This window comes from Triticum urartu, chromosome 2A (assembly GCF_056163025.1).
Source record: "Triticum urartu cultivar PI428250 chromosome 2A, HENAU_Tu73, whole genome shotgun sequence".
Lineage (NCBI taxonomy): Eukaryota > Viridiplantae > Streptophyta > Magnoliopsida > Poales > Poaceae > Triticum > Triticum urartu.
The window spans coordinates 733871398-733943486 of record NC_141874.1 but is presented as its reverse complement, the minus strand read 5'-3'; the positions used below and the strand labels follow the sequence as shown (position 1 = coordinate 733943486).

The 72089-nt window shown below is 44.5% G+C and overlaps 3 protein-coding genes across 3 annotated transcripts; 2 read left to right on the top strand and 1 right to left on the bottom strand.

The window, feature by feature from the left end:
* The first annotated feature begins 24333 nt into the window (after nucleotides 1-24333).
* Nucleotides 24334-24935, top strand: LOC125534424 (uncharacterized). The gene has a single exon (XM_048697658.2). The coding sequence runs from the start codon at nucleotides 24458-24460 to the stop codon at nucleotides 24701-24703; it is 246 nt and encodes an 81-aa protein (XP_048553615.1). The 5' UTR covers nucleotides 24334-24457; the 3' UTR covers nucleotides 24704-24935.
* A 13470-nt stretch (nucleotides 24936-38405) lies between these two features.
* LOC147987362 (uncharacterized) lies at nucleotides 38406-41837 on the bottom strand. Its single transcript, XM_087545245.1, has one exon. It carries the CDS (start codon nucleotides 41798-41800, stop codon nucleotides 39311-39313), a length of 2490 nt encoding a protein of 829 aa, XP_087401371.1. The 5' UTR covers nucleotides 41801-41837; the 3' UTR covers nucleotides 38406-39310.
* Nucleotides 41838-41970: 133 nt separating this feature from the next.
* On the top strand, nucleotides 41971-47426 carry LOC125534422 (uncharacterized). The gene is made up of 2 exons (XM_048697656.2): nucleotides 41971-42799; nucleotides 44870-47426. The coding sequence occupies exon 2, from the start codon at nucleotides 44913-44915 to the stop codon at nucleotides 47334-47336; it is 2424 nt and encodes an 807-aa protein (XP_048553613.2). The 5' UTR covers nucleotides 41971-42799; nucleotides 44870-44912; the 3' UTR covers nucleotides 47337-47426.
* The last annotated feature ends 24663 nt before the right edge of the window (nucleotides 47427-72089 follow it).

Below are 72089 nucleotides of genomic sequence, written 5' to 3'. Positions count from 1 at the left end.
AATCAGATCATTCATCTAATGATGTGATCCCGTTAATCAAATAACAACTCTTTGTCCATGGTTAGGAAACATAACCATCTTTGATTAACGAGCTAGTCAAGTAGAGGCATACTAGTGACACTCTGTTTGTCTATGTATTCAGACATGTATTATGTTTCCGGTTAATACAATTCTAGCATGAATAATAAACATTTATCATGAAATAAGGAAATAAATAATAACTTTATTATTGCCTCTAGGGCATATTTCCTTCAGTCTCCCACTTGCACTAGAGTCAATAATCTAGATCACATCACCATGTGATTAACATCGATAGTTCACATCATCATGTGATTAACACCCATAGTTCACATCGCCATGTGACCAACACCCAAAGGGTTTACTAGGTTTGGTAATCTAGTTCACATCGCTATGTGATTAACACCCAAAGAGTACTAAGGTGTGATCATGTTTTGCTTGTGAGAGAATCTTAGTCAATGGGTCTTTCACATTCAGATCCGTTATATATTTTGCAATTTTCTATGTCTACAATGCTCTGCACGGAGCTACTCTAGCTAATTGCTCCCACTTTCAATATGTATCTAGATCGAGACTTAGAGTCATCCAGATCAGTGTCAAAACTTGCATCGACATAACCCTTTACGGCGAACCTTTTTGTCACCTCCATAATCGAGAAACATATCCTTATTCCACTAAGGATAATTTTGACCGCTGTCCAGTGATCTACTCCTAGATCACTATTGTACTCCCATGCCAAAATCAATGTAGGGTATACAATAGATCTGGTACACAGCATGGCATACTTTATAGAACCTATAGCTGAGGCATAGGAAATGACTTTCATTCTCTTTCTATCTTATGCCGTGGTCGGGCTTTTAGTCTTACTCAATTTCACACCTTATGACATAGGCAAGAACTCTTTCTTTGACTGTTCCATTTTGAACTACTTCAAAATCTTGTCAAGGTATGTACTCATTGAAAAAACTTATCAAGCGTCTTGATCTATCTCTATAGATCTTGATGCTCAATATGTAAGCAGCTTCACTAAAGTCCTTTTTTGAAAAACTCCTTTCAAACACTCCTTTATGCTTTACAGAATAATTCTACATTATTTCTGATCAACAATATGTCATTCACATATACTTATCAGAAATGTTGTAGTGCTCCCACTCACTTTCTTGTAAATACAGGCTTCACCGCAAGTCTGTATAAAACTATATGCTTTGATCAACTTATCAAAGCGTGTATTCCAACTCCGAGATGTTTGCACCAGTCCATAGATGGATCGCTAGAGCTTACATATTTTGTTAACACCTTTAGGATTGACAAAACCTTCTGGTTGCATCATATACAACTCTTCTTTAAGAAATCCATTAAGGATTGCAGTTTTGTTATCCATTTGCCATATTTCATAAAATGCGGCAATTGCTAACATGATTCGGACAGACTTAAGCATAGATACGAGTGAGAAACTCTCATCGTAGTCAACACCTTGAACTTTTTCAAAAACCTTTTTCGACAAGTCTAGCTTTGTAGATAGTAACACTACTATCAGCGTCCGTCTTCCTCTTGAAGATCCATTTATTTTCTATGGCTTGCCAATCATCGGGCAAATCCATCAAAGTCCGTACTTTGTTCTCATACATGGATCATATCTCAGATTTCATGGCCTCAAACCATTTCGCGGAATCTAGGCTCATCATCGCTTCCTCATAGTTCGCAAGTTCGTCATGGTCTAGTAACATGACTTCCAGAACAGGATTACCGTACCACTCTGGTGCGGATCTCACTCTAGTTTACCTACGAGATTTGGTAGTAACTTGATCTGAAGTTACATGATCATCATCATTAGCTTCCTCACTAATTGGTGTAGTAGTCACAAGAACAGATTTCTGTGATGAACTACTTTCCAATAAGGGAGAAGGTACAATTACCTTATCAAGTTTTCTACTTTCCTCCCACTCACTTCTTTCGAGAGAAACTTCTTCTCTAGAAAGTATCCATTCTCAGCAACGAATGTCTTGCCTTTGGATCTGTGATAGAAGGTGTACCCAACTGTCTCCTTTGGGTATCCTATGAACACACATTTCTCCGATTTGGGTTTGAGCTTATCATGATGAAACTTTTTCTTATAAGCATCGCAACCCCAAACTTTAAGAAACGACAACTTTGGTTTCTTGCCAAACCATAGTTCAGATTGTGTCGTCTCAACGCACTTAGATGGTGCCCTTTTTAACGTGAATGCAGCTGTCTTTAATGCATAATACCAAAACGATATTGGTAAATTGGTAAGAAACATCATAGATTGTACTATATCCAATAAAGTACGGTTATGACGTTTGGACACACCATTATGCTGTGGTGTTCCAGGTGGCATGAGTTTGTGAAACTATTCCACATTGTTTTAATTGAAGACCAAACTCGCAACTCAAATATTTGTCTCCGCGATCAGATCGTAGAAACTTTATTTTCTTGTCATGATGATTTTCCACTTCACTCTGAAATTCTTTGAACTTTTCAAATGTTTCAGACTTATGTTTGATCAAGTAGATATACCCATATCTGCTCAAATCATCTGTGAAGGTCAGAAAATAATGATACCCGCTGCAAGCCTTAATATTCATCGGACCACATACATCAGTATGTATGATTTCCAACAAATCTGTTGCTTGCTTCATTGTTCCGGAGAACGGCGTTTTAGTCATCTTGCCCAAGAGGCATGGTTCGCAAGCATCAAATGATTCATAATCAAGTGATTCCAAAATCCCATCAGCATGGACTTTTTCATGCGCTTTACACCAATATGACTTAAATAGCAGTGCCACAAATAAGTTGCACTATCATTATTAACTTTGCATCTTTTGGATTCAATATTATGAATATGTGTATTATTACGATCGAGGTCCAACGAACCATTTTCATTGGGTGCGTAACCATATAAGGTTTTATTCATGTAAATAGAACAACAATTTATTCTCTTACTTAAATGAATAACCGTATTGCAATAAACATGATCAAATCATATTCATGCTCAACACCAAATAATACTTATTTAGGTTCCACACTAATCCCGAAAGTATAGGGAGTGTGCGATGATGATCATATCAATCTTGGAACTATTTCCAACACTCATCGTCACTTCACCCTTAACTAGTTTCTGTTCATTCTGCAACTCCCGTTTCGAGTTACTATTCTTAGCAACTGAACTAGCATCAAATACTGAGGGGTTGCTATAAACACTAGTAAAGTACACATCAATAATCATGTATATCAAATATACTTATGTTCACTTTGCCATCCTACTTATCCGCCAATCACTTGGGGTAGTTCCGCTTCCAGTGACCAGTCCCTTTGCAGTAGAAGCACTCAGTCTCAGGCTTAGGTCCAGACTTGGGCTTCTTCACTTGAGCAGCAACTTGCTTGCTGTTCTTCTTGAAGTTCCCCTTTTGCCCTTTGCCCTTTTCTTGAAACTAGTGATCTTGTCAACCATCAACACTTGATGCTCTTTCCTGATTTCTACCTTCATCGATTTCATCATCATGAAAAGCTCGGGAGTCGTTTTCGTCATCCCTTGCATACTATAGTTCATCATGAAGTTCTACTAACTTGGTGATGGTGACTAGAGAATTCTGTCAATCACTATCTTATCTGGAAGATTAACTCCCACTTGATTCAAGTGATTGTAGTACCCAGACAATCTGAGCACATGATCACTAGTTGAGCGATTCTCCTCCATCTTTTAGCTATAGAACTTGTTGGAGACTTCATATCTCTCAACTCAGGTATTTGCTTGAAATATTAACTTCAACTCCTGGAACATCTCATATGGTCCATGACGTTCAAAACGTCTTTGAAGTCACGATTCTAAGCCGTTAAGCATGGTGCACTAAACTATCAAGTAGTCATCATATTGAGCTAGCCAAACGTTCATAACGTCTGCATCTGCTCCTGCAATAGGTCTGTCACCTAGCGGTGCATCACGGACACAATTCTTCTGTGCAGCAATGAGGATAAACCTCAGATCACGGATCCAATCTGCATCATTGCTACTAACATCTTTCAACACAATTTTCTCTAGGAACATATCAAAATAAACATATGAAAGCAACAACGCGAGCTATTGATCTACAACATAGATATGCTAATACTATCAGGACTAAGTTCATGATAAATTTAAGTTCAATTAATCATATTACTTAAGAACTCCCACTTAGATAGATATCCCTCTAATCCTCTAAGTGATTACGTGATCCAAATTAACTAAACCATGTCCGATCATCACGTGAGATGGAGTAGTTTCATTGGTGAACATCACTATGTTGATCATATCTACTATATGATTCATGCTCGACCTTTCGGTCTCCATGTTCCGAGGCCATATCTGTATATGCTTGGATCGTCAAGTATAACCTGAGTATTCCGCGTGTGCAACTGTTTTGCACCCGTTGTATTTGAACGTAGAGCCTATCACACCCAATCATCACGTGGTGTCTCAGCACGAAGAACTTTTACAACGGTGCATACTCAGGGAGAACACTTCTTGATAATTTAGTGAGAGATCATCTTATAATGCTACCCTCAATCAAAGCAAGATAAGATGCATACAAGATAAACATCACATGCAATCAATATAAGTGATATGATATGGCCATCATCATCTTGTGCTTGTGATCTCCATCTCCGAAGCACCGTCATGATCACCATCGTCACCGGCGCGACACATTTATCTCCATGCCCGAGACACGTGCGGACCCTACAGTTCAAGAACAATGTAGACATGACCGAGACACGTCTCTGGTCAATAACCAATAGCGGGACCTGGATGCCCATATTGGCTCCTACATATTCTACGAAGATCTTTATCGGTCAGACCGCATAACAACATACGTTGTTCCCTTTGTCATCGGTATGTTACTTGCCCGAGATTCGATCGTCGGTATCCAATACCTAGTTCAATCTCGTTACCGGCAAGTCTCTTTACTCGTTCCGTAATACATCATCCCGCAACTAACTCATTAGTTGCAATGCTTGCAAGGCTTAAGTGATGTGCATTACCGAGAGGGCCCAGAGATACCTCTCCGACGATCGGAGTGACAAATCCCAATCTTGAAATACGCCAACCCAACATGTACCTTTGGAGACACCTGTAGAGCACCTTTATAATCACCCAGTTACGTTGTGACGTTTGGTAGCACACAAAGTGTTCCTCCGGCACACGGGAGTTGCATAATCTCATAGTCATAGGAACATGTATAAGTTATGAAGAAAGCAATAGCAACATACTAAACGATCGGGTGCTAAGCTAATGGAATGGATCATGTCAATCAGATCATTCATCTAATGATGTGATCCCGTTAATCAAATAACAACTCTTTGTCCATGGTTAGGAAACATAACCATCTTTGATTAACGAGCTAGTAAAGTAGAGGCATACTAGTGACACTCTGTTTTCTATGTATTCACACATGTATTATGTTTCCGGTTAATACAATTCTAGCATGAATAATAAACATTTATCATGAAATAAGGAAATAAACAATAACTTTATTATTGCCTCTAGGGCATATTTCCTTCAAAAAGAGCTTGCCAAGTTGTCTTCTCCTCTTGTTGTTAATGATGATGCTTGTACTACTAACTCTATCTCTTGTGAAGCATCCATTTGGAGGAGAATGTTGAGCTAAGGGCTCAACTTGATTTGCTATCTAGAAATTATGGGATGTTGGAAGAAAATCTTGTAAAGCTCACAAGCTCTCATGATGATCTTCTAGTATCCCATAATGTGCTAAAGTTAGCTCATGAGGCCATGATTGCTAAGGTAACATCTAGCGAGCCTCATGTGGATACTAGCACTACTTCTAGTCAAAATGCTATGTTGCCATGTGCTAGTCCTAGTAATTCATCTACTCATAATGTTGGTACATCTTGTGATGAATTGCTTTCCTTGCCTTGTTTCTCTAACGATGAAGCTTATACTTCCTCTAGTACTTGTGTTGAGACTAACCATGTAGAGGAAATCAAAGAGCTCAAGGCCCAAGTCACTTCTTTGAAGAAAGACTTGGAAAAGAGTCATGAAGGGAAATTCACACTCAACAATATCTTGAGTGTGCAAAAATCCCCCAATGACAAAGGTGGACTTGGATTCAACTCCAACAAGAAGAAGAAGTCCAAGGTGAACAAAAAGAAGGGCCAAGAACAAGTCAAGAATTCGGCCAAGATTGTTTGCTTCAAGTGCAAAGTAGAAGGGCATCATGTTAGATCTTGCCCATTGAAGAAGAAGCCCATTAATGACAAGCAACAAGGGAAGCGGCCACAAGTTCACTCTCATTCTCAACCTCAAGTTGAAGAAAAGCCTCTTCCCAGGAAGACTCAAGCTTATGCTTCTCAAGTTGAGAAATCAAGTGAGAAGAAAGTGAAGAGTAGAAGTTGCTACCTATGTCACGAGAAAGGTCACCTTGCTTCTTCATGCACTAGTGGTAACTTATCCAACCCAATTATTATTGATGATGTCTATTCTCTTGGGAAGGATAAGGTTGGCAATGTGGTTGCCAAGTTTGTTGGTACTCAAAGTGGTTTGAAGCAAAGAACCATTTGGGTAGCCAAGCCTATTGTGACTAACCTCTTAGGACCCAACTTGGTTGGGGACCAACTAGCTCATACTTGATCAATAGGTGTTGTTGGAGGTCTTTGGAGACTTGGCTACATTATGAAGAATTAAGGGGACTTCATCATTCTTATTGTCTCAAGCCAAGTCATTCGGGTTATCAAGTTTCTATCTTATATCCAGTGTTCCTCCTTGCGGTAACTCGTGCTTAAATTGTTTACTTGAAAGTTACTTGCCCCTTAGCATGTTGTGGTTTTGTACCTTGCATGTGCTTGTATATGTTGTGCTTCCAATTTGCTTATCTTGAGAAATCAAGTATGTGTATGTTGGTTTGCACATCATGTACGTGTGTGTTGTGTGTTGAACCTTTTTGCATCTTGTTTATTTCTTAGTTGGCTCTTGTGAGATATTAATGGAATATCCCATTATGGGAGTGATGTGCTTTGTGCACCTCACAATCCTATAAATGTGTGTACATGAGTAATACCATCTAGTATTGATATTTCAAGATTATCTAGTCACTATGCGGCATGTCTTCTCATGAGAAATTCAAATTCTAAATAGTCCATTAATTATCTCTTGTTCGATCCTTTTATTTGCCTCTTGTTTATCCTTAATTGGTATCACATTATGGGGGAGTAATATGCTATGTGTATATTACTAGCCTAGAAAATGTGTACATTTGAGATATTGTCACCTAGTGTTAATATTGTAAATTATCTTGTTCCTAGGTGGCATGTTAGCTCTACAAGTTGCAATTTGCTTTTTGTTTGGTGTGAAGATGATGTCGGATATCCTTATTATCTACCACCGGGAATTATTTCCAAATACTTCTTGTGTTTTGACAATTAGTACTCACTTATGTGTGGTAGAAATTATTGATCATCTTTACATTGGCATGTGCTTTTATTTGCCTTATCTCTTGCCTAGGATGGTGTCAACTCCCATTGTATTCCATACCACTTGTGGATCTTGTTAATTTCTTGACCTTGTCTAGTGTTTTCTAGATATAGTGAAAGTGGTGATCCCACCTCGTGCATTTTGTATTCAAATGCAAATTCTCTATAATGCACTAGTCTTGGGGCAGCTATCCTATTCTCTATAAAACACTCATCTTGTGATCCTTATCAAGTGTGTGTTTGTGGAAGGCAAGCCGTTTCTTTTTTGTGCTTTGTGCCATCATGAAACTTTGTAGAGGGCTTGGTTTGTTTGGAACCATTCTCTCTTTTGGGAGTTTGACATCTTTCTTTTTGAGTGTATCAATGGATATCTCATTCCTCGATGTATCTTTTATGGATATCCTCCAAGTGATGATTTATTCATTCGGTATCTTTTCTTTGCTTGGTATTTCTTTGTCTTTTGGTCTCGGTTCTTGAAAGTCTTGAGCATGCATATTTACTTCTTGTAGTTTCTTTGGCATGTTTTCTTTATTTGACCCAATATATAGGGGGAACTCCACCAAGTCTCAAATTGGATGAGATGTGCATGAAATTCATTTTCATATCTATATGCACATATTTATGTGGAGTTTGTCCTATGTGTTGTTGGTTCTCTAACTCTTTGGTCCCAATGATTTTGGGTACCATTTTGTTTGTGTTATTATTCTAGGAACAAGTGGAGATGCATTGGATTCTCGGCTCACTCACAAGGAAGGTGTTGTCACCATGTGCTTATTGGAGTCAAGCTAGGATGATCAATGAACTACTTTGTACCTTCAATTGGTATCTACTACATCCTTCCAATGTTATCTCGGTAACAAGTATCTTCATATACTTCATGCACACATTTCTTGCATCAACCTTGTGTAGGTTGTATCATGGCATGTTATCCATTCTTTCTTGTGATACTTGTTTCCTTTCTCAAAGCATCCCAACAATGATGTCTTGTTCCTAGTTGTGATGTCTTTGATGGGTGTGTGGTAGGAATTCATTTATATACTATAAGACCATATCTAGCCATGTGCTATTCTTCCAAGCAAATATCTTATTGGTATATGTATGACTTCCTTTTGGATATCTTGTTCCTTCGTGTTGTAACTATTTCGGGTGTATATCCTTCTTTGTAGATATATATCATCATGATCTCGTCTACCTAGAACCATATACACTAGAGAGAAATTGCATCTCTAGATGATATCCTTTCTTTCACGTCCACCTTGTCTTTCTTATGTTATTTCTTTGGTGGCTCCGTGAAAGCTTTTGCCTTGAGTGCGTATCGTATCTCGTTGCATCTTGATGCACTCTTGTGTGGTGAAGATTATTTTCCTCATGCTTTTCTCTACGAGGATTTTTTCCATCTTAATTGGTATCCCTCGCCTTGATGAGGCTTTCATCTTCTATCTTCACCATGGGTTGTCACAAGCATAGGTTCTCTATATTCTTATTAGTAAGCTTGTGAACCCATTTGCTTGTTGTTTGTGGGAATGATAGGCCTTGCACTGTGTTTCCTCATTCTTTCAAGACTTTATTGATGCTTAATGCTCATCCGTACATTAGTCTTCTCAAGTGCATTGCCTTGACTCACACACATCATTTTGGTTGAGCCCTTTCTTAAGTTGCCTCTTTCACTTATTGCTCAACCATGTGTTTGTTACATGTACTAGGCTTAGTTTCCTATATGCTCACTTGCACTTGTTGTAAGTTTCTATTGATTTTTGGGGAGCTATGATCCTATTTTGTGCACTTTGTTTCCAAATTCAAATATTCTTATGTGTGCACAAATCATGGGGAGCCTCTCTAGTTTCTTTAGAACACTCCTTTGCTCATATCATAATATCTTTTATTCATGTGGCTCGTAGGATCATTGGCCTAGTTGGTTCAATTGGTATCTTTTGATAGCTTGCTTCAATAGATATCTTTTGATTTCTTGATTGCTTGTTTCTCTCTTTGTTATGTCTTTATGGCATATCTTCCTTTTGCAATCTTTGGGCCTCAATATAGTTTGTCTTCCTCCAAGTATTTACCGTTGGATGTGTGTATTGCATTCCACTCTCTTGTTGAGAAATACACAATTTATGGAGGACCACAATCCATATTGGCCCTCTAAGCTTTTCGCCCATTTTGGCAATCGATGCCAATGGGGGAGAAGTTTCAGAGAGTTTTGTGGAGAAGCTTTGGTTTATGTTTCCTTAGCTTTTGCATCTCATTCGCATGCATTATTGGTTGTTCCAGTGCACGGTGATGCATAATTCCATGTATAAACTCTCTTGAAAGTGATTGTCATCAATTACCAAAATGGGGGAGATTGAAAGAACATGCGGTGCCCCCATGTTTGGTTTTGGTAATTGATGACAATCTGTATGGACTAATGGTTGCCTTGAGTTATATTTGAAGGTTTTGTCCATAGGCTTTTCTTGGAGTACATGTGTTGGTTTCAAGGAGAGTTTGTGTTGACCAAGGTGCTATTAAGGAATTATCCAAAGCTTGGTCATGTGAGAGTTGAGCTTATTGCAAGCATGTCTTGAAGAAGAAGATTGTGCAATCATTCATGTTTACCTTCAAGACATCATCCAAATGATGAGAGTTGGAAAGATTCAAGGTTGATCAAGACTAAGTCAAGAGTGAATCAAGTTGATCAACTCACAAAGCGTAGAAGATGTATCAAGAGGGATCAAGTGATCCCATGGTTTGGTAAGCATTGTCAATTGTGCTTTGTGTACTAACCCATGGTCTATGTGAGAGTTCTACGTGGGGTTAGGTATGTGTTCATGGGCTTGTGTCAAGAGGAAGATATCACTCAACCCATGGAGAGGATGACATCAAGTGGTGATCGTCATCAAGATTGCCGTGTGTAAGTTCAAGTGTATCATCGCGAAGAGAACAAGTGCTTGAAGCTTGCCGTCCATTGTGGTGACAATGGACTTGTGAAGATGTGTCGAAGAGTGGCTCACCCATAGTGGACTATGGGGGAGCAATCATCTAGTCTTCATCGAGCCAACGCAATCAAGAAAGGTGGTCCAACTTGAGGGAGTCAAGATCGTCATCATCTAGCTCAAGTGGACCATGTGCAAGGCAAAGGTTTGCCCTTGATAGGTTTTCTATTTTACCGGTCTCATGGTGGTAGTTTGGAGACCGGGTTATAGGATCGTTTGCCGTACTATCAAGGGGGGCTCTAAAGTTGGTAGCTTGATCGTATCGTTAATAGAGAGCTCAAACCATTGCATCCTTGCATCATCTTTTTTGGTTTTTGTTTGGTTCTCTTTGTGAGTCTTAGAGCTTATGGTCATCTTGATGACAAGCTTGAGTTCATCGAAAACGAAGTTCGCATGCATCTTCTATGATGTTTTCGGTGTTGGAGGTTTTACCGGTCTTTTCCGAGGAAGGGTTCTCTCCATTTTCTTATGGGCCTTTTCTCATTTGCTTCTTATTGATATTTCTTTGAATATTGTGTTAGCCCTTGTCGCTAGCTTTCCAACAAACTTGGTTTCATCGAATTCGGAGTCCGTTTGCAAAAGTTGTGGCAGTTTTGGTGTTCTGAAAAGGCTGCAGTGGTACTACCGCGAATTGGAGCGGATGTAATTTTTTACTACCGCTCCAGAGCAGTACTACCGCGGCTCCTACAGTGGTAGTACCGCTCCGGACCAAAAACTCGTCCCAAGTCTGTAACGCCCTCGATGCGGCTATATCTCCCACGTGTCGAAGCACGACTTAGAGGCATAACCGCATTGAAAGCAATGTCGCAAGTGAGGTAATCTTCACACAACCCATGTAATACATAAGGGAAAAAGATACATAGTTGGCTTACAATCGCCACTTCACACAATACATGAATAAAGCATTACATCATCCAAATACAATCAAGGTCCGACTACGGAACCAAAATAAAAGAAGAACCCCAAATGCGACAAAGGTCCCCGATCGACCCCAACTGGGCTCCACTACTGACCAACTAGAACGAAACAACACAAAGGACAAGATCTTCATCGAGCTCCTCCTGAGCTTGGTTGCATCTTCTGCACGGATTCATCGGCACCTGCAAGCTGGTTTTGGAAGTATCTGTGAGCCACGGGGACTCAGCAATCTCGCACCCTCGCGATCAAGACTATTTAAGCTTATGGGAAAGGTAAAGGTATGAGGTGGAGCTGCAGCAAGCGACTAGCATGTATGGTGGCTAACATACGCAAAAGAGAGAGAGAAGAGAAGGCAAAGCACGATCGATAAACTATGATCAAGAAGTGATCCTAGAACAACCTACGTCAAACATAACTCCAACACCGTGTTCACTTCCCGGACTCCGCCGGAAAGAGACCATCATGGTTACACACGCGGTTGATGCATTTTAATTAAAGTCAACTTCAGGTTTTCTACAACCGGACATTAACAAATTCCCATCTGCCCATAACCGTGGGCACGGCTTTCGAAAGTTCAATCCCTGCAGGGGTGTCCCAACTTAGCCCATGACAAGCTCTCACGATCAACGAAGGAATAGACCTCCTCCCGAGACATTCCAGTCAGACTCGGTATCCCGGTTCTTCAAGACACTTTGACAAGTTAAAACAAATCCAGCAACACCACCCAAATGTGCCGATAAATCCCGATAGGAGCTGCACATATCTCGTTCTCAGCGCACACCGGATGAGCAAGACGTCGGGTAGGCCAGCCCAGAGTTGCCCCTGGTAGCCCCGGACATCGCTCGGTTGGACCAACACTCAGAGGAGCACTGGCCCGGGGGGGTTAAAATAATGATGACCCTTGGGCGCGTGACCCCCAAGGGAAAAGAAAAGGCTAGGTGGCGAATGGTAAAACCAATGTTGGGCATTGCTGGAAGAGTTTTATTCAAGGCGAACTGTCAAGGGGTTCCCATTATTACCCCACCGCGTAAGGGACGCAAAATCCGGGAACATAACACCGATATGACGGAAACTAGGGCGGCAAGAGTGGAACAAAATACCAGGCATAAGGCCGAGCCTTCCACCCTTTACCAAGTATATAGATGCATTAATTAAATAATATATATAGTGATATCCCAACAAGTAAACATGTTCCAACAAGGAACAACAACTCCATGTTCCAACAAGGAACATACTTCAATCTTCACCTGCAACTAGCAACGCTATAAGAAGGGGCTGAGCAAAGCGGTAACATAGCCAAACAACGGTTTGCTAGGACAAGGTGGGTTAGAGGCTTGGTTCAACAATATAGGAGGCATGATAATCAAGTGGTAGGTATCGCAGCATAGGCATAGCAAAAGAGCGAGCAACTAGCAAGCAAAGATAGAAGTGATTTTAAGGGTATGGTCATCTTGCCTAAGATCCCGCAAGGAAGAAGAACGAGTCCAAGAAGAAGACAAACGGACGTAGTCGAACAGATCCTCACAACGCGACGTTATTGGAACCAACCCGAAGAAGCAATACCGGAAAGAAACACACAACATAGTAAACAACCAACACATGAACATGATATGAAATGCGGGATGCGGTATGCGATGCATATGCATGATTTGACAAGGAATGCATGAACCTGGCCTCAACTTGGAAATCCAAGTGTGCCACTGGAAAGGTGAGATGAAATCTCTTGAAAACAATATAAAGAATGCCAGAATCGGAGTTACGGTTTGGAAATGGCAAGCAATTCAAATATGGCATCAGTCTGTGATATACAGCAAGTAGCCATCTAAATGCAACAAGATAAACATGCTACAGCACCCAAATATGGCAACACAATACATGGCAGGGATCCATTCATGATGCTTAACAAAAGACTAGCACTGAGCTACGGCCAATTCATCCATTAACAGGTTCAAACAAGCATGGCAAAAATGTATTTGGTAAACAGATTTAGACTTAGTGAAATTAACACTTGTCTAGAATCTCAGATCAGATAGCATACTTTGGAGCATGAAAACTATATGCTACAGGGCCTGAACATGGCAAAGTAAAGCATGGCATGGAGCTACTCAAAGAGCTTAACAAAAGTCCCTTAGTGACCTTGAGCCAAAAGGGATTAGAAAATACAATTGCAAGCATGTGAACATGGCAAAAACATAATCAGACTCTCAGACTTAGTGAAAACTGGAGCATGCTGAAACAGATATCAAGTAGGCATGTTTACGAGCTCGATGCACTCACTATAGAGAAAGGCATGACAATCTAAGCATACACCCATCAAGAATACACATTATACAAGCTAGACATGACAAGAACAATAGCATAGCATGCACGGATTAATTACAACATCCCCGGCAAAATCGCTAACAAGTAGACAATCTGCCCAGATTCACGAAATGACAAAAGTAGAGCTCGATTGACTCAAGCTAGGGTGCTCCATAATTGCAAACAAAGACATGGATGGATAGAGCACTACAAGATTAACAAAACATCCTTACTAATCATCCTCAAAAGAGGCACGGATCACTAGGAAACAACATGAACATATGGCATATTGATATAAACAGATCAAGGACTTAGTGGAATTGCTAAGTCCCTGAAAACAGCATTAACGAATGCACCACTTTGCAAGCTTGTGCTAGTCACCACACACATCACAAAAATACATGGGTTGCACCTCTGAAAAGATGGCAAAGCATATAACAAAACTCATGTAGAACTCCAGGGCATATCATGCACACATTAATCATGGCAAAATGACAAATATCTAATTGGAGCAGCAGATCTGACAATTATCTCAAATAGCATTCTTCCAACAGCATTTCGGGCATCAATATGAACTCAAATGAAAATGATGCAATGAGATGAAATGATATACTCTCTGAGACGAACATTTTGATATGCTACACGCGCAAAACAGAGCTACGGATGCAAAGTTACGACATGATGAACATGGGCATATGAAACATGGAAATCTCGGGGACTTAAAGAAATTTTACCTCCGCGAAAAGTCAACGGGACGAAGCGGTGCGGGATGACAAGATACAGGCGCGGGGCCGGAGCGTTTGGTTCAGGGAGCTGGTGGATCTCATCCACCCAGCTTGCCGGACCGGATCTGGAGCGGACTCCGGCGATGGTCGGTTCCGGCGACGGCTCCGGTGAGCAGCACGGGCTCCGGTGGAGAGGCACGGCGAGCGGCGCGCCGGTGGCGTCGGGCGGCGCTATGCCGGCGACGAGGCGGCGGGGCCGGCGACCGGCGAGGCGGGAGGGAGAGCGGGGCCGGCTCGGGCGGCGCGAACGGCGAGGGAGCTCGCCGGCGGCGGGGATGGGCGGCGAAGGCGGCGAAAGAGGCGGGCGGCGGCGCCTGTCGGGTGCGGCGGCGCGGGGCGGCGGCGGTTCGGGCCCCGCGGGCCAGATCTGGGCCGCGCGGGCCCGCGGCGGCGGAGGAGAGAGGAGGTCCGGCGGGAGGCGACGTGGCGCGTTTTGGTTGGCTGCGGAGGCGGGAGAGGGTGACGTGGCGGCGTGCTATTGGCCGGAGTGAGGTGGCTGCGGGGCGGCGGACATGTCCGGCGCGGTGAGGACGCGTCCGGCGGCGCGAGGGGAGGAATTTTTAGGGTTCATCCGCGAATTTCGGGAGGGGAGCACATATTTATAGGTAGAGGGAGTTAGGAGAGTCCAAATGAGGTGCGGTTTTCGGCCACGCGATCGTGATCGAACGACCGAGATGATGGAGGAGGTTTAGGTGGGTTTGGGGCCACTTTGTAGGGGTGTTGGGCTGCAACACACACGAGGCCTTCTCGGTCCCTCGGTTAACCGTTGGAGCATCAAACGAAGTCCAAATGGTACGAAACTTGACAGGTGGTCTACCGGTAGTAAACCAAGGCCGCTTGGCAAGTCTCGGTCCAATCCGGAAATGTTTAACCCCCACACATGAAAAGAAGGTAGAAATGACCACCGGAGGAGATAGGAGCGCCGGATTGCAAAACGGACAACGGGAAAATGCTCGGATGCATGAGACGAACATGTATGCAAATGAAATGCACATGATGACATAATATGCAATGCATGACACGCAAGCAATGACAAGGCAACAACAGCGAATAACTGGACGACACCTGGCACATCGGTCTCGGGGCGTTACAAAGTCTTGCGGTGGTAGGCCCGGATGTATTTTTTTAGTACCGCTCCGGCGGTTCTTCTGGCCTTTTGCCTCCTCGCTGTTGTTTTTCAAAGGGGGCGGTAGTACCACTCCTTGGAGCGGTAGTACCGCTCTGTGCGGGCTGTGAGCATAACATTTGGATTTTTCCCCACCTATTAAAGGGGGTCTTCTTCCCAATGAACAAAAATCTCTTTAGCTCATGTTCTTCCCCCATTGTTGACCTTCTTCGAGCTTGCTAACTCTCAATCCCTCCAATAATTCTTGCTAGTTCTTGAGGGAAAAGAGAGAGGAGATCTAGATCCACGTTTCCACCAATCACTTTCTCCTCTATGTGAGGGGAACCCCTTGGATCTAGATCTTGGAGTTCTTCGTGTTCTCTTCTTCGTTCTTCCTCTCATTTTCCTCCCTAGCATTTGTTGCTTCGGTGGGATTTGGGAGAGAAGGACTTGGGCACTCCGTGTGCCCTTGCCATTGCATTTGGTGCATCGGTTTGAGTTCTCCACGATGATACGTGGAAGTTACAAGTTGAGAAGTTTATTACTCTTGGGTGCTTGGTACCCTTGAGCTTGTTCCTCTTGGGTGCTTGTGCGCCCTAGACGGTTGAGGTCACCTCGGAGCCATATTCCATTGTGATGAAGTTTCGTGGTGTCGTTGGGGAGTTAACCCCAACCTTTGTGGTGTTCGGAGCTCAATCATTGTGGTGTAAAGCTCCGGGCAAGCGTCGGGGTCTCCAATTAGGTTGTGGAGATCGCCCCGAGCAATTTGACGGGTTCCGGTGACCGCCCCCAAGGGTTGCCAAAGTGTACGGGTTCGGTAACCGCCCCCAAGGGTTGCCATTTGTACGGGTTCGGTGACCGCCCTCAAGGGTCCCTTAGTGGAATCACGGCATCTTGCATTGTGCGAGGGCGTGAGGAGATTATGGTGGCCCTAGTGGCTTATTGGGGAGCATTGTGCCTCCACACCGCTCCAAACGGAGATTAGCATCCGCAAGGGTGTGAACTTCGGGATACATCGTCATCTCCGCGTGCCTCGGTTATCTCTTACCCGAGCTCTTTACTTATGCACTTTACTTTGTGATAGCCATATTGTTTCTTATCATATATCTTGCTATCACCTAGTAGTCTATCTTGCTTAGCATAAGTTGTTGGTGCACATAGGTGAGCCTAGTTGTTGTAGGTTTTGTGCTTGACAAATTAACCGCTAGGTTTATTCCGCATTTGTTCAAGCCTAAATCGTAATTATTTTAAAACACCTATTCACCCCCCCCCTCTAGGCGACATCCACGATCCTTCAGCTTCGCACCAGTTTGTTGAGAGGCCTGAATCACCTCTCTTATATCGTTTAATTTTTGATAAACGACGTGTTTTCCGTATTACTCTCCCTGCTCCTGCCTTCTTTGATTCACAGACAAAAGGAAGATATGTTATTACCAGAGAGGAGGCAGAAGAGTACGAGAGGAGAGCGGAGGCAGCTCGACTCCACGCTGCAGCTCAGCAGGCGATAACCGCTGCACATCAGTATGATCCCAACTATTCTTCCTCATCACAGTACGACCCCAACAACTATTATTATGGATATCCGCCAGGCCAGGCGTGGCCATAGACCAACTTAGGCCAAAAGCCTAAGCTTGGGGGAGTACGTATTTCTCACCGACATTACATTTATGTTCACACACACTCATTGCTAGATGTCGGTGCTCATACTTTTTCACTGTAATATCCATGCTAGTTTATTTTCTTTTTCCTGCTTTCTTCTTGTGTGTTTGTTAAACCTTAAAAAAACAAATAAATTAGTAGTAGTTTATTTTGCTGCTATAGTAGTAATAATTAAAAAGAAAACCCAAAAATATTTCCCGTTCTTCTTTTGCTTGTTGGGAGCTTTCCCATGTAAATAGTTTTATTTCTTTTCTTTTCTTTGGGGGTCAGTAGGAGAAGACCATAATTAAATTGTTGAAGTGGCTCTTATATGCATTATTGTTGATTTAACCAAGAGCCCATATTGCCTTGTCTTCTCCTGTTTATTGAATTCTCGCAGATTCCAGCTTAGTCCAAGGCACGTATACTCTTATTATTATTCACACCGTTCGGTCGTGCAAGTGAAAGGCAATTATGGTGATATATGATGGACTGACTGAGATGAGAAAAGCTGGTATGAACTCGACCTCTTTTGTTTTTGTAAATATGATGAGTCCCTCGTTCTTGATTCAGCTTATTATGAATAAACATATTTGCAATGACAATTAGAGATCATAGTTGCTTGTGCCATGCTTGATTAGCTATGAGTTATAATGATTTACCTTGTGTGCCAACATGATATTGAGATGATTATGATGTGGTGTGATGGGGTGGTATCCTCTTTTGAATGATTTAAGTGACTTGACTTGGCACATGTTCACGCATGTAGTTGAAACAAAATCAACATAGCCTTCACGATATTTATGTTCATGGTGGATTATATCCTACTCATGCTTGCATCCAATGTTTATTAATTTTAATGCATGTACATGGCTGTTGTCACTCTCTAGTTGGTCGCTTCCCAGTCTTTTGCTAGCCTTCACCTGTACTAAGCGGGAATACTGCTTGTGCATCCAATCCCTTAAACCCCAAAGTTATTCCAGATGAGTCCACTATACCTTCCTATATGCGGTATCTACCTGCCATTCCAAGTAAATTTGTATGTGCCAAACTCTAAACCTTCAAATAAACATTTTGTTTTGTATGCTCGAATAGCTCATGTATCAACAAAGGTTGTCCTTATCTTCCGTGTTAGGCGGGTTATTCTCAAGAGGAGTGGACTCCGCTCCTCACTCACGAGAAAATGGCTGGTCACCGGGATGCCCAGTCCCATGCTTTATGCAAACTAAATCAAAATTAATTGCAAACAAAACTCCCCCTGGGACCTGATGTATGTTGGAGGCACTTGTTGTTTCGAGCAAGCCATGGATTGATGCTTGTTGGTGGAGGGGGAGTATAAACTTTACCATTCTGTTTGGGAATCACCTATAATGTGTTTAGCATGGAAGATATCGCCATCTCTTAGTTGTTACGTTGACAATGAAAGTATACCACTCAAAATACAATTTATCTCTATTTCAAAACCGAGCTCTGGCACCTCTACAAATCCCTGCTTCCCTCTGCGAAGGGCATATCCATTTACTTTTATGTTGAGTCATCACCGTCTTATTAAAAAGCACTAGCTGGAGAGCACAACCGTCATTTGCATTCATCACTGTTAATTTATATTGGGTATGACTATGATTGGATCTCTTTTACCATGAATTACAATGTCTAGTCGGTCCTTGATCTTTAAAGGTGCTCTGCATTTATGTTTTGCGGTCTCAGAAAGGGCTAGCGAGATACCATCTTATTATATCATATTATGATTGTTTTGAGAAAGTGTTGTCATCCGAGATTTATTATTATGACTTGCTAGTTGATTATGCTATTGATATGAGTCATTGTGAGACCTGAGAATTATTGCAAATGTGGTTAGTTATGATCTATGCTGAAAACTTGAATGCTGGCTTGACATAGTTACAACAACAAGAGCAAACAGAGTTTGTAAAAGTTTTTCTTTCTTTCTTTCAGTTTGTCAACTGAATTGCTTGAGGACAAGCAAGGGTTTAAGCTTGGGGGAGTTGATACGTCTCCGTCGTATCTACTTTTCCAAACACTTTTGCCCTTGTTTTGGACTCTAACTTGTATGATTTGAATGGAACTAACCCGGACTGACGCTGTTTTCAGCAGAATTGCCATGGTGTTGTTTTATGTGCAGAAAACAAATATTCTCGGAATGACCTGAAACTCCACGGAACATCTTAGAAAAAATAAAATAAAAATCCTCGCCAAAGATGAAGACCAGGGGGCCACACCCTTCTCACGAGGGTGGGGGCGCCCCCCCCCCCACCCCCCTAGGGCGCCCCCTACCTCGTGGCCCCCCTGGAAACCCTCCGATGCCAACTCCAACTCTATATATTTGCTTTCGGAGAGAAAAAATATCAGAGAGAAGAAATCATCGCGTTTTACGATACGGAGCCACCGCCAAGCCCTAAAACCTCTCGGGAGGGCTGGTCTGGAGTCCGTTCGGGGCTCCGGAGAGGGGGATTCGTCACCGTCGTCATCATGAACCATCCTCCATCACCAATTTCATGATGCTCACCGCCGTGCGTGAGTAATTGCATCGTAGGCTTGCTGGACGGTGATGGGTTGGATGAGATTTATCATGTAATCGAGTTAGTTTTGTTAGGGTTTGATCCCTAGTATCCATTATGTTCTGAGATTGATGTTGCTATGACTTTGCTATGCTTAATGCTTGTCACTAGGGCCCGAGTGTCATGATTTCAGATCTGAACCTATTATGTTTTCATGAATATATGTGAGTTCTTGATCCTATCTTGCAAGTCTATAGTAACCTATTATGTGTTATGATCCGGCAACCCCGAAGTGACAATAATCGGGACCACTCCCGGTGATGACCATAGTTTGAGGAGTTCATGTATTCACTATGTGCTAATGCTTTGTTCCGGTTCTCTATTAAAAGGAGGCCTTAATATCCCTTAGTTTCCAATAGGACCCCGCTGCCATGGGAGGGTAGGACAAAAGATGTCATGCAAGTTCTTTTCCATAAGCACGTATGACTATATACGGAATACATGCCTACATTACATTGATGAATTGGAGCTAGTTCTGTGCCACCCTATGTTATGACTATTACATGATGAACTGCATCCGGCATAATTATCCATCACTGATCCGGTGCCTACGAGTTTTCCATATACTGGTTTACGCTTATTTACTTTCCCGCTGCTACTGTTACAATCACTACAAAATACCAAAAACATCACTTTTGCTGTCTTTACTTTTGTTGCCGCTAGCACCACTATCATATTACTTTGCTACTAAACACTTTATTGCAGATACTAAGTTTCCAGGTGTGGTTCAATTGACAACTTAGCTGCTAATACTTGAGAATATTCTTTGGCTCCCCTTGTGTCGAATCAATAAATTTGGGTTCAATACTCTACCCTCGAAAGCTGTTGCGATCCCCTATACTTGTGGGTTATCAACAGGTGAGATTCGTAGGACGACTGATACGTCTCCAACGTATCTATAATTTTTTATTGTTCCATGCTATTATATTATCAGTTTTGGATGTTAATGGGCTTTATTTTACACTTTTATATTATTTTTGGGACTAACCTATTAACCCAAGGCCCAGTGCAAATTGTTTTTTTGCCTATTTCAGTGTTTCGCAGAAAAGAAATATGAAACGGAGTCCAAACGTAATTGAAACCTTCAGGAGCATGATTTTTGGAACAAACGTGATCTAGAGGACTTGCAGTGGACATCAAGAAAGGAACGAGGTGTCCACGAGGCAGGGGGCGCGCCTGCTACCTCTTGAGCATGCGTTGGTTTTCCCTTGAAGAGGAAAGGGTGATGCAGCAAAGCAGCGTAAGTATTTTCCTCAGTTTTTTGAGAACCAATGTATCAATCCAGTAGGAGACCACGCGCGAGTCACCTCGTACCTACACAAACAAATAAGAACCTCGCAACCAACGCGATAAAGGGGTTGTCAATCCCTTCACGGCCACTTGCAAGAGTGAGATCTGATAGAGGTAATAATAATAAGATAAATATTTTTGGTATTTTTATGATGTAGATTGAAAGTAAAGATTGCAAAATAAACGATGCCAGAAATAGCTAGTTGACGGAAGATTAATATGATGGAAGATAGACCCAGGGGCCATAGGTTTCACTAGTGGCTTCTCTCAAGATAGCATAAGTATTACAGTGGGTGAACAAATTACTGTCGAGCAATTGATAGAATTGAGCATAGTTATGAGAATATCTAGGTATGATCATGTATATAGGTATCACGTCCGTGACAAGTAGACCGAATCCTGCCTGCATCTACTACTATTACTCCACACATCGACCGCTATCCAGCATGCATCTAGAGTATTAAGTTCATAAGAATGGATTAACGCTTTAAGCAAGATGACATGATGTACAGGGATAAACTCATGCAATATGATACAAGCCCTATCTTCTTATCCTCGATGGAAACAATACAATGCGTGTCATTTTCCCTACTGTCACTGGGATCGAGGACCGCAAGATTGAACCCAAAGCTAAGCACTTCTCCCATTGCAAGAAAGATCAATCTAGTGGGCCAAACCAAACTGAAAATTCGAAGAGACTTGCAAAGATAATCAATCATACATAAAAGAATTCAGAGAAGATTCAAATATTGTTCATAGATAATCTTGATCATAAACCCACAATTCATCGGATCTCGACAAACACACCGCAAAAGAAGATTACATCGAATAGATCTCCAAGAGAATCAAGGAGAACTTTGTATTGAGATCCAAAGAGAGAGAAGAAGCCATCTAACTAATAACTATGGACCCGAATGTCTGAGGTAAACTACTCACACATCATTGGAGAGGCTATGGTATTGATGTAGAAGCCCTCCGTGATCAATGCCCCCTCCGGCGGAGCGCCGGAAAAGGCCTCAAGATGGGATCTCACGGGTAAAGAAGGTTGCGGTGGTGAAATTAGGTTTTCGTGGTGCTCCTTGATGTTTTCAGAGTACGTAGGTATATATAGGAGGAAGAAGTAGGTCGGTGGAGCCACGAGGGGCCCACGAGGGTGGAGGGCGCGCCCAGGGGGGTAGGCGCGCCCCCTGCCTCGTGTCCTCCTCGTTGGTTGCTTGACGTCCACTCCAAGTCCTCTGGATCACGTTTGTTTCAAAAATCACGCTCCCGAAGGTTTCGTTCCGTTTGGACTCCGTTTGTTATTCTTTTTCTGCCAAACACTGAAATTGGCAAAAAAAACAGTAATTTGGGTTGGGCCTCCGGTTAATAGGTTAGTCCCAAAAATAATATAAAAGTGTATAAATAAGTCCATTAAACATCCAAAACAGAATATATAATAGCATGGAGCAATCAAAAATTATAGATACGTTGAAGACGTATCAAGCATCTCCAAGTTTAATTCGCGCTCGTCCTCGAGTAGGTAAATGATAAAAACAGAATTTTTGATGTGGAATGTTTCCTAACATATTTCTCAATATAATCTTCTTTATTGTCCTCCACTAGTGCTGCCCGTAGCCTCCACTAGTGCTGCTCGCACGAGGGCACATCGCTCCATGGCAGCAGACGCGCCATGAGTCTTGTCGACGTTTATCTTCGGCTCAGAGCCAATGGTGTTGACGAGTCACCGAAGGGATTGCGCCGCCGCCACAGCATTGTGATGCCAAATGGACCGCACCGCCTCTGACGAGGCAGCGAGAGTCCCGCCATTTGCACGGACGCAATGGAATCTCGCCGAGTTCGACCGCTATCGGGCAGACTCCTCCCGAGAGCTGCGGAGAGCAATGCTAATAACCATCGCCTGCCACATCGGACCGCATGGGGAAGAGGTATGAGTCCATAGATCGGGAGTGGTCGGATCTCAGATACGCTACCCGCCATGCCGAATAAGGCCAGAGATCAGATGCTTGTAAAAGTAATTCTTTTTTAGGGGAAGAAGAAATGCCGCGGGATCTTTGCGGTTGCAGACGACGCAGCTTCAGTTGAGTGTGCAGTTGGCCGCGTTGCACGCACCGTCGCCTGACCGACGGACGTACGTACGTACGCGGTGGGTTTGATGGGCTGCACGTAGGGAAGCTCAGCGGAGCCGCGTTTTCCACCTGCTCCATCGGTCGGACTCGGTCACTGGGAAGGAGCATGGAAGGAACGCGTCCAACGACCCTCGATCGGCACACACTGACTCAAGTCGCGGTCGTGAGTCCATGCCCATACCAACGACCAGCGCTTCCACTGGCCGGCTGTTTCTACACTTTTTCCCTGTTGCACCGGCAGTGCTGCAGTAGTGTCCACCGCTTCCTACTAGCCACAATTATTCTCGAGTCTAAACTACCCAACGTCCTCCTGGAGAGTGGGGCGTTTTTGGTGACCAGGCTCCATGGAGCCCCAATTTTTTTTGAAAAATTAAAATCCAAACTTTTTGGTGTAAAAAAACAGAAAAAATGCACACAAAAAAAGCTGAGTAGAAAAATGCAAATATACAAGGATGAAATCTATATGTGTGTAAAAGTTCAGGATGAAATACCTTGAAATGCGAACTATACAAAATCATTTATATTTTCATAAACTTTGAGGATGAATAGTATCATGTGCTGAAAAGCCTCGAATTTGTTTATTTTTTTAACACCCCTCATTTCAACGTATTTCTTCCAAAGAATTACACGCATGTACATTATACCTTCATGTATATCTGTTTTTTTTTCAGAATTTGTTGAAACGTAAAAGAAAAAATTGAACTTCACGAATAAAGGCCTTCGGCCCCCAAAAGCAAATTTTCGCCTCCTGGACGCCTATCTAGCTATGCAGGAGACAAACAAGTTACGTACGTACGCCGAATGCTTAACCAAAGCTCAACTAATTAGTGGGCCTGATGAGTTGCTTTCATCAAAAAATAACACCAGCTACTTGCAGTACAAGTTTATAAATGGATCCCACTGTGGAACAACCATCATTTCCACGTTGGTGTCGGCTCGAATGAACGCAGCCCCTGACTAGACTAGTAGAGCGGAAGAAGCAGAGTCATCCTCTGTTCTTGAAACAAGTCAACACACGAGGACTGATGAGAAGATTCGCAACCCCTTCCCTTCCACCTCACCGTTTGACCCCTTCCACCCAACACTCGACACCGCCCATCGCTATATATGAGCAGCTCCACACCCAACACAGATAAACACAAAAGGCAGACCATCTCCCTTTCTTCTTCAAGAAAGATCTCTCTCATTGCTCACTGCCAAGTTCCCTCCATCGATCATCTCCCCGTCGCCGCTCACGAAACAACTCATGGCTTCTTCCTCCAGCGCCCGAAGCAGCCGCGTGGCCACATGCCTCGTGCTGCTTCTCCTGGTCGTCAGCCTCCGAGAAGCCTCGGCCGCGAGGCCGCTCCCGCCAGCCGTCGACATGCCTAGCGAGGTGCTCAAGGACCAGGTGATCGTCAACAAGTACGCGCCGCTTCTGCTCGCCATGCTGCCGAGGGGCCCCGTGACGCCGTCCGGCCCCAGCGGCGGCACGAACGAGGCCGGGAACTGATTGAGCAAGCGCAGTGTTTCCCCTAGGATAAATAGATCCATCGATCTAAAGAAATCGTTAGGCATGCTGTGGTAGACGGTATGCTCTGTTTTGCAGTACAAAATACTTGTACATACATGATTGTTAGACTGGGAGACTTGGGCATATAGTGTAGGATATATCCCAAAATTATACCTTCGTTCTTTAATTTGTCCCTTGAAGTAATTGATTGAAAGAGTTTTGTCTTGATCCATCTTTTGAAAAATTGATTGTTCATAGTCACCGATTCAAGATGATACTGGCAAAAAGATTTTCCCAGCTCCTGGCCTTTGCAACAACTATAAAACATAAGTTTACAATCTACGCAGAGAATTAGGAAGGAAAAGAAAGCAGTAGCCCATAAGAATTTACCCCAGAAAAATCTACACGAATGCTGACTTGGATGTTGAGTAAATATGCAATTTTTCGATTAAATTAATCCATGAAAAGATTACTAGCATGGCATTGAGAGAAGTAAACACATACTGATATTCGATCATGCAAGCATATAGTACTATGCTAATAGCAGACACATCTACGTATAACGTTAGCATGGCTAAAACAGAAATCATTAGAAACGGGATAAACGAGTTATATCCAGTCGGCCAGGCAGAAGCCGCGACGGCGGCGGATGCAGCAGCAGCGTCCTCGACAGCCTTCTTGTCGGCTTCGATCTTCTCGGCGGCGGCACGTTCAGTGTCGGTGGACATGGTGATGACGAGGGCGAAATGGACGTAGACGAACAGAGGCGAGCAGTCGCTTCCCAAAAATCTAATCGCCCCTCTCTCGTACAGGATCCAGAGAGGCTGGATTTCGGAGACCTGCTCGCTCGTCGACCGTGTACGTAGCGGACGTGATGGAGTCGCTGGTGGCAGCAGCAGCAAAGGAACGACAGTGGGCGTGGAGGCAGAGATGCGATCTGTTTCGCGTGACGGCTAGGGTTGGGAGACGCCTCACACATATATAAGCGCAGCCGTGTAGGGAGACATGGGCTGAGCACACGTCCGAGTCGGTAACAGCCCACGATCCGACGTCTCAGATCGTGGTCCGCCTGTCAATGACTCTCCGTTCCTGACCGGCAAAAATAAGTGCATAGATGTGAGCTCGGCTCGGCTCGTTCCCGCAACCCGCGACGTGGTGCCTCATCACAGGTGGGCGGCGGCGGAGGAGTGCGCGAGGGCCTCTTCTACTCTCAACCTTCAATAGCATTTGAAAGAGAATCTCTTATAAAGAGGTCCTACTCCTTCTCCACTAACAGGGTGTACTAAACTTCCACTACATCTAGTGCCATTTAACCCATATGGACCCTTAAATATTTTATTTTTTTGAAATTGTTAGACGGGCCTAAAGCTCACCCCATATTTCAACATTGGAGTGGACGTAGCTCCTCTGGATCTCATCTCCACTCCACCAGAGATGATATTTTTTCTAAAAACTACGACAGTAGGCAGGTGCCAATTCATTTTCCTTTTAGACTAGAGTCCAAAATATGTTCAGCCAGAAATGATATAATGAAAATTTATATGACACTCTTTAGATATTATGGTTTTCCAATATTCATGCTAATCTAGCATGTTCTAACAGCTTGCAAAATCAACTGAGCCCATTGCCGAATTGTTGAAAGTTTAAGGGTAGCCAATAGCTACAACTGAATTAGGTATTTTCATGGACACAACTCAAGCAGCCAATCTTGCACGGCCCTCGTTTCAATGTATTTCGTCCAAAAAAATTACACACATGTACATTATGCCTTCATGTACATCTTTATTTTTGTTAGAATTTTTTAAAACGTAAAAATAAAAATTTTAAACTTTGCAAATGGAGAGCTTCATGGAGCTCGGCTTCTAAAAGCAATTTTCGCCTCCTGGATGCCTATCTAGCTATGCATGACACAAACAAGTTAGGTACGTGCGTTGAATGCTTAACATGCGTCCCCTTCAAATACATATCTGGTTGTTATCGATATTACACATTAAGACATGAAAGGTGGAGTGACTATGGCGTCCCCTGTCAGAACAGTTGGTTGCGGGTTCAAGTCCAAACAGATCTTTTTGTTGTTGTTAATTTTCACACATATATGTGCAGTACTAGGGTTTTTCTGCAAAAATGATGTGAGGGGGTTTTGTGCAAAAAAGGGTCATTGTGGTTGACTTTTTCCGTGAATACAAAATATGAGGGTGTTTTCTGTAAAAATACATCACGTCTAGCACCATCACTCCCTGACAGGCAGGGCCACACGCCCGATATGCGTACTGTGACCGTATTTGCATGCTTGAGTCGAGTTAAATGACCACAAAACCGTATTTTCGAAATTCTAGCACCAAACTGAATATGCGACGCAAGTTCTATGACTTCGAGCGATAGTAGCTCAACTAATTAATGGGCAGTGAAGCAACCCATCTTCTCCACGTTGGCGTCGGCTGGAATGAACACAACCCCTAACTAGTAGAGCGGAAGAAGCAGAGTCATGTTCTCTAACCAGTCAAAGCAAAACGAGTGATGAGAACATTCGCAGCCCCCTCGCCGTGAAGGAGCACGAAGATGAGAACCGAAAGAAACTGCGAGGATCGACCATCGGCCGTCTTTGCATTCCTCGAAATCGCCATCTCGGGAACGAGACGTTGATGCAAGACTACTTCGCGGACAATCCAACATATCCGCCGTGCCTCTTCCGGAGAAGGTACCGAATGCGCCGATCCCTCTTTGTAAAAGTAGTGCAAGCTTGCGAGGCCAATTGTCGGTATTTTACTCAAAGAAGAAATATCGCGGGCTTGAAGGGATTTAATGCACATCAAAAAATCTCGACAGCTATGCTGGTAGGTGCATACGGCATTCCGGCTGACTATGCCGATGAGTACCTTCGCATTGGTGAAGATACTACAATTGAGTTAGTGTGTAGGTTTGCCAAAGTGATCATCCGTGTCTTTTGTCCTGAATATCTTCGTGCACCCAACAAGGAAGACACAAAAAAGTTGATGGCATCAAGCGAGAGAAGAGGTTGGCCTGGCATGCTAGGAAGCATTGATTGTATGCATTGGACTTGGAAAAACTGCCCAAAGGCATGGTAGGGAATGTATTGTGGCAAGTCTCGTGATGCAACAATTGTGCTAGAGGCCGTAGCATCTGAGGATTTATGGATTTGGCATTGCTTTTTTGGTATACCTGAAGGAAATATGCCCTAGAGGCAATAATAAAGTTATTATATATTTCCTTATATCATGATAAGTGTTTATTATTCATGCTAGAATTGTATTAACCGGAAACATAATACATGTGTGAATACATAGACAAACAGAATGTCACTAGTATGCCTCTACTTGACTAGCTCGTTAATCAAAAATAGTTATGTTTCCTAACCATAGACAAAGAGTTGTCATTTGATTAACGAGGTCACATCATTAGTTGAATGATCTGATTGACATGACCCATTCCATTAGCTTAGCACCCGATCGTTTAGTATGTTGCTATTGCTTTTCTTCATGACTTATACATGTTCCTATGACTATGAGATTATGCAACTCCTGTTTGCCGGAGGAACACTTTGGGTGCTACCAAACGTCACAACGTAACTGGGTGATTATAAAGGAGTACTACAGGTGTCTTCAAAGGTAGATGTTGGGTTGGCGTATTTCGAGATTAGGATTTGTCACTCCGATTGTCGGAGAGGTATCTCTGGGCCCTCTCGGTAATGCACATCACATAAGCCTTGCAAGCACTGCAACTAATATGTTAGTTGTGAGATGATGTATTACAGAACGAGTAAAGAGACTTGCCGGTAACGAGATTGAACTAGGTATTGGATACCGACGATCGAATCTCAGGCAAGTAACATACCGATGACAAAGGGAACAACGTATGTTGTTATACGGTCTGACCGATAAAGATCTTCGTAGAATATGTAGGAGCCAATATGGGCATCCAGGTCCCGCTATTGGTTATTGACCGGAGACGTGTCTCGGTCATGTCTACATTGTTCTCGAACCGTACGGTCCGCACGCTTAACGTTACGATGACAGTTATTATGAGTTTATGCATTTTGATGTACCGAAGGTTGTTCGGAGTCCCGGATGTGATCACGGACATGACGAGGAGTCTCGAAGTGGTCGAGACATAAAGATTGATATATTGGAAGCCTATGTTTGGATATCGGAAGTGTTCCGGGTGAAATCGGGATTTTACCGGAGTACCGGGAGGTTACCGGAACCCCCCGGGAGCCATATGGGCCTTAGTGGGATTTAGTGGAAAGGTGAAAGGGAAGCCCAAGGAGGGCTGCGCGCCTCCCCCCTCCCCTAGTCCTATTAGGACTAGGAGAGGTGGCCGGCCCCCCTTCTCTCTCTCCCCACTTGAGGATTCCTATTCCAACTAGGATTGGGGGGGAGTCCTACTCCCGGTAGGAGTAGGACTCCTCCTGGCGCGCCCCAAGGCTGGCCGCACCTCTTCCCCCTTGCTCCTTTATATACAGGTGCAGGGGGCACCTCTAGACACACAAGTTGATCCTTGAGATCGTTCCTTAGCCGTGTGCGGTGCCCCCTGCCACCATATTCCACCTCGATCATATCGTTGTAGTGCTTAGGCGAAGCCCTGCGTCGGTAGAACATCAAGATCGTCACCACGCCGTCGTGCTGACGGAACTCTTCCCCGACGCTTTGCTGGATCGGAGCCCGGGGATCGTCATCGAGTTGTACGTGTGCTAAGAACTCGGAGGTGCCGGAGTAACGGTGCTTGGATCGGTCGGATCGGGAAGAAGACGTACGACTACTTCCTCTACGTTGTGTGATCGCTTCCGCAGTCGGTCTGCGTTGGTACGTAGACAACACTCTCCCCTCTCGTTGCTATGCATCACCATGATCTTGCGTGTGCGTAGGAAAATTTTGAAATTACTACGTTCCCCAACAGTGGTATCAGAGCCAGGTTTTATGGTTTGATGTTATATGCACGAGTAGAACACAAGTGAGTTGTGGGCGATATAAGTCATACTGCCTACCAGCATGTCATACTTTGGTTCGGCGGTATTGTTGGACGAGACGACCCGGACCAACATTACGCGTACGCTTACGCGAGACCGGTTCCCTCGACGTGCTTTGCACATAGATGGTTTGCGGGCGACTGTCTCTCCAACTTTAGTTGAACCGAGTGTGGCTACGCCCGGTCCTTGAGAAGGTTAAAACGGAGTCTATTTGACAAACTATCGTTGTGGTTTTGATGCGTAGGTGAGATTGGTTCTTGCTTAAGCCCGTAGCAGCCACGTAAAACTTGCAACAACAAAGTAGAGGACGTCTAACTTGTTTTTGCAGGGCATGTTGTGATGTGATATGGTCAAGACATGATGCTGAATTTTATTGTATGAGATGATCATGTTTTGTAACCGAGTTATCGGCAACTGGCAGGAGCCATATGGTTGTCGCTTTATTGTATGCAATGCAATCGTGATGTAATGCTTTACTTTATTACTAAGCGGTAGTGATAGTCGTGGAAGCATAAGATTGGCGAGACGACAACGATGCTGCAATGGAGATCAAGGTGTCGCGCTGGTGACAATGGTGATCATGACGGTGCTTCGGAGATGGAGATCACAAGCACAAGATGATGATGGCCATATCATATCACTTATATTGATCGCATGTGATGTTTATCCTTTTATGCATCTTATCTTGCTTTGATTGACGGTAGCGTTATAAGATGATCTCTCACTAAATTATCAAGAAGTGTTCTCCCTGAGTATGCACCGTTGCCAAAGTTTGTCGTGCCCAGACACCACGTGATGATCGGGTGTGATAAGCTCTACGTCCATCTACAACGGGTGCAAGCCAGTTTTGCACGCGCAGAATACTCAGGTTAAACTTGACAAGCCTAGCATATGCAGATATGGCCTCGGAACACGGAGGCCGAAAGGTCGAGCGTGAATCATATAGTAGATATGATCAACATAATGATGTTCACCATTGAAAACTACTCCATCTCACGTGATGATCGGTTATGGTTTAGTTGATTTGGATCACGTGATCACTTAGAGGATTAGAGGGATGTCTATCTAAGTGGGAGTTCTTAAGTAATTTGATTAACTGAACTTAAACTTATCATGAACTTAGTACCTGATAGTATCTTGCTTGTTTATGTTGATTGTAGATAGATGGCTCGTGCTGTTGTTCCGTTGAATTTTAATGCGTTCCTTGAGAAAGCAAAGTTGAAAGATGATGGTAGAAATTACACGGACTGGGTCCGTAACTTGAGGATTATCCTCATTGCTGCTCAGAAGAATTACGTCCTGGAAGCACCGCTGGGTGCCAGGCCTACTGCTGGAGCAACACCAGATGTTATGAACGTCTGGCAGAGCAAAGCTGATGACTACTCGATAGTTCAGTGTGCCATGCTTTACGGCTTAGAATCGGGACTTCAACGACGCTTTGAACGTCATGGAGCATATGAGATGTTCCAGGAGTTGAAGTTAATATTTCAAGCAAATGCCCGGATTGAGAGATATGAAGTCTCCAATAAGTTCTATAGCTGCAAGATGGAAGAGAACGGTTCTGTCAGTGAGCATATACTCAAAATGTCTGGGTATAATAATCACTTGATTCAATTGGGAGTTAATCTTCTGGATGATTGCGTCATTGACAGAATTCTCCAATCACTGCCACCAAGCTACAAGAGCTTCGTGATGAACTATAATATGCAAGGGATGAACAAGACTATTCCCGAGCTCTTCGCGATGCTGAAAGCTGCGGAGGTAGAAATCAAAAAGGAGCATCAAGTGTTGATGGTGAACAAGACCACTAGTTTCAAGAAAAAGGGCAAAGGGAAGAAGAAGGGGAACTTCAAGAAGAACGGCAAGCAAGTTGCTGCTCAGAAGAAGAAACCCAAGTCTGGACCTAAGCCTGAAACTGAGTGCTTCTACTGCAAGCAGACTGGTCACTGGAAGCGGAACTGCCCCAAGTATTTGGCGGATAAGAAGGATGGCAAGGTGAACAAAGGTATATGTGATATACATGTTATTGATGTGTACCTTACTAGAGCTTGCAGTAGCACCTGGGTATTTGATACTGGTTCTGTTGCTAATATTTGCAACTCGAAACAGGGACTACGGAATAAGCGGGCACTGGCAAAGGACAAGGTGACGATGCGCGTGGGAAACGGTTCCAAAGTCGATGTGATCGCGGTCGGCACGCTACCTCTACATCTACCTTCGGGATTAATATTAGACCTAAATAATTGTTATTTGGTGCCAGCGTTGAGCATGAACATTATATCTGGATCTTGTTTAATGCGAGACGGTTATTCATTTAAATCAGAGAATAATGGTTGTTCTATTTATATGAGTAATATCTTTTATGGTCATGCATCTTTGAAGAGTGGTCTATTTTTGATGAATCTCGACAGTAGTGATACACATATTCATAATGTTGAAGCCAAAAGATGCAGAGTTGATAATGAAAGTGCAACTTATTTGTGGCACTATCGTTTAGGTCATATCGGTGTAAAGCGCATGAAGAAACTCCATACTGATGGACTTTTGGAACCACTTGATTATGAATCACTTGGTACTTGCGAACCGTGCCTCATGGGCAAGATGACTAAAACACCGTTCTTCGAAACTATGGAGAGAGCAACAGATTTGTTGGAAATCATACATACCGATGTATGTGGTCCGATGAATATTGAGGCTCGTGGCGGATATCGTTATTTTCTCACCTTCACAGATGATTTAAGCAGATATGGGTATATCTACTTAATGAAACACAAGTCTGAAACATTTGAAAAGTTCAAAGAATTTCAGAGTGAAGTTGAAAATCATCGTAACAAGAAAATAAAGTTTCTACGATCTGATCGTGGAGGAGAATATTTGAGTTACGAGTTTGGTGTACATTTGAAAAATTGTGGAATAGTTTCGCAACTCACGCCACCCGGAACACCACAGCATAATGGTGTGTCCGAACGTCGTAATCGTACTTTACTGGATATGGTGTGATCTATGATGTCTCTTACTGATTTACCGCTATCATTTTGGGGTTATGCTTTAGAGACGGCCGCATTCACGTTAAATAGAGCACCATCAAAATCCGTTGAGACGACGCCTTATGAACTATGGTTTGGCAAGAAACCAAATTTGTCGTTTCTTAAAGTTTGGGGCTGCGATGCTTATGTGAAAAAGCTTCAACCTGATAAGCTCGAACCCAAATCGGAGAAATGTGTCTTCATAGGATACCCAAAGGAGACTGTTGGGTACACCTTCTATCACAGATCCGAAGGCAAGACATTCGTTGCTAAGAATGGATCCTTTCTAGAGAAGGAGTTTCTCTCGAAAGAAGTGAGTGGGAGGAAAGTAGAACTTGGCGAGGTAACTGTACCTGATCCCTTATTGGAAAGTAGTACATCACAGAAAACTGTTTCTGCAACACCTACACCAATAAGTGAGGAAGCTAATGATGATGATCATGAAACTTCAGATCAAGATACTACTGAACCTCGTAGATCAACCAGAGTAAGATCCGCGCCAGAGTGGTACGGTAATCCTGTTCTGGAAATCATGCTACTAGATCATGATGAACCTACGAACTATGAAGAAGCGATGGTGAGCCCAGATTCCGCAAAGTGGCTTGAAGCCATGAAATCTGAGATGGGATCCATGTATGAGAACAAAGTATGGACTTTGGTTGACTTGCCAGATGATCGGCAAGCAATTGAGAATAAATGGATCTTCAAGAAGAAGACTGACGCTGATGGTAATGTTACTGTCTACAAAGCTTGACTTGTCGCAAAAGGTTTTCGACAAGTTCAAGGGGTTGACTATGATGAGACTTTCTCACCCGTAGCGATGCTTAAGTCTGTCCGAATCATGTTAGCAATTGCCGCATTTTATGATTATGAAATTTGGTAGATGGATGTCAAAACTGCATTCCTGAATGGATTTCTGGAAGAAGAGTTGTATATGATGCAACCGGAAGGTTTTGTCGATCCAAAGGGAGCTAACAAAGTGTGCAAGCTCCAGCGATCCATTTATGGACTGGTGCAAGCCTCTCGGAGTTGGAATAAACGCTTTGATAGTGTGATCAAAGCATTTGGTTTTATACAGACTTTCGGAGAAGCCTGTATTTACAAGAAAGTGAGTGGGAGCTCTATAGCATTTCTGATATTATATGTGGACGACATATTGCTGATTGGAAATGACATAGAATTTCTGGATGGCATAAAGGGATACTTGAATAAGAGTTTTTCAATGAAAGACCTCGGTGAAGCTGCTTACATATTAGGCATAAAAATCTATAGAGATAGATCAAGACGCTTAATTGGACTTTCACAAAGCACATACCTTGACAAGATTTTGAAGAAGTTCAAAATGGATCAAGCAAAGAAAGGGTTCTTGCCTGTGTTACAAGGTGTGAGATTGAGTAGGACTCAAAGCCCGACCACTGCAGAAGATAGAGAGAAAATGAAAGATGTTCCCTATGCTTCAGCCATAGGCTCTATCATGTATGCAATGCTGTGTACCAGACCTGATGTGTGCCTTGCTATAAGTTTAGCAGGGAGGTACCAAAGTAATCCAGGAGTGGATCACTGGACAGCGGTCAAGAACATCCTGAAATACCTGAAAAGGACTAAGGATATGTTTCTCGTATATGGAGGTGACAAAGAGCTCACCGTAAAAGGTTACGTTGATGCAAGCTTTGACACTGATCCGGATGATTCTAAATCGCAAACCGGATACGTGTTTACATTAAACGGTGGAGCTGTCAGTTGGTGCAGTTCTAAACAAAGCGTCGTAGCGGGATCTACATGTGAAGCGGAGTACATAGCTGCTTCGGAAGCAGCAAACAAAGGAGTCTGGATGAAGGAGTTCATATCCGATCTAGGTGTCATACCTAGTGCATCGGGTCCAATGAAAATCTTTTGTGACAATACTGGTGCAATTGCCTTGGCAAAGGAATCCAGATTTCACAAGAGGACCAAACACATCAAGAGACGCTTCAATTCCATCCGGGATCTAGTCCAGGTGGGAGACATAGAGATTTGCAAGATACATACGGATTTGAATGTTGCAGACCCGTTGACTAAGCCTCTTCCACGAGAAAAACATGATCAGCACCAAGGCTTCATGGGTGTTAGAATCATTACGATGTAATCTAGATTATTGACTCTAGTGCAAGTGGGAGACTGAAGGAAATATGCCCTAGAGGCAATAATAAAGTTATTATATATTTCCTTATATCATGATAAGTGTTTATTATTCATGCTAGAATTGTATTAACCGGAAACATAATACATGTGTGAATACATAGACAAACAGAATGTCACTAGTATGCCTCTACTTGACTAGCTCGTTAATCAAAGATAGTTATGTTTCCTAACCATAGACAAAGAGTTGTCATTTGATTAACGAGGTCACATCATTAGTTGAATGATCTGATTGACATGACCCATTCCATTAGCTTAGCACCTGATCGTTTAGTATGTTGCTATTGCTTTTCTTCATGACTTATACATGTTCCTATGACTATGAGATTATGCAACTCCCGTTTGACGGAGGAACACTTTGGGTGCTACCAAATGTCACAACGTAACTGGGTGATTATAAAGGATTACTACAGGTGTCTTCAAAGGTAGATGTTGGGTTGGCATATTTCGAGATTAGGATTTGTCACTCCGATTGTCGGAGAGGTATCTCTGGGCCCTCTCGGTAATGCACATCACATAAGCCTTGCAAGCACTGCAACTAATATGTTAGTTGTGAGATGATGTATTACAGAACGAGTAAAGAGACTTGTCGGTAACGAGATTGAACTAGGTATTGGATACCGACGATCGAATCTCGGGCAAGTAACATACCGATGACAAAGGGAACAACGTATGTTGTTATACGGTCTGACCGATAAAGATCTTCGTAGAATATGTAGGAGCCAATATGGGCATCCAGGTCCCGTTATTGGTTATTGACCGGAGACGTGTCTCGGTCATGTCTACATTATTCTTGAACCGTAGGGTCCGCACGCTTAACGTTACGATGACAGTTATTATGAGTTTATGCATTTTGATGTACCGAAGGTTGTTCGGAGTCCCGGATGTGATCACGGACATGTCTAGGAGTCTCGAAATGGTCGAGACATAAAGATTGATATATTGGAAGCCTATGTTTGGATATCGGAAGTGTTCCGGGTGAAATCGGGATTTTACCGGAGTACCGGGAGGTTACCGGAACCCCCCGGGAGCCATATGGGCCTTAGTGGGCTTTAGTGGAAAGGTGAAAGGGAAGCCCAAGGAGGGCTGCGCGCCTCCCCCCTCCCCTAGTCCTATTAGGACTAGGAGAGGTGGCCGGCCCCCCTTCTCTCTCTCCCCACTTGAGGATTCCTATTCCAACTAGGATTGGGGGGGGGGGGGAGTCCTACTCCCGGTAGGAGTAGGACTCCTCCTGGCGCGCCCCAAGGCTGGCCGCACCTCTTCCCCCTTGCTCCTTTATATACAGGTGCAGGGGGCACCTCTAGACACACAAGTTGATCCTTGAGATCGTTCCTTAGCCGTGTGCGGTGCCCCCTGCCACCATATTCCACCTCGATCATATCGTTGTAGTGCTTAGGCGAAGCCCTGCGTCGGTAGAACATCAAGATCGTTACCACGCCGTCGTGCTGACGGAACTCTTCCCCGACGCTTTGCTGGATCGGAGCCCGGGGATCGTCATCGAGCTATACGTGTGCTAAGAACTCGGAGGTGCCGGAGTAACGGTGCTTGGATCGGTCGGATCGGGAAGAAGACGTACGACTACTTCCTCTACGTTGTGTGATCGCTTCCGCAGTCGGTCTGTGTTGGTACGTAGACAACACTCTCCCCTCTCGTTGCTATGCATCACCATGATCTTGCGTGTGCGTAGGAAAATTTTGAAATTACTACGTTCCCCAACAATACCGGGTACTCTCAATGATATCAATGTGTTGCAACGGTCTTATTTGTTTGCTAGGCTTGCTAGTGGTGATGCTCCTACTTGCAACTACACTATCAATGTGCATTAATACACAAAGGGGGTACTATCTTGCAGATGATATCTACCCTTCTTGATGCATATTTGTCAAGAGTATCAAAGACCCCAAAACTAAGAAACAATGTGAATTTGCTAGGGTGCAAGAGGCAGCCCGAAAACATATTGAAAGAGCATCTGGGGTTTTGCAATCTAGGTTTGCCATTGTTCGTGGTCCTGCTCGTTTTTGGGACAAGCGATCCTTAAAAAACATCATGACATGTTGCGTTATTCTTCATAATATGATTCTCGAAAATGAGAGAGGCATGAACTTGGAGTTCGTCTACGACAATGTGGGTAGCCATGTCAAACCAGTTAGAGACCCTAACCGCATTAGAATATTTCTTCAGACCTACCGGGAGATTGAAAATGCAAATACCCACTTTCAGCTTCAGAAGGATCTCATTGAGCACCATTGGCAAAGGGCTGGGCAGTAACACATTCCATTTTTGCACTCATTTTATTTAATTCATGTGTGATTTGTATTCGGGACAAGTTTTGTATTTGAACATGTTAATCACCCATTTAAAAAATATTAAATCTGTATAGGAAAATTGTTTGTCATATATACGAAAAACAAATGTACAAAAAAATACAATGTGTATGAAAAACATGTTAATCATGTATTTATAAAATGTTTAACGTGTATAAAATCTTCCTGGGATATGTGAAAAAATGGACAACATATATTAAATAAAATTACTCATTCTGTTAAGAAATATAAGAGTGTTTAGATCACCTAACTTGTGATCTAAATGCTCTTATTTTCTTTACGGAGATAGTAGACAACAAAAAACCTATATTTTAGAAAAGGATTCTGTTTTTTGTAAAATGTTAAGCATGTATATAAAAATTTTCCTGACGTATAATAAAAATGTACATTGTGTGTGAAAAAATGATTGTTTCCATTAAAAAATGTTGACCATGTACTAAAAAATGTTAATAATGTATTTCAAAATTGTTGAACATGGATTAGATATATATACCAAAACTGAACAATGTGTATGGAAAAAAGTAGACATAAAAAATATAATTTTAAAAATGTTAACAATGTATTCCAAAGTGTTAAACATGTGTAAACAAATACGTTTCCGATGTATACATAAAATATTATGTGTATTGAAAAAAAAGTTGACATGTGTTGATAAAAAAGAAACTAATGAAAATCGACAAAGAAACTAAGAAAACTGAAGAAACCCAATAAAACCAAAAAAACTTAGACACCACAAAATGAAAACAGAAACTGAAGGAAATCAATGCAAAAGAATGGAAACAGAGTAAGGCGAGAAAGAAACAAAGAAAGAAAGAGATAAATGAAGAAAAAAAGAAAAGCAAAAAAACCCAATAAAAACAGAGAAGGAAAGAAAAAGAGAGAAAAGTAAAATCTGTGAAAACCATGAAAGAAACAAAGAAAACCGATGAAAAAATTAAAGAAATCCCGAAAAGTGAAAAAAACTGATGAAGAAACAGATAAAACCGAAGAAAACATAGAAGAAAACGAAAATGAAAAAAACCTGTACGTCCACTGACCCAGACTAGAGCGATCAGAAAGAAAGCGGACAAACGGGCCAGCCCAGTTGCAATGGGGGAGGGAAAAAGCTGGGGTGGGCCAGCCGACAGCGGCCCACGCCCCGTTAGGATTTTGAGCTCGGGCCTCCGAGAAGACAGAGGCAGTGGAGAAGAGAGGAAAGAGGAGGACGGCGGCGGCCGCGAGCTCCAAGGGATGCGAGGGAGGAGGAGGGATGTGCGATACGCCGACCGAGCTTGTGGCGGCCCCATCCCGCATTGGGAACCCCAGTTAGCCGTTGGTGGAGGCGCGGGGGAGCTTGGAGAAGACGAGGGATTCAGGGGGGCGGGCACGACAGAGGTCTCCCGAGCAGGCTACTACGGGGAGGCCCGCCGGATCCCGGAGAGTAGAAATCTCCACCGCCCTGATCTCCTCGGATAGCTCCCAGGTTTGGGTGGATTTTGTGCTCCCTACTCTCAATCGTACTTCTCTAACTGCAGGATATTCAGCAGCAGCAGCAGCAGATCCATCGATAATGGTGAATTTTTTTCTAGGCGTGTCAGTTTTGCGGTCATGCTCCCCGTCAATTCAGTGTGTCCAATGCCCATGATCAGATACAACTGAACCCACACAATGCTTAGGTTCCATGTCATGTCTGTAACTTATAGTTAAACTGAACCCTCTATATATATGTGTCGCTCATTGCTTGGGATTCAGTATGTTTAAAAAGTTTCTTAGGAACCTCATGAACTAACACAATAGATTTGACGATCTTGAGATCCAAATCTCGAACGATACACTTTAAATAACCGTGCAATTACATTGGAAGCTAATGTCGAAAACACAGCGGCAGCCAGATTGACAAAAAACATGTGCATGGTGCAAGGATGCACTACAACTTTCACAAACTGAAAATAGAACGATACAATTAAATTGTCGGGCATGGTGTACTAAAGGGAAAAAATATATCTGAAATTGCTGCTGCCATTTGCAGGAAAACAATAGCCAAATCGTCAGGACAGCCTGTAGACCACCGAGCCTGGTGCCTGTGAAATCGACAGGATTGAGCTCATCAAATTCATCATCTGAGCGGGTCGACATCACTAAGGTCTTCTGGGTCGAGGAGTGTTTGCCCATGCCTGGTATTTCCAAGAAACCCAGCATGTGACAGCAAAGCCCACAGGTGTGTTATGAGCTCCACCTTCCCAACAAGCCGTGTCTTGTGCTTGGCTGCTCTGGTTGAGGCTGCCAAGTGAAGGAGGAAGCCTGTCCAGAACACTGCTAGATCCCTCCATATGCCTACGGTGTCTGCTTCGTAGGTCTCTATCAACTGCTTCCCAAGCTTTGCACCCATTTGGGTTATCGAATTATGGATGTCATCATCACCCTTGATAGTATCTTCCCTATTGGGCACCTGGTCATTTGTTGTGGAACTGTTAATTCCATTGTTATCTTCCCGACTTTCAGGGGCTTCAACCTCTCCACTAATCACCTCAGACTCTTCCAAGGCGGCAATCTCCACAAGTTCTTTGTAAACATCTTCCATTGACTGGGAGAATGAGCAGTAAGTAGCACGGAAGGTTTCCTTGCGTACGATGTCCAAGATATTTGTAACAACAATGCCGTTGTCTGGCACCAATCCTTTGGTAAGCAGGTATGCACAATAGTTTGATAAGGTGACAGCAGTTAAGTAATGTGGCCACACATGTTCTGGAGTTGTGGATTTCTTGGCCAAGATCCTGTTTTGAAGCTTATAAACCTTTAGTTTTTTCACTTCATCACAGAAATGCATCTCGCAGAAGCATGTCACGATGTGCCAGACCAGTATCCTGTGGGTATCAGCCTCCAGCTCAATTGCCCATGTTAGCTGCTGCATAACGGGTGCCTTTGAACCGAAGGCATTTAAGAAGTAGGTTCCCAATCTTTCTGGATGCTGCTGCAGGCCCTTGAACGACTCAAATATTGCCGTCATTACTTCTGACTCCAACTTGATGCTCCGGGGAAATTTCCTCTGAGTATGCGAATCAGAAATCAGAAGGTTATACTGGAAGATCCTTTGATCCCACTTGCCCCTCATGAACCAGAACATCATTCTCATTGCTGCCTCCACCACTGGATTCCGCAAGCACCGATGTTTGACGTACATGCAGATCATCAGAACCTTGGTCCATTGCGAGAATACATATAAATAGATCTCCAACAGCTCCTTGGCAATGATAAGGAAGACCATGACACGAGTGACAATGACCCCGTGAGTGATGATATTTTTGTCGGCCGCATCCATCCTCTCTGGTATACAATGAACAGGATACGCAAGGTATCCGGTAGCCGCAACCAGAGAGAGAGACAAGAGCATACTCCAGACCGGAAATCCGTTGGCAAACATGGCAGCATGCTTGCTATAGAACAAGTCTTGGAGGAAGGACAGTTCCACCTTGGTGACACGGAATGCCCTCTCATAGCTGTTGGTGTTCTCCTGCAGGATGTAGTCGAAGACAAGCCGCCTCGTCTTCTCTTGGCTAGCCTCATGTATCGGGAGATTATAGAACCGACGGCGCAGCAGCTTGTACATGGCGAATGAGAGGCAGACATCCTTGAGTCGGTTGCCATTGTCTTTGGTGCCGCCGAGCAACCGGCTGTTGCCAGCATCAATATTCCATATCTTCTCTATGGTGACAAGCTTCTTATTATCTGGATCCAACCGAATCCTGTATTGTCCACTCCTCCTGTCTTGTCGTCGAGCATCACGAAGCGCCAGGTCTTCCCCAGAGACCAAGTACTTGTACGAGTGCGAGGAACCGAGGGTGTGCTCGTATCGCATGTAGTCGCTAACCAGCCTCGTGTTCTCTTGGTTGGTGGTTTCAGCCCTATCGGACGAGGCAAAGTAGGAGATGATGCGAATCGCATTGAGGGCCCATATCAGCCAGAGAGGGACCCTGAGGAGGAAGAAGGTCTGCATCCAGATGATGTTGGCTGCCCAGAAGGATGACATGAGGTCGAGCAGTGGGATCTGCTTGGATCTCTGGTACAGGCGTCCAGCCTTGACGCTGTACTGCAGGGTCACCAGCAGCACCGCCCAGACCTGAAAGTAGTCATTCACCTTCTTTGCGGAGAGCTGCATCAGCCCCATGGTGTAGTGCACCATGGAGTAGTTGAGCATCTCTATCACCTGAATGCTGGTCGCCATGGCCCTGTCTTCGTACCACGGCCCAAAGCAGTCCAGCATGAACCTCACCACCAGCAGCAGCGTTGTCATCAACACCCACAACTCCACGCTGGCCACATGAGTGACGCTGTCCATCTTGAACAGCATTTTCATGGTGGACATGATTGAAGCTGCAGCTACGTCTGTCGCCATCATATCTCTCTCTCTCTGTGTGTGTGTGTGTGTGTGTGTGTGTGTGTTCTTTCCGGGAGGGGAGAGGTGAGTTCCACTTGTGCACGTATTGGGGTTTCTGGGAGGGCTAATGGAAGGAATAACAGGTTTGGTAAGCACCTGAAAAAATATTGCGCGGCAGTCACTTTTTCCACTTTGCATGAGGCCGAAGGCTGGGACGACGTGAGGAGCCATGGCTAGGCCGAGAGGGAGCCGACGGGAGTGAGTCCGAAACTTGACGAATGTGGGTCCGCGCGGGGTGGGTGGGGGGGGGGGGGGGGGCTGCAGATAGGAGGGCTTACAGGGATGGCTGTAGCGGTGACCAGAACAACGGTGAAGGGAGGGTGGGCGGCGCACACTACCGCCCGTAGGGCGGCACGTGGAGAAAGAAGATGAACAGTGACACAATCCTATGTGTTGGATGGAGATCTAACGGCCCAAAAATTCAACTGGCAACAAGTTTTTTCCTAGGTACCTTATGAATATGTGGTCCCAAGGAACAAACACGTACACTTTCTTGCTTGCATATTTAAGAGGAGCTCTTAAGAGGACTTGTTTCAAAAACTCGCGAGCCAACTAATCTTACTCAGCAAAAGAGATCTGTGCAAGATTTCATAGTTTTCTGAATTTCGAGAACATACATTACCAAAAGAAACAGATACATATGAACATATCTGTAAAATCGACGGAGAATAATTAGTTAATTCTACCAAGACAACACTTCCTACAATGATAAAGCAATTTATCATTACGACGATAAAGCAAAGCAAACACATGCCTTTTGCTTTCTCTAGCGTACACAGGAAACCAAGAAAAAAGCAGCAGCAGCAGGGCAATGGCAGATCTATCTCGACTATGAATTCAATCTGGTTTGTCTCGTTAGCAGCGAAAGCAAATCGCACAACTTTTCAAAGGGTTCTCTTCCTTTGTCTTTATAATCCGGTCCCAGGGGTGAGGTGCTGTTCGTTTCTTTTTCATTTTCTCTTTAATTATTACTTGCGTGTGAGGCGGCTGTGTACTTTTGAGAACGATTCTCTTCTCCAGATCAGTGACATTCCATAATGGAAAATGTAACAAGGCTCCTTGGTTCCGCATGAACCACATGACTTAATAATTTTTGTAGGGTGGACGGACGTTCCCTGCCTCCGGATCGACATCGCCCGGTTAGGACCAGCTGGTGGCTACTGAGCCCAGGTACAAACTGCTCGCCATTTACCCTACTAGTCAGTACGTAGTTACATTGATGCATATATATTATACTCTTGCGTGTGTTGTGTGCCTTGCATGATTGCTAGCTACATTTTGTGGTCTTCGTTTTCAGCTGGCTCTATGCCTTGAGAAACTTGCACAATTTTAGTTTCAGTTGTAAGTCGTAACAAAGGTCGATGATCGAGATTGACTCAAAACTCGCAGATCCAACAGCTATCCATCAAGCGATCACTTCAATAACCTGGTTCACCTAGCTAGTGGTGTTTTTATCTTTCTTCTGTGAGCTAAGCTATAGTGGTGTCTTCAGCCTGGGACGCTCTCGTCTCGGATTGCCTCGTCTTGATCTCCATGACTTAGAGACGGCCTTCTTGCGTCAGGATATCAAATTGGCCATCCAAGATCTATGCCGGGCAACAATCCTTCAAGGTGGCTTGAGGAGAAATCACCAACATCTCATGTGCTTCTGGCGTTTAAACAACTTCCTCCACAACGCGAACCGCTTGAGCATATGCATACGCTCTGTTTAATTCCTAACTCTTGCCATATCATCCTAATAATTCCTGGGCCGGAAAACACCAGTGAGTACCGTCAAGTCAGCATTAACCATTAAAAAATGCCAAGGTTTAACGCGAGCAATGCGCGCAGTTCTCGTAGCCGCTGGTGTGGTTGGATTGCAATGCTGCTCATGCTGGCTTCCTTTTGAGCTGCCTCAACGGCGAGGTCTCAAGCACGGGGACCCCTTCCTCTTTATTGTTGCCATCTAGCTAGCACCGTCACCGCTTCTTCGACCATGAAGGGCCTTTGTGCGGTCGCAAGGATCGCCTATTGGTCTCTCTGTATGCCAACCAAGTGGTTGTCTTCCTCAATGTCAGGGCGTTGCTGGAAAGGTTAGGCGACACCAGTGGGGAAGAGCTCGGTCATTGGAATCAGTTGTCAGCATGTCGATCTTGGGCACATCTCGGAGCCTTGCATGCTGTCATCACCTCTCTTCCATGCAAATATCTTGGAATGCCGCTCAGTTCCATGAGGTCGACTTCTAGCCTCTACCAGAAAAGATTGGCGGTTGACTCACCATGTGGAAGGGTAGGCTCATCTCCACCGGTGGCTTTCTCATTCTCTTGAAGGTGTGCTAATTAAGCATCAGGCCTACCTACCTCATTACGGCGCATGAGCTGGCTGTCTGGCTCATATTCTCAGCATTGTAGGGGGCGCTCTTGCCAAGGAGATCACCTCAAGGTTGCTTCGATAAGGATATGTCGGCCAGCTTGGTGACCTTAGCATGTCCGATTTGGTGAAATTCAGTCGTGCTCTGAGGCCCCACTAGCTCGCCATCAACTTCCTAGAAGAGATATAAGCATATCTCAAGTCTCTACTTTTGTCTTCTGGAGTACATATGTAGGGTCACATGTGGAATTTTTTTCTAAAAAGAATCATCAATTCCATACACTGTAGTCAACACATAAATCACCCATCACAAAAAGTAAAATAAAAAAAAGTTGAAATCCTACTCGCCGAGATGGTAGTGTCGAGGAGGTAGGAAGCACAAGTGGCCCGAGGCATTGCTGAGAAGGGGTCCTAGGGCTATGTTTGAATTTTGGCAAAAATCAAGTCTACCATTTATTTTGTCATGGTCAAACATTTGATCTTTGTGTGGATGGTTGCAATTTTTTTTTGTGTGTGTCTATGTCCATTTGTTCTCTTTAGTTCATTTTGGGCAACCAAACCTTCACCAAATTTTGGATGAGTAAAATTTGGGGACCTTGTCAATGTGGAGGAGGATGGTCATCGCAGGTAGGAAGGGCAGTTCAGTGACCCTTACCTCCTGCTGCAAACCTAAACACCAACATCCCCAAGCTTTGGCTGGTACATCAGATTGCGGCTGTGCCATGGCTGGTGCAGGCCAAAACTGTTACCTCTTCATTTGAGCGTTAGATTGTGTGTGCAAAGCTAGGGGGGAAAGATAAACCACTCCACTTTTTCTACTACTACATTTGTTCAAAGCCCCTTTTCTTACGGTCTTTGATTGTGAATATCTTTTATGAATTGGCCTTGCAGGCTCCGGTTTCCCAATAGGAACGAACACAAGCGAGCTAGGAAAATGATGGGCATCCAGGACATCCGCGATGTTGTGTCATCCCTGTTCATCATGCTGAATAAGGAGACATTCGTCCTGTTTCGGATCGAGTTTCTCGTGGTCCTGGTCACAGTGTTGTTTCTTGTGATGTTCATCATAGACGTCTTTCGCCGTCACATCCGCAACATATTCATGAAAACCATGTTTAGCATCCTGGATGCTATCTCTGACTCTATTGTCTTATACCTGTTGGGGGCCATGCAAACAGCCAAGTTCAAGAATCACCTGTTCCCGGTCTGGGCCCTCGTGCTTGTTAGTTTCCGTTACAATGTCGACTTCATCTCTGGCTATGGTGTTCATGACCGCCATGGGCGACGGTACATGGAGTGGAGAAACGTGGTGAAACTTCTGGGATCGGCCTTCTTGATCTTGTGGCGCGGCTCAAGGTTCACGGTTCCACTTTGGTCGCTTTTGGCCCTGCAGATACTGAGGAGCTGGTACAGATTCTGTGAGCATGGTCTGGCGCTCCGTTCTATCTGGCATGGCACAAGTTCAGAGGTCATTTCAGAGTATATGCGTGCTGGCCCTCACACTAGGAACTGGAAACCAGAGGACTGCAACCCAGAGAATATGGAAGGATACAAATACTTGGTCCTAGGAGAAACCAATCAGGGAATCAGACTCAAGAAGCCTCGGTATGTCTTGTACATCCATACTGCCCAGTCCGTCAAGCAAGCTGAGCGTGGTTTTTCATCACTGGTCACCCTAGACAAGATCTGGGGATGTCGCAGGCACCTATTACACCCAGACAACAAAGAGGGGAATGACCCAAAGGATCTCTGTTTGGCCTTCGCCTTGTCCAGGCTGCTCCGGTGCAGGCTCGAGGATGTGACACTGCAAGAAGAAATCTTTTGCATCAACCGGAAGCTGGTTAAGACCAAGATCATTGAGGAGCAAGACACCAACCGCGCCTTCAGGGTCATGGAGCTGCAACTCTCCTTCGTAAATGACTACTTCAACACCCACTACCCTATGGTCTTCTGGAGTGGTTACTTATCTCTATTTTCAAATCTGCTCCTCTCCGTGGTGACCTTCGGTGTTGTCTGCTGGCTTGCTGTGGACATCCGTAAGGTCTATAAGCCTCCGAAGGATGATCGGGCTCATGTGGTGCATGGGTTGAATGTTGACATGATCATCACCTGGGTATTCATGTTTTTTATGCTGTTCAAAGAGATCTGGGAGATGGTCAGCTACTTGGTCTCAGACTGGACAAGATTACTCCTTGTTTGCAGTTATGCACAGTGGAAGGAAGAGCACACCAGAGATAGACGTATGGAGGGCGCAATATCATCCTTTTTCAAATCAAGGATAACTAGTAAGCACTGGCATGGACTTATTGACCAGTACGTCTTTTTGGAGTCATATGATGACATTCCAAGATGTTGGAATGTGATGCACCAAATAAGCACAGGAATGGTTCCAAAGAAGGGTGATGGAGCAAAACTCCGCAGCGCCATCAGTGTGCCAGAATGTATCAAGCCGACAATACTGAAGAAGCTCCGTGCAAGCCTAGAGAAGCTCAACACTTCTAACAATCTACATCAGCCCGACAATACCAACAGAAATCAGGAGGAGCCCACCATTAGGAGTGGTATTCTTCTGCCCAAGGTCGTCAGGTCACTGTCCCAAAGGAAGCAGTACAATTGGGCCTGCTTCGACCTGCCCACATGCTCTCACGTAATTCTGGTGTGGCACATTGCAACCAGCCTCTGTGAGATTAAATTTGCTAGAGACCATGGCGTCGACTTAAGCAAACATGGGTTCCTGAGCTCCCTCTCATCGTACTTCACGGGTTGCTGCTCATCGAAACCATATCTTGTGGATGTGGATGTGGATGAGATGACAAAAGAAAAGAAAGTTAATGGGAAGTTGCCCGATAAGCTCAAGGAAATGTATGTCACTGCAAATAGCTTGTCTCGGTACTGTGCATATCTGCTAGTTTCTAAGCCTGACCTGATCCCTGACAGCTTTTATGTACCCAACATGGTCTTACAAGAAACCGTGACACGCGCTCGTGATGATATTCTTAAAAAATGTGACTCATTGCAGAGTAGATATGACAAACTGATGGAAGTAGCAGAGAAGGCCATCCAAGATGGTGACGACATCTTGAAGGAAGATGTTGTGCGACTAGGTGCAAAGCTGGGCAAGGAACTGATTGATCAAGAGAGTAAAGAAGAATGCTGGGAGATCCTCTCCGAGGTATGGGCGGAGTTACTAGTGCACATTGCCCCCACTTGGAACGCAGAGGCGCACAAGCAGTGCCTCGAGTCAGGAGGGGAATTCATAACCTATATCTGGGCATTGCTATGGCACTATGGAATCGAGAAGAGCAAATTATGGCCAGTAGAAGATGTGTATGGAAATGATGTTGAAAATATGTCCTAGAGGCAATAATATTGTATTATTTATTTTCACGTTTATAATTAAGAGTTTATATTCTATGCTATAACTATTATGATCCTAGAATATATGATTCAGTGGAAAATTCATAAGCATGTGTGGAATGATAAATGGTAAAATCTGATTCCTAGTCTCGCCTTTAAGACTAGCTAAAGTGTTATATGTTCATCATGTTTTCCGGATCTTACGATATCGTTAATTGTTACGATAGTTCCAAAACAACATTGAGAATATGACGTTAGAAGAACGATCATATTGAATTGACCCAACTTGTTTCGTTATACTTTGAGATACAAATCATCACAAGTCAATCAATATAACACGGAGAGTTAACATATGCTTTAGTTTCTTAGACCATGAGAGTATCGTAGTCACTTCTTACCGGACGATGGACTTTGGGGTTGCTCAAACGTCATTTGTAACACAGTGATCATAACGACAAGTTACATGTTCATTGAAAATTTTGACAAGGGGCTAGATAGCTCAAGAGTGGGACTTGCTCCTCTGACAATGGAGATATATTCTTAGGGCCCTCTCGGTGTGAAAGCATCCATCATCATCTGGCCAAACACAGGTGACAAGGTCACAGGGATGCCGGAAAATGTCAACAAGAAAGAAGAATAAAATCGGTAACGAGGAGACCGATATAGTGAGCATGAGAATGACTCAACAGGATACCGATACATCTTACCTCGGGTTTTGTGAAGTATCGCGAAGCAAAGGGAGTAGCACATGATAACCAAAGATTCACTCGAATGTCATTCGTGTATTCATAGGGATCAATATGGATGTCCATGGTTCCACTATTGGTCATTGAACGAAAGGAGTTTTTGTTCATGTCTATGTTTTACCGAACCTACAGGGTCACAAGTTTAAGGGAATCACAATTTGTTGAGTGTTGGTGGAGTAAGAGTTATGAGAATATATTCACGAAATAGTTTCATGAATATTTGAAATAGTTTTGAGAGAAACCGAAAGTGTTTCAGGGTTACGGGAAGAGTTTCGAGTAGTACCCGGAAATGAAATATAGGCGGAAATTGTTTTCGGGGACCTAACATAAATAATAGAGGAGTTAGATAATGATCTAGGAGTCCCCATAATTTATTTAGAGTCAATGGGCTAAAGAAAATATCAATTGGCCTATTAGTAGAGAGATAATGGGCCTTGAAGACCCATGTAGGGATGGCACACCCTTTTAGCTTATTGGACAAGCTAAGAGGGCGCAGGTGAGTTGGAGGAGGATGTTGGTAAACGTATTAGACAACAAAAAAAGTTGCGCCTACGCAGACCCAAGATTAATATGAAGATGCATAATAGGTTGGGATCACGATCTTTACCGTCACCGAGTTGCAACTGAAGAAGAACATGTCGAATAGATTGTACTTGAAGTCCCTCGAACCGTCGATACACGATCCTGTGAACCGCCCACGAATAGTCCCTCGAACCGAAAAACGAAAGCACGACCTCTCTACTTGGTTGCAAGCGTACAACCTTCATGATCCAGCATCACTTCGCCGTCTAGAGCTAATCGTTGCCGGAGAATTAGAGGAGGAGATTAGAACCACACTGGGCTTCTAATTATAAGTATTAGAGGAACTATACCTAGCTCTAATTAGTCAACTGGGACCAACTAGAACTAAAAGAACTAGAGGAGGCTCCAAAACTTGTATGTTCAAAGGGTGAAAATCCTCTAGTATATATAGGAGGCTCCAAAACTTATATGTTCAAAGGGTGAAAAGTCCTCTAATATATATAGGTTGGAGGAGAGTGGAGGGGCGCCACAAGGGGAGGAGAGTCCCTCCACCTTGGCCGGCCAAGAGGAGGAGTCCCGCTCCAATTCGGCCTCTCTTCCCTTCCCAAGTGGGAAAAGGGGCTCCACCCCCACTTGGATCTTGGTGGCCAAGTTGCCTTCCACCACTAGGCATTTTAAGTTCTGTTGATATTTAGTTAAATATAAAAGCACTTTAAAAATCATCAGATCCTTTTATATATAAATTAACAGCTCGGAAACATTTTCCACCTATATATTATTTATCGGCAATACCCGGTATTTACCCGATATTTTTCGAAACCCTTCCGGTGACCCCGAAACGCTTTCGGATCCTCTCGAAACTATTTCGAATATTAATGAAACAATTTGATAAATATGTTCTCATCACTCCCGTCCTACTAACACTCAGCAGATCGTGATTGCCTTAAGCTTGTGACCCGTAGGTTCGGTAACTCATAGACATGAACGGACCATTCGTTCAATGACCGATAACGGAACTATGGACGTCCATATCGACTCCTATGAGCACACGAATGATATTCGAGTAACCTTTGGTTATCATGTGATGTTCCCTTTGCTTCATGATATTTCACAAAACCTGAGATGCATCGGTATCCTCCTGAGTCATCACATGCTCACTATACTGTGATCCTCGTAACTAGTTTTGTTCTTCTTTCTCGTTGTCGTGTTCCGGCGTCCCCGTGACATAGTCACCTGTGTCTGGCCAGATGATGATGGATGTCGTCACACCGAGAGGGCCCTAAGAATATCTCTCCATCGTCGAGGAGCAAATCCCACTCTTGAGCTATCTAGTCCCTTGTCAAACATTCTGATGAGCCTCTAAGTTGTCGTTATAATTGTTGGGGAACGTAGCATAATTTTAAAATTTTCTATGCATCACCAAGATCAATCTATGGAGTCATCTAGCAACGAGGGAGAGGGGAGTGCATCTACATACCCTTGTAGATCGCGAGCGGAAGCGTTCAAGAGAACGGGGTTGATGGAGTCGTACTCGTTGTGATCCAAATCACCGATGAGCTAGCGCCGAACGGACGACACCTCCGCGTTCAACACACATACGGTTGGGAAGACGTCTCCTCCAACTTGATCCAGCAAGGGGGAAGGAGAGGTTGATGGAGATCCAGCAGCACGACGGCGTGGTGGTGGAAACAGCGGTGATCTCGGCAGGGCTTCGCCAAGCTTAGCGAGAGGGAGAGGTGTCACGGGAGGGAGAGGGAGGCGCCAGGGGCTAGGGTGCGGCTGCCCTCCCTCCCCCCCACTATATATAGGACCCCTAGGGGGGCGGCCCTAGGAGATGGGATCTCCAAGGGGGGGGGGCAAGGGGGTGGCTTGCCCCCAAAGCCAAGTGGGGCGCCCCCCACCCCTAGGGTTTCCAACCCTAGGCGCATGGGGAGGCCCATGGTGGGCGCACCAGCCCACCAGGGGCTAGTTCCCCTCCCACTTCAGACCATGGGGCCCTCCGGGATAGGGGACCCACCCGGTGGACCCCCGGGACCCTTCCGGTGGTCCTGGTACAATACCGATTACCCCCGAAATTTTCCCGATGGCCGAAACTTGACTTCCTATATATAAATCTTCACCTCCGGACCATTCCAGAACTCCTCGTGACGTCCGGGATCTCATCCAGGACACCGAACAACTTTCGGGTTACCGTATACTAATATCTCAACAATCCTAGCGTCACCGAACCTTAAGTGTGTAGACCCTACGGGTTCGGGAGACACGCAGACATGACCGAGATGACTCTCCGGTTAATAACCAACAGCGGGGTCTGGATACCCATGTTGGCTCCCACATGCTCCTCGATGATCTCATCGGATGAACCACGATGTCAAGGATTCAATCAATCCCATATACAATTCCCTTTGTCAATCGGTACGTTACTTGCCCGAGACTCGATCGTCGGTATCCCAATACCTCGTTCAATCTCGTTACCGGCAAGTCACTTTACTCGTACCGTAATGCATGATCCCGTGATCAACCACTTGGTCACATTGAGCTCATTATGATGATGCATTACCGAGTGGGCCCAGAGATACCTCTCCGTCATACGGAGTGACAAATCCCAATCTCGATTCGTGTCAACCCAAAAGACACTTTTGGAGATACCCGTAGTGCACCTTTATAGTCACCTAGTTACGTTGTGACGTTTGGCACACCCAAAGCACTCCTACGGTATCCGGGAGTTGCACAATCTCATGGTCTAAGGAAATGATACTTGAATTCGGAAAAACTATAGCAAACGAACTACATGATCTTTGAGCTATGCTTAGGATTGGGTCTTGTCCATCACATCATTCTCCTAATGATGTGATCCCGTTATCAATGACATCTAATGTCCATAGTCAGGAAACCATGACTATCTTTTGATCAATGAGCTAGTCAACTAGAGGCTCACTAGGGACGTGTTGTGGTCTATGTATTCACACATGTATTACGATTTCTGGATAACACAATTATAGCATGAACAATAGACAATTATCATGAACAAGGAAATATAATAATAACCATTTTATTATTGCCTCTAGGGCATATTTCCAACAGTCTCCCACTTGCACTAGAGTCAATAGTCTAGTTACATTGTGATGAATCGAACACCCATAGAGTTCTGATGTTGATCATGTTTTGCTCTAGGGAGAGGTTTAGTCAACGGATCTGCTACATTCAGGTCCGTATGTACTTTACAAATATCTATGTCTCCATTTTGAACACTTTCACGAATGGAATTGAAGCGATACTTGATATGACTGGTCTTCCTGTGAAACCTGGGTTCCTTGGTAAGGGCAATAGCTCCAGTGTTGTCACAGAAGAGAGTCATCGGGCCCGACGCATTGAGAATGACTCCTAGGTCGGTAATGAACTCCTTCACCCAGATTGCTTCTTGTGCTGCCTCCGAAGCTGCCATGTACTCTGCTTCACATGTAGATCCCGCCACAACGCTTTGCTTGCAACTACACCAACTTATTGCCCCACCATTCAAAATATACACGTATCCGGTTTGTGACTTAGAGTCATTCAGATCTGTGTCGAAGCTAGCATCTACGTAACCCTTTACAACGAGCTCTTCGTCACCTCCATAAACGAGAAACATATCCTTAGTCCTCTTCAGGTACTTCAGGATATTCTTGACCGCTGTCCAGTGTTCCATGCCGGGATTACTTCGGTACCTTCCTACCAAACTTACGGCAAGGTTTACATCAGGTTTGGTACACAGCATAGCATACATGATAGACCCTATGGCCGAGGCATAGGGGACGACACTCATCTTTTCTCTATCTTCTGCCGTGGTCGGGCATTGAGCCGTGCTCAATCTCGTACCTTGCAACACAGGTAAGAACCGCTTCTTTGACTGGTCCATATTGAACTTCTTCAATATCTTGTCAAGGTACGTACTCTGTGAAAGACCAATGAGGCGTCTCGATCTATCTCTATAAATCTTGATGCCTAATATGTAAGTAGCTTCTCCAAGATCCTTCATTGAAAAACACTTGTTCAAGTAGGCCTTTATGCTTTCCAAGAATTCTATATCATTTCCCATCAACAGTATGTCATCCACATACAATATGAGAAACACTACAGAGCTCCCACTCACTTTCTTGTAAATGCAGGCTTCTCCATAAGTCTGCGTAAACCCAAACTCTTTAATCATCTCATCAAAACGAATGTTCCAATTCCGAGATGCTTGCACCAACCCATAAATCGAGCGTTGGAGCTTGCACACCTTGTCAGCATTCTTAGGATCGACAAAACCTTCCGGCTGCATCATATACAATTTTTCCTTAAGGAAACCATTAAGGAATGCCGTTTTGACGTCCATTTGCCATATCTCATAATCATAGAATGCGGCAATTGCTAACATGATTCGGACGGACTTCAGCTTCGCTATGGGTGAGAAAGTCTCATCGTAGTCAACCCCTTGAACTTGTCGATAACCCTTAGCGACAAGCCGAGCTTTATAGATGGTTACATTACCATCCGCGTCTGTCTTCTTCTTAAAGATCCATTTATTTTTCTATGGCTCGCCGATAATCGGGCAAGTCAGTCAAAGTCCATACTTCGTTTTCATACATGGATCCTATCTCGGATTTCATGGCTTCCAGCCATTTGTTAGAATCTAGGCCCGCCATCGCTTCTTCATAGTTTGAAGGTTCACCATTGTCTAACAACATGATTTCTAGGACAGGGTTGCCGTACCACTCTGGTACGGAACGTGTCCTTGTGGACCTACGAAGTTCAGTAGCAACTTGATCTGAAGTTTCATGATCATCAACATTAACTTCCTCTCTAGTCGGTTCAGGCACCTCAGGAACATTTTCTTGAGCTGCGCCACTCTCCGGTTCAAGAGGCAATACTTCATCAAGTTCTACTTTCCTCCCACTTACTTCTTTCGGGAGAAACTCTTTCTCTAGAAAGGATCCATTCTTGGCAATAAAGATCTTGCCTTCGGATCTGAGGTAGAAGGTATACCCAATAGTTTCTTTAGGGTATCCTATGAAGACGCATTTTTCCTATTTGGGTTCGAGCTTTTCAGGTTGAAGTTTCTTGACATAAGCATCGCATCCCCAAACTTTTAGAAACGACAGCTTAGGTTTCTTCCCAAACCATAATTCATACGGTGTCGTCTCAACGGATTTCGATGGAGCCTTATTTAAAGTGAATGCGGCAGTCTCTAAAGCATAGCCCCAAAATGACAGCGGTAGATCGGTAAGAGACATCATAGATCGCACCATATCCAATAGAGTGCGATTACGACGTTCGGACACACCATTACGCTGAGGTGTTCCAGGCAGCGTGAGTTGTGAAACTATTCCACATTTCCTTAAGTGCGTGCCAAATTCGTGACTCAAGTATTCTCCCCCACGATCTGATCGCAAGAACTTGTTTTTTCTGTCACGTTGATTCTCAACCTCACTCTAAAATTTCTTGAACTTTTCAAAGGTTTCAGACTTGTGTTTCATTAAGTAGACATACCCATATCTACTCAAGTCATCAGTGAGGGTGAGAACATAACGATAGCCACCGCGAGCCTCAACACTCATTGGACCGCACACATCAGTATGTATAATTTCCAATAAGTTGGTTGCTCGCTCCATTGTTCCTGAGAACGGAGTCTTAGTCATTTTACCCATGAGGCATGGTTCGCACGTGTCAAATGATTCGTAATCAAGAGACTCCAAAAGTCCATCTGCATGGAGCTTCTTCATTCGTTTGACACCTATGTGACCAAGGCGACAGTGCCACAAGTATGTGGGACTATCATTATCAAGCTTACATCTTTTGGTATTCACACTATGAATATGTGTAACATTACGCTCGAGATTCATTAAGAATAAACCATTCACCAACGGAGCATGACCATAAAACATATCTCTCATATAAATAGAACAACCATTGTTCTCGGATTTAAATGAGTAGCCGTCTCGAATTAAACGAGATCCTGATACAATGTTCATGCTCAAAGCTGGCACTAAATAACAATTATTGAGGTTTAAAACTAATCCCGTAGGTAAATGTAGAGGTAGCGTGCCGACGGCGATCACATCGACCTTGGAACCATTCCCGACGCGCATCGTCACCTCGTCCTTCGCCAGTCTCCGCTTATTCCGCAACTCCTGCTTTGAGTTAAAAATGTGAGCAACCGCACCGGTATCAAATACCCAGGAGCTACTACGAGTACTGGTAAGATACACATCAATTACATGTATATCACATATACCTTTGGTGTTGCCGGCCTTCTTGTCCGCTAAGTATTTGGGGCAGTTCCACTTCCAGTAACCACTTCCCTTGCAATAAAAATACTCAGTCTCGGGCTTGGGTCCATTCTTTGGCTTCTTCCCGGCAGCTTGCTTACCGGGCGCGGCAACCCCCTTGCCATCCTTCTTGAAGTTCTTCTTACCCTTGCCTTTCTTAAACTTAGTGGTTTTATTCACCATCAACACTTGATGTTCCTTTTTGATCTCCACCTCCGCTGATTTCAACATTGAATATACCTCAGGAATGGTCTTTTCCATCCCCTGCATATTGAAGTTCATCACAAAGCTCTTGTAGCTCGGTGGAAGCGACTGAAGGATTCTGTCAATGACCGCGTCATCCGGGAGATTAACTCCCAGCTGAGTCAAGAGGTTATGCAACCCAGACATTTTGAGTATGTGCTCACTGACAGAACTATTTTCCTCCATCTTACAACTGAAGAATTTGTCGGAGACTTCATATCTCTAGACCCGGGCATGAGCTTGGAAAACCATTTTCAGCTCTTCGAACATCTCATATGCTCCGTGTTGCTCAAAACGCTTTTGGAGCCCCGGTTCTAAGCTGTAAAGCATGCCGCACTGAACGAGGGAGTAATCATCAGCACGTGACTGCCAAGCGTTCATTGTTGGAAATATGCCCTAGAGGCAATAATAAAAGCATTATTATTATATTTCCTTGTTCATGATAATTGTCTTTATTCATGCTATAATTGTGTTATCCGGAAATCGTAATACATGTGTGAATAACAGACACCAACATGTCCCTAGTAAGCCTCTAGTTGACTAGCTCGTTGATCAACGGATAGTCATGGTTTCCTGACTATGGACATTGGATGTCATTGATAACGAGATCACATCATTAGGAGAATGATGTGATGGACAAGACCCAATCCTAAACATAGCACAAGATCGTATAGTTCGTTTGCTAGAGTTTTCCAATGTCAAAGTATCTTTTCCTTAGACCATGAGATCGTGTAACTCCCGGATACCGTAGGAGTGCTTTGGGTATACCAAACGTCACAACGTAACTGGGTGACTATAAAGGTAGACTACGGGTATCTCCGAAAGTGTCTGTTGGGTTGACATGGATCAAGACTGGGATTTGTCACTCCGTATGACGGAGAGGTATCACTGGGCCCACTCGGTAATGCATCATCATAATGAGCTCAAGGTGACCAAGTGTCTGGTCACGGGATCATGCATTACGGTACGAGTAAAGTGACTTGCCGGTAACGAGATTGAACGAGGTATTGGGATACCGACGATCGAATCTCGGGCAAGTAACATATCGATTGACAAAGGGAATTGCATACGGGGTTGATTGAATCCTCGACATCGTGGTTCATCCGATGAGATCATCGTGGAGCATGTGGGAGACAACATGGGTATCCAGATCCCACTGTTGGTTATTGACCGGAGAGTCGTCTCGGTCATGTCTGCTTGTCTCCCGAACCCGTAGGGTCTACACACTTAAGGTTCGGTGACGCTAGGGTTGAGAAAATATGTATATGCAGTAACCCAAATATTGTTCGGAGTCCCGGATGAGATCCCGGACGTCACGAGGAGTTCCGGAATGGTCCGGAGGTAAAGAATTATATATAGGAAGTGCTGTTTCGGCCATCGAGACAAGTTTCGGGGTCACCGGTATTGTACCGGGACCACCGGAAGGGTCCCGGGGGTCCACCGGGTGGGGCCACCTATCCCGGGGGGCCCCATGGGCTGAAGTGGGAGGGAACCCAGCCCAAAGTGGGCTGGGGCGCCACCCCCCAAGGGCCCATGCGCCTAGGGTTGGGGGGGGAACCCTAGAGGGGGCGCCCCCTTGCTTGGGGGGCAAGCCCCCCACCCTTGGCCGCCGCCCCCCCTAGTAGATTCCATCTACTAGGGCCAGCGCCCCCTGGCACCCCTATATATAGTGAGGGAGAGGAGGGACTTCATACACCAGCCCCTGGCGCCTCCCTCTCTCCCTGTTACGTCTCCCTCTTGTAGCATAGGCGAAGCCCTGCTACTGTGACGCCCTGCATCCACCACCACGCCGTCGTGCTGCTGGATCTTCGTCAACCTCTCCTTCCCCCTTGCTGGATCAAGAAGGAGGAGACGTCTCCCGTCCCGTACGTGTGTTGAACGCGGAGGTGCCGTCCGTTCGGCGCTTGATCATCGGTGATTTGGATCACGTCGAGTACGCCTTCCTCATCCCCGTTCTTTGAACGCTTCGGTGCGCGATCTACAAAGGTATGTAGATGCATCCAACGAGTCGTTGCTAGATGAACTCCTAGATGGATCTTGGTGAAACGAGTAGGAAATTTTTTGTTTTCTGCAACGTTCCCCAACAGTGGCATCATGAGCTAGGTCTATGCGTAGTTCTTCTTGCGCGAGTAGAACACAATTTGTTGTGGGCGTAGATTTGTCAACTTTCTTGCCGTTACTAGTATTTTCTTGCTTCAGCGGCATTGTGGGATGAAGCGGCCCGGACCAACCTTACACGTACGCTTACGTGAGACCGGTTCCACCGACTAACATGCACTAGTTGCATAAGGTGGCTGGCGGGTGTCTGTCTGTCCCACTTTAGTTGGAGCGGATTTGATGAACAGGGTCCTTATGAAGGGTAAATAGAAGTTGACAAATCACGTTGTGGCTTTAACGTAGGTAAGAAGACGTTCTTGCTAGAACCCTAATTCAGCCACGTAAAACTTGCAACAACAATTAGAGGACGTCTAACTTGTTTTTGCAGCAAGTGGTTTGTGATATGATATGGCCAAAGTTGTGATGAATGATGAATGATCTATATGTGATGTATGAGATGTTCATGCTATTGTAATAGGAATCACGACTTGCATGTCGATGAGTATGACAACCGGCAGGAGCCATAGGAGTTTTCTTTATTCTTTTATATGACCTGCATGTCATTGAGAAACGCCATGTAAATTACTTTACTTTATTGCTAAACGCGTTAGCCATAGTAGTAGAAGTAATAGTTGGCGAGCAACTTCATGGAGACACGATGATGGAGATCATGGTGTCAAGCCGGTGACAAGATGATCATGGAGCCCCAAGATAGAGATCAAAGGAGCTATGTGATATTGGCCATATCATGTCACGTTTATTATGTGATTGCATGTGATGTTTATCATGTTTTGCATCTTGTTTACTTAGAACGACGGTAGTAAATAAGATGATCCCTCATAACAATTTCAAGAAGTGTTCTCCCCTAACTGTGCACCGTTGCTAAAGCTCGTCGTTTCGAAGCACGCCGTGATGATCGGGTGTGATAGATCCTTACGTTCACATACAACGGGTGTAAGACGGTTTTACACATGCAAAACACTTAGGGTTAACTTGACGAGCCTAGCATGTACAGACATGGCCTCGGAACACAGAAGACCGAAAGGTCGAGCATGAGTCGTATAGAAGATACGATCAACATGAAGATGTTCACCGACGTTGACTAGTCCGTCTCACGTGATGATCGGACACGGTCTAGTTAACTCGGATCATGTAATACTTAGATGACTAGAGGGATGTCTAATCTAAGTGGGAGTTCATTAATAATTTGATTAGATGAACTTAATTATCATGAACTTAGTCTAAAATCTTTGCAATATGTCTTGTAGATCAAATGGCCAACGTAGTCCTCAATTTCAACGCGTTCCTAGAGAAAACCAAGCTGAAAGACGATGGCAGCAACTATACGGACTGGGTCCGGAACCTGAGGATCATCCTCATAGCTGCCAAGAAAGAATATGTCCTACAAGAACCGCTAGGTGAAGCTCCCGTCCCACAGAACCAAGACGTTATGAACGCTTGGCAGACACGTGTTGACGACTACTCCCTCGTTCAGTGCGGCATGCTTTACAGCTTAGAGCCGGGGCTCCAAAAGCGTTTTGAGAGACATGGAGCATATGAGATGTTCGAAGAGCTGAAAATGGTTTTTCAAGCTCATGCCCGGATCGAGAGATATGAAGTCTCCGATAAGTTCTTCGGCTGTAAGATGGAGGAAAATAGTTCTGTCAGTGAGCACATACTCACTATGTCTGGGTTACATAACCGCTTGTCTCAGCTGGGAGTTAATCTCCCGGATGATGCGGTCATTGACAGAATCCTCCAGTCGCTTCCACCAAGCTACAAGAGCTTTGTGATGAACTTCAACATGCAGGGGATGCAAAAGACCATTCCTGAGTTGTTCTCAATGCTGAAATCAGCGGAGGTAGAAGTCAAGAAGGAACATCAAGTGTTGATGGTCAATAAAACCACTAAGTTCAAGAAAGGCAAGGGTAAAAAAGAATTTCAAGAAGGACGGCAAGGAGGTTGCCGCGCCCGGCAAGCAAGCTGCCGGGAAGAAGCCAAAGAATGGACCCAAGCCCGAGACTGAGTGCTTTTATTGCAAGGGAAGCGGTCACTGGAAGCGGAACTGCCCTAAGTACTTAGCAGACAAGAAGGCCGGCAAAACAAAAGGTATATTTGATGTACATGTAATTGATGTGTACCTTACCAGTACTCGTAGTGACTCCTGGGTATTTGATACAGGTGCCGTTGCTCATATTTGTAACTCACAACAGGAGCTGCGGAATAAACGAAGACTGGCGAAGGACGAGGTGACGATGCGCGTCGGGAATGGTTCCAAGGTCGATGTGATCGCCGTCGGCACGCTACCTCTACATTTACCTACGGGATTAGTTATAAACCTCAATAATTGTTATTTAGTGCCAGCTTTGAGCATGAACATTGTATCGGGATCTCGTTTAATTCGAGATGGCTACTCATTTAAATCCGAGAATAATGGTTGTTCTATTTATATGAGAGATATGTTTTATGGTCATGCTCCTATGGTGAATGGTTTATTCTTTATGAATCTCGAACGTAATACTACACATATTCATAGTGTGAGTACCAAAAGATGTAAAGTTGATAATGATAGTCCCACATACTTGTGGCACTGCCGCCTTGGTCACATAGGTGTCAAACGCATGAAGAAGCTCCATACAGATGGACTTTTAGAGTCTCTTGATTATGAATCATTTGACACGTGCGAACCATGCCTCATGGGTAAAATGACCAAGACTCCGTTCTCAGGAACAATGGAGCGAGCAACCAACTTATTGGAAATTATACATACTGATGTGTGCGGTCCAATGAGTGTCGAGGCTCGCGGTTGCTATCGTTATGTTCTCACCCTCACTGATGACTTGAGTAGATATGGGTATGTCTACTTAATGAAACACAAGTCTGAAACCTTTGAAAAGTTCAAGGAATTTCAGAGTGAGGTTGAAAATCAACGTGACAGGAAAATCAAGTTTCTACGATCAGATCGTGGAGAAGAATACTTGAGTCACGAGTTTGGCACACACTTAAGAAAATGTGGAATAGTTTCACAACTCACGCCGCCTGGAACACCTCAGCGTAACGGTGTGTCCGAACGTCGTAATCGCACTCTATTAGATATGGTGCGATCTATGATGTCTCTTACCGATTTACCGCTATCCTTTTGGGGCTATGCTTTAGAGACTGCCGCATTCACTTTAAATAGGGCTCCGTCGAAATCCGCTGAGACGACACCGTATGAATTATGGTTTGGGAAGAAACCTAAGCTGTCGTTTCTAAAAGTTTGGGGATGCGATGCTTATGTCAAGAAACTTCAACCTGAAAAGCTCGAACCCAAGTCGGAAAAATGCGTCTTCATAGGATACCCAAAAGAAACTATTGGGTACACCTTCTACCTCAGATCCGAAGGCAAGATCTTTGTTGCCAAGAACGGACTCTTTCTAGAGAAAGAGTTTCTCTCGAAAGAAGTAAGTGGGAGGAAAGTAGAGCTTGATGAAGTATTACCTCTTGAACCGGACACTGGCGCAACTCAAGAAAATGTTCCTGAGGTGCCTGCACCGACTAGAGAGGAAGTTAATGATAATGATCAAGATACTTCTGATCAAGCTCCTACTGAGATTCGAAGGTCCACAAGGACACGTTCCGCACCAGAGTGGTACGGCAACCCTGTCTTGGAAATCATGTTGTTAGACAACGGTGAACCTTCGAACTATGAAGAAGCGATGGCGGGCCCGGATTCCGACAAATGGCTAGAAGCCATGAAATCCGAGATAGGATCCATGTATGAAAACGAAGTATGGACTTTGACTGACTTGCCCGTTGAACGGCGAGCCATAGAAAATAAATGGATCTTTAAGAAGAAGACATACGCGGATGGTAATGTGACCATCTATAAAGCTCGGCTTGTCGCTAAGGGTTATCGACAAGTTCAAGGGGTTGACTACGATGAGACTTTCTCACCGGTAGCGAAGCTGAAGTCCGTCCGAATCATGTTAGCAATTGCCGCATTCTACGATTATGAGATATGGCAAATGGACGTCAAAACGGCATTCCTTAATGGTTTCCTTAAGGAAGAATTGTATATGATGCAGCCGGAAGGTTTTGTCGATCCTAAGAATGCTGACAAGGTGTGCAAGCTCCAACGCTCGATTTATGGGCTGGTGCAAGCATCTCGGAGTTGGAACATTCGCTTTGATGAGATGATCAAAGCGTTTGGGTTTACACAGACTTATGGAGAAGCCTGCGTTTACAAGAAAGTGAGTGGGAGCTCTGTAGCATTTCTCATATTATATGTAGATGACATACTATTGATGGGAAATGATATAGAACTCTTGGACAGCATCAAGGCCTACTTGAATAAGAGTTTTTCAATGAAGGACCTTGGAGAAGCTGCTTATATATTAGGCATCAAAATCTATAGAGATAGATCAAGACGCCTCATAGGTCTTTCACAAAGCACATACCTTGATAAGATATTGAAGAAGTTCAATATGGACCAATCTAAGAAGGGGTTCTTGCCTGTGTTACAAGGTATGAAATTGAGCTCACCTCAATGTCCGACCACGGCAGAGGATATAGAAGAGATGAGCGTCATCCCCTATGCATCAGCCATAGGTTCTATTATGTATGCCATGCTGTGTACCAGACCTGATGTAAACCTTGCCGTAAGTTTGGTAGGAAGGTACCAAAGTAATCCCGGCAAGGAACACTGGACAGCGGTCAAGAATATCCTGAAGTACCTGAAAAGGACTAAGGAAATGTTTCTCATTTATGGAGGTGACGAAGAGCTCGTCGTAAAGGGTTACGTCGACGCTAGCTTCGACACAGATCTGGATGACTCTAAGTCACAAACCGGATACGTGTATATTTTGAACGGTGGGGCAGTAAGCTGGTGCAGTTGCAAGCAAAGCGTCGTGGCGGGATCTACATGTGAAGCGGAGTACATGGCAGCCTCGGAGGCAGCACATGAAGCAATATGGGTGAAGGAGTTCATCACCGACCTAGGAGTCATACCCAATGCGTCGGGGCCGATCAAGCTCTTCTGTGACAACACTGGAGCTATTGCTCTTGCCAAGGAGCCCAGGTTTCACAAGAAGACAAGGCACATCAAGCGTCGCTTCAACTCCATTCGTGAAAATGTTCAAACTGGAGACATAGAGATTTGTAAAGTACATATGGACCTGAATGTAGCAGATCCGTTGACTAAACCTCTCCCTAGGGAAAAACATGATCAACACCAGAATTCCATGGGTGTTCGATTCATCACAATGTAACTAGATTATTGACTCTAGTGCAAGTGGGAGACTGTTGGAAATATGCCCTAGAGGCAATAATAAAAGCATTATTATTATATTTCCTTGTTCATGATAATTGTCTTTATTCATGCTATAATTGTGTTATCCGGAAATCGTAATACATGTGTGAATAACAGACACCAACATGTCCCTAGTAAGCCTCTAGTTGACTAGCTCGTTGATCAACGGATAGTCATGGTTTCCTGACTATGGACACTGGATGTCATTGATAACGAGATCACATCATTAGGAGAATGATGTGATGGACAAGACCCAATCCTAAACATAGCACAAGATCGTATAGTTCGTTTGCTAGAGTTTTCCAATGTCAAAGTATCTTTTCCTTAGACCATGAGATCGTGTAACTCCCGGATACCGTAGGAGTGCTTTGGGTATACCAAACGTCACAACGTAACTGGGTGACTATAAAGGTAGACTACGGGTATCTCCGAAAGTGTCTGTTGGGTTGACATGGATCAAGACTGGGATTTGTCACTCCGTATGACGGAGAGGTATCACTGGGCCCACTCGGTAATGCATCATCATAATGAGCTCAAGGTGACCAAGTGTCTGGTCACGGGATCATGCATTACGGTACGAGTAAAGTGACTTGCCGGTAACGAGATTGAACGAGGTATTGGGATACCGACGATCGAATCTCGGGCAAGTAACATATCGATTGACAAAGGGAATTGCATACGGGGTTGATTGAATCCTCGACATCGTGGTTCATCCGATGAGATCATCGTGGAGCATGTGGGAGACAACATGGGTATCCAGATCCCACTGTTGGTTATTGACCGGAGAGTCGTCTCGGTCATGTCTGCTTGTCTCCCGAACCCGTAGGGTCTACACACTTAAGGTTCGGTGACGCTAGGGTTGAGAAAATATGTATATGCAGTAACCCAAATATTGTTCGGAGTCCCGGATGAGATCCCGGACGTCACGAGGAGTTCCGGAATGGTCCGGAGGTAAAGAATTATATATAGGAAGTGCTGTTTCGGCCATCGAGACAAGTTTCGGGGTCACCGGTATTGTACCGGGACCACCGGAAGGGTCCCGGGGGTCCACCGGGTGGGGCCACCTATCCCGGGGGGCCCCATGGGCTGAAGTGGGAGGGAACCCAGCCCAAAGTGGGCTGGGGCGCCACCCCCCAAGGGCCCATGCGCCTAGGGTTGGGGGGGGAACCCTAGAGGGGGCGCCCCCTTGCTTGGGGGGCAAGCCCCCCACCCTTGGCCGCCGCCCCCCCTAGTAGATTCCATCTACTAGGGCCGGCGCCCCCTGGCACCCCTATATATAGTGAGGGAGAGGAGGGACTTCATACACCAGCCCCTGGCGCCTCCCTCTCTCCCTGTTACGTCTCCCTCTTGTAGCATAGGCGAAGCCCTGCTACTGTGACGCCCTGCATCCACCACCACGCCGTCGTGCTGCTGGATCTTCGTCAACCTCTCCTTCCCCCTTGCTGGATCAAGAAGGAGGAGACGTCTCCCGTCCCGTACGTGTGTTGAACGCGGAGGTGCCGTCCGTTCGGCGCTTGGTCATCGGTGATTTGGATCACGTCGAGTACGCCTTCCTCATCCCCGTTCTTTGAACGCTTCGGTGCGCGATCTACAAAGGTATGTAGATGCATCTAACGAGTCGTTGCTAGATGAACTCCTAGATGGATCTTGGTGAAACGAGTAGGAAAATTTTTGTTTTCTGCAACGTTCCCCAACATTCATAACGTCTTGGTTCTCTGGGATGGGTGCGTCACCTAGCGGTGCTTCTAGGACATAATCTTTCTTGGTAGCTATGAGGATGATCCTCAGGTTCCGGACCCAGTCCGTATAGTTGCTGCCATCATCTTTCAGCTTGGTTTTCTCTAGGAACGCGTTGAAGTTGAGGGCAACATTAGCGTGGGCCATTTGATCTACAAGACATAATGTAAAGATTTTAGACTAAGTTCATGATAATTAAGTTCATCTAATCAAATTATTCAATGAACTCCCACTCAGATAGACATCCCTCTAGTCATCTAAGTGAAACATGATCCGAGTCAACTAGGCCGTGTCCGATCATCACGTGAGACAGACTAGTCAACATCGGTGAACATCTTCATGTTGATCATATCTTCTATACGACTCATGCTCGACCTTTCGGTCTTTCGTGTTCCGAGGCCATGTCTGTACATGCTAGGCTCGTCAAGTCAACCTAAGTGTATTGCGTGTGTAAATCTGGCTTACACCCGTTGTATTCGAACGTTAGAATCTATCACACCCGATCATCACGTGGTGCTTCGAAACAACGAACCTTCGCAACGGTGCACAGTTAGGGGGAACACTTTCTTGAAATTATTACGAGGGATCATCTTATTTAAGCTACCATCGTTCTAAGAAAATAAGATGTAAAACATGATAAACATCACATGCAATCAAATAGTGACATGATATGGCCAATATCATTTGCTCCTTTTGATCTCCATCTTCGGGGCTCCATGATCATCGTTGTCACCGGCATGACACCATGATCTCCATCATCATGATCTCCATCATCGTGTCTTCTTGAAGTTGTCTCGTCATCTATTACTTCTACTACTATGGCTAACGCTTTAGCAATAAATTAAAGTAATTACATGATGTTTATGTTGACACGCAGGTCATAAATAAATTAAGACAACTCCTATAGCTCCTGCCGGTTGTCATACTCATCGACATGCAAGTCGTGATTCCTATTACAAGAACATGATCAATCTCATACATCACATATATCATTCATCACATCCTTTTGGCCATATCACATCACACGACACATGCTGTAAAAACAAGTTAGACGTCCTCTAATTGTTGTTGCAAGTTTTTACGTGGCTGCTATAGGTTTCTAGCAAGAACATTTCTTACCTACGCCAAAACCACAACGTGATATGCCAATTTCTATTTACCCTTCATAAGGACCCTTTTCATCGAATCCGATCCGACTAAAGTGGGAGAGACAGACACCTGCCAGCCACCTTATGCAACTAGTGCATGTCAATCGGTGGAACCACTCTGTAAGGTCGGTCCGGGCCGCTTCATCCCACGATGCCGCCGAATCAAGATAAGACTAGTAACGGCAAGTAAATTGACAATATCAACGCCCACAACTTCTTTGTGTTCTACTCGTGCATAGAAACTACGCATAAACCTGGCTCTGCTACCACTGTTGGGGAACATAGCATAATTTTAAAATTTTCTATGCATCACCAAGATCAATTTATGGAGTCATCTAGCAACGAGGGAGAGGGGAGTGCATCTATATACCCTTGTAGATCGCGAGCGGAAGCGTTCAAGAGAACGGGGTTGATGGAGTCGTACTCGCCGTGATCCAAATCACCGATGACCTAGCGCCGAACGGACGGCACCTCCGCGTTCAACACACGTACGGTTGGGAAGACGTCTCCTCCAACTTGATCCAGCAAGGGGGAAGGAGAGGTTGATGAAGATCCAGCAGCACGACGGCGTGGTGGTGGAAACAGCGGTGATCTCGGCAGGGCTTCGCCAAGCTTAGCGAGAGGGAGAGGTGTCACGGGAGGGAGAGGGAGGCGCCAGGGGCTAGGGTGCGGCTGCCCTCCCTCCCCCCACTATATATAGGACCCCTAGGGGGGCGGCCCTAGGAGATGGGATCTCCAAGGGGGGGCGGCGGCCAAGGGGGTGGCTTGCCCCCAAAGCCAAGTGGGGCGCCCCCCACCCCTAGGGTTTCCAACCGTTGGCGCAGGGGGAGGCCCATGGGGGGCACACCAGCCCACCAGGGGCTGGTTCCCCTCCCACTTCAGACCATGGGGCCCTCCGGGATAGGTGGCCCCACCCGGTGGACCCCCGGGACCCTTCCGGTGGTTCCGGTACAATACCGATTACCCCCGAAACTTTCCCGATGGCCGAAACTTGACTTCCTATATATAAATCTTCACCTCCGGACCATTCCGGAACTCCTCGTGACATCCGGGATCTCATCCGGGACTCCGAACAACTTTCGGGTTACCGTATACTAATATCTCAACAACCCTAGCGTCACCGAACCTTAAGTGTGTAGACCCTACGGGTTCGGGAGACACGCAGACATGACCGAGACGACTCTCCGGTCAATAACCAACAGCGGGGTCTGGATACCCATGTTGGCTCCCACATGATACTCAATGATCTCATCGGATGAACCACGATGTCGAGGATTCAATCAATCCCGTATACAATTCCCTTTGTCAATCGGTACGTTACTTGCCCGAGACTCGATCGTCGGTATCCCAATACCTCGTTCAATCTCGTTACCGGCAAGTCACTTTACTCGTACCGTAATGCATGATCCCGTGATCAACCACTTGGTCACATTGAGCTCATTATGATGATGCATTACCGAGTGGGCCCAGAGATACCTCTCCGTCATACGGAGTGACAAATCCTAGTTTCGATTCGTGTCAACCCAACAGACACTTTTGGAGATACCCGTAGTGCACCTTTATAGTCACCTAGTTATGTTGTGACGCTTGGCACACCCAAAGCACTCCTACGGTATCCGGGAGTTGCACAATCTCATGGTCTAAGGAAATGATACTTGACATTCGGAAAAACTATAGCAAACGAACTACACGATCTTTGAGCTATGCTTAGGATTGGGTCTTGTCCATCACATCATTCTCCTAATGATGTGATCCCGTTATCAATGACATCTAATGTCCATAGTCAGGAAACCATGACTATCTTTTGATCAACGAGCTAGTCAACTAGAGGCTCACTAGGGACGTGTTGTGGTCTATGTATTCACACATGTATTACGATTTCCGGATAACACAATTATAGCATGAACAATAGACAATTATCATGAACAAGGAAATATAATAATAACCATTTTATTATTGCCTCTAGGGCATATTTCCAACAATAATCACCGTGTTACAAGTGACGTTTGAACAACCCCAAAGTCTACCGTATGGTAAGAAGTGACTACGATACTCTCATGGTCCAAGGAGCAAAATCACATGTTAACACTACGTGTTATTGCAATTGAATACATATGATATAAACTCAATTCATAACAGACAAGTTTGGATCGATTCAATATGATTGTTCTTCCAATTTCATAAAATCAAGAGTGAATTCCAGTTTTTACCCCCTAATTTAGCATTTTTGACATTAGTTACCCCATTTAACAAATTTTCATCCAGATTACCCCATTTAGTGACAATATTGTCTGTTTTTACCCCTTTTAATTTTTAAGAGCCTTCTAGATCGTGTTTTACTCAAGAGAGACTCAGTGCCCAAACATACATTTCTGTTATAACAAAAAAAATCCCATACTATTATGTTAATAACTGGTAGTACTAATTTTCAATGGACACACATCATTGGAGCCCAACTAAAAAACACATGTTCGACAATAGCACAACAGACCTGTAAAATAGAATGTGATGTTTTAGTTTGATGATCTCCCAAAGCGTAAAATAAATGTGTCCTCTGATGTTTTGCATCAAGGAAGAAAACTAAAATATCATCACATTAAACTTACAAAACACAACTCACAATGCAAAATTGAACATACTGTCCAAATGAATATTTTTGCCAGCTGTGATGTCGGAACCTCGAGACGTCTGTCCATCTTTTTTGGGAATGCCCGGTGCACTGCAAAATGAAAACGTATCAGTACATGGACGGGCTGCAGCACTCTTGATCCTACAACCTGGCCGCCTGGTCTCGGCGGTCGGCGCAGTACATGAAGAGAGTGGAGGATAGATACTGTAAGGGCATGAAAGCGGTGATGATGATTGTGGTCTAGGAGGTGTGGCTGGAGAGAAACAGGAGAGTTTTCAACAGGAAAATTGCTCCGGTTAACAGCTTGATCCAAATCATTAGGGCAACCTTGGGGCAATGGAGAATTGCTGGTGTGAAGTGCTTACAACACCCATTTGGGGATACCGGCTTATCATCCCCTTTCTGGAGTCTCTCTCTTTCCTTTCATTTCTCTTCAGTTCTCTTGCCACCTGTTGGTGCTTGTAAATATCTCTACCGTCTAATACAAATGGCCAGTGATTGCTGGAACTTAAAAAAAATTGAACGTACTTGACCGCTCAAGATAAGTGTTCCCCTTTCCGGCAATGTGGTGCACACGTACACCTGACAGCTAGGAGAAAAAGAAAACGGGTGCTGCTCAACCAAGTGGCCGGTTCGGTCATTGGAAAAAAATGCCAAGAGGAATCTGATGGCACGGAGTTAATTGGCAGATCGCTCTCAAAAAAACTACTGGGGTAAAAACTGGCAAGACCTTTGCTAAATGGGGTAATCTGGATGAAAATTTGTTAAATGGGGTAATTAGTGTCAAAAATGTTAAAATGAGGGGTAAAAAATGGAATTCACTCTAAAATCAATGTTGTTTAAGGACTATTGTTTAACACTTAACGATATCCTAAAATCCGGAAAACGTGATCACTAACAACAATTGAGCTAGTCCAGAGGCAAGACTAGGAACCTTTTATTAAAGGGATAAGTATATTTTTCATCCCTCAACTATATCAAAAGTGTACAAATCGTCCCTCAATTTCAAAACCAGCAAAGCTTGGTCCCTTAACTTTTTAAACCGGATAACTTTAGTCCGTGATACCACTTTGGGTGGTTTTATTGTTGACGTGGCATGGTTTTGACTGATTCGGATGGTTTCATTGATGAAGTGGAGGCTGCCGGTCACAGAACGTTGGAAACCATGTTCGCCAGCTGCGGTCTGCTACTACTCTAGCCGAGCTCCCTTTGACCACGCCGAGCTGCCATGCCCAGCTGGCTGTAGCTACTGCAGCCCCAGCGTCAGCGACACGCCGCCTGTGCTGTCGCCCAAGGCCTGCCCGCCGTATATGTTGAAGTCGAGGTGCGGTGGTGGTCCATGATGCCGATGCTCTCCATCCGTGCCGGGGTGCCGAAGACTTTGACAAGAAGGCGAGTGAGCCGGTGTCATGCACATGCAGTTGCGCCCGTGTTGGCTTCCGGTCATCCGCCCCAGCATGCTCGCCCGTCTACAACAGTACAATCACCCTGGCATGGCTACCAGCTGCCTGTCGTCATTGGAGACAACATGTAGATCATGTGAGTTATTTGACGAAATGCATGTGTTACGGGCACATAGGGTGGTAGCTAGGCTAGGAGACCACGAATCTCATGGCCGGGATGCAGGTGACGCACCACGACATGTTGTTCGCAGGTAGAGTACATGGTGCTGGCATTTTCGCCATGGACGTGGTCAAGGACTCAAGGGTGGTAGCCCATACGGAGTTGTCACCTTCATCGGCGTCGAAGGCAGCAGGGAGCCGAGCAACGCCAAGTCACCTTGGTGGCGCAGCAGGAGAAGCACGTCGCCGGCCTATCACGCGGCCATGTGCATGCTGCAGCAGACGGTGGACTGCGCGGTATTAATGAAATCATACGGAACAGTCAAAACCATGCCATGTCATCAGTAAAACCACCTAAAGCGGTATCAGGGACGAAAGTTATCTGGTTTAAGAAGTTGAGGGACTACGTTTTACTGGTTTTAAAGTTGAGGGACCGTTTCTATACTTTGAATATATAGTTGAGGGACGAAAAATATACTTATCCCTTTATTTAACCGTTTATCATTCTACACGTGCATATGAGTTTTTCACTGAATCGCATATTCCAGGATCATAACACACACACACGCACGCACGCACGCACGCACACACACACATATGTGAGGGGGTGCCCCTTTGAGATACACAAGTTCTCCCTTCATCTCGGGCGCCCCCTCTCTCTAGTTCTTGTTTTTTTATCTAGACTTAAACTAGTTCTAGTTCTCTCTTATTCTCATAATAGAGAAGCCTCGTTTAGTTCTCTTTTCCCTCCTCTAATTATCCGGCGACGATTAGCTCTGGACGACAAAGCGCTACCAGATCGTGAAGCCTGTGTGCTTGCAATTTGTAGAGAGGTCGTGCTTTGGTCTTTAGTTTGTGGGATCGTTCGTGAACGGTTCGAGGGACTTCATCAATGATGTACACATAACGATCCAATCTAAACATCTTATGCATCTTTTTTTTTCTACTATGTTTCCCAACATATAATGCCCCTGAAGCACCACCTCCAAAAAATAGTGTTCGGAATAATAGGGAGAAGAAGCTAATATACAAAGATTAGAGATGCGGCAAGTTGATGCACATGAGAGGAATGGCTGGACAAAAATCAAGCCTGGAACTAGGAGAGGCTATAAATGAGCACTATCAAGAAATGCTAATTACAGATACAACTGATCATTGGAATGGGCAAGGTGGCAATGTGGTGGTCAGAGGTACGAGGAATGGCGGGAACACATGTTACTTCAATGCAGTGTTGTAGAGTCTCCTTGCACTTGATAAGCTCCGTGCAAGGATGTTAGGACTGAATGCTCTGACAGGGGACCTTGGTAAGGAATTGTAGATACTCTTCATAATGACAACCAATACCAATGGCGCGAGAGGTGTGCTGATGGCAGAAAATCTCTTCTTTCATATATGTTCAAGGAATCCAGATTTCAGACCCGGCGTGATGGAAGATAGCAATAACTTGCTTGGTTCCTCGCTAGATGGTTTAAATAATGAGGACCCTACAATGATTGAGTCACTCTTCCGTAGCCAAGTTGTTAAACATGTCTCCAGCAAAGAATGTTAGCACACATCAGTTACCACCGAGGACCTTCGTCATCTCAGTCTGGCAATACCATCAAAGAAATCTGCATCAATCAAGGACTGCTTGGACTTATATGCCACTGGGGTGAATGAGAGTTGGCACTGTACGAACTGTTCTAGTGCTGGTGGTGGTGGTGGTGGTGGAAATGCCTCTTTGTACCATGAAGATACAGCAAGCAACGATGGCCAACTTGAATGGTCGGAGAATAAAATATACGGAAAGCAGGAATGCAACCATGTAGCTGACAAACAAACGAGAACACTGGGTATTGACACTTCTAACACTTCTACTCAGTTTAATATGACTAAGATTTTGGCCTATTTAAAAATCAGGTCTTAGATAATATTAGTGGGCATTTTTTTTCCGACAAAGGGTGAATTTTATTGACTCAAAATGAAGCATCAAGAGGATATAAACACAATGAGCACACCCGACCTCTGCATAACTAGGATGCACACAGCCAACACTAACGCACGCACACAAGAACACACCACAAAATATCAAAGTCATATAAAACCAAAGCTATATGTAGGCGAGAAGAGAAAAAAAATAGAGCGATCGGATCCACAATCGGCAAACTACATCAATGATCATATCTGCACCAACCATTTTATGACACCACACGAACGACGAGGTTCTTCAACAACAACGCCTTCAAGAAGGGAGCGGCGCTCAATCGTCGCCGTCACCGGATCCAATCACTCAAGGTCAGTATCTAGGTTTTCACCTTGAAAAATCAGTCCAAGCATATCCGCGCAATGCCTTCAACAAGGACATGATGTAAAACCATCGCCATTGTCAGGCATAACCAACTTGGGTCACCTAGGCTTTTGCCCCGGAGCTTGTAACCGGGTGCTCAAGAAGCGATATTGGTGGGCATAACATCGTTGATTGTTGCAATTCAAGAAGAAGAAAAAACTGAC

Bases quoted from the DNA above. Each gene is read 5' to 3' on its own strand.
- LOC125534424 (XM_048697658.2), top strand. From the start codon at position 24,458: ATGGCTTCTTCCTCCAGCGCCCGAAGCAGCCGCGTGGCCACATGCCTC.
- LOC147987362 (XM_087545245.1), bottom strand. From the start codon at position 41,800: ATGGCTCCTCACGTCGTCCCAGCCTTCGGCCTCATGCAAAGTGGAAAA.
- LOC125534422 (XM_048697656.2), top strand. From the start codon at position 44,913: ATGATGGGCATCCAGGACATCCGCGATGTTGTGTCATCCCTGTTCATC.